The 72,089-nt window shown below is 38.7% G+C and overlaps 2 protein-coding genes and 1 non-coding gene across 3 annotated transcripts; all 3 read left to right on the forward strand.

The window, feature by feature from the left end:
- The first annotated feature begins 32,513 nt into the window (after window positions 1-32,513).
- On the forward strand, window positions 32,514-35,517 carry LOC110934757 (COBRA-like protein 4). Its single transcript, XM_022177575.2, has 5 exons — window positions 32,514-32,599; window positions 32,869-33,325; window positions 34,164-34,311; window positions 34,409-34,665; window positions 35,026-35,517. Exons 2-5 carry the CDS (start codon window positions 32,881-32,883, stop codon window positions 35,313-35,315), a joined length of 1,140 nt encoding a protein of 379 aa, XP_022033267.1. The 5' UTR covers window positions 32,514-32,599; window positions 32,869-32,880; the 3' UTR covers window positions 35,316-35,517.
- An 8,944-nt stretch (window positions 35,518-44,461) lies between these two features.
- Window positions 44,462-45,900, forward strand: LOC110934756 (acylsugar acyltransferase 3). The gene has a single exon (XM_022177574.2). The coding sequence runs from the start codon at window positions 44,462-44,464 to the stop codon at window positions 45,737-45,739; it is 1,278 nt and encodes a 425-aa protein (XP_022033266.1). The 3' UTR covers window positions 45,740-45,900.
- Window positions 45,901-69,729: 23,829 nt separating this feature from the next.
- LOC118491883 lies at window positions 69,730-69,836 on the forward strand. The gene has a single exon (XR_004892328.1). It is a non-coding gene; the product is annotated as a small nucleolar RNA R71 (small nucleolar RNA).
- Window positions 69,837-72,089: the final 2,253 nt, after the last annotated feature.

Below are 72,089 nucleotides of genomic sequence, written 5' to 3' on the forward strand. Positions count from 1 at the left end.
CGTGTGACGAATACGTTGATACTCCTTGAGCTCCATGAGCTTCGACAAGATTGTTATAATTTCCATAGATGTCGAATAATAAAATGAAAGGGTTGTAGCTTAGCTCATGCCATAGTATCCCTTGGAATAAGACAAATATCAAACGACGAAGTTTAATGTAATCATCTCCGATAATAAGATAAGGTAAGGTGTCATAGACACCAAAGAACCAGCCCATGTACAAGAATTTCGAGAATGTTGAGGAAAAATCCTCCATGAGTGGCTAACGAGTTTTGTTCGCTTTCGATGACTAGTCTCAGACGACTCGTGTTATAGATCGAATGTTAAGTGCAAACAATACGTGTAGTCTTCCTGTATCGTAGAGTGTTATAGTAACCATTCCGGTTAGTGTTCTACTAGATAGAAATTTGAACAACTTAAGAACTTCGAATGGATAGTGATCTCTTGGTTTGACCCGCAGAGCCCACCAGGATTCCCATGCACTACAAGTTGTTATTACGTGGGCCCCCGTAATAATAAATTGCCTTGTATGGTCACCCCAGTGTCTCTCGTTCAAAGCAGACGAACAGTCAGAGAGAGGAGTCTATTGTCTACATACCTTCAACATAGAAGGGACCTTCGTGTTGGTCCACGTGCCAATGCCCCTTGTCATTACTCGTGAAAAGGCATAACGTAAGACATAATAGGAATATAGAGAATCCGTAACAATAGCAACTGGAGGGGCAACTTTAAGATGAGTACTTCATCTTCCTTTTCTGGATGAGAGTGGCATTAATCACGATTAGTATGAGCCTCAGGGACCTCGTCCCACTAGTAGAGTTGTTGTCCAAGGCCGCCACCTCCGCCTCGTCGTCACTACCGAAGCCGAACATATACCATCTGAGGGAAAACAACCATCTTCCACGGGATCAATGCTTTAGGGTCTCGCTTAGGGACCACGACCGCCATAAGCTTCGTAATAGACGCGAGGTCATCATTCTCATCACGTGAGTCAAGTGTAGAAAATAGAATTCATAGTCGAAGTTATTTTCATTCTTGGCAAATATTCCGTACAACACATCTATAAATACATTATATATATATATATATAATCACTAACTCTCATGTTATTTTTGTTCTCATGTTTCACATGTAAGCCTTAGTGTTTTCAAGTCTATTCCTTATAGACTAAACATGTATTGAACCATATCAGTTACTTATGATTGAGCCCACGTGATAGATCCTCATGTTATAGTGACACAATGAAAACCTTTTGTCATTTTGTCATACTTTTTGAAATCATCTTTGTAATGTTATCAACATTGTTTTCATTTGAGAGCCCTTGGTGATTGTAGACCAAACTTTATAAAAGTTTGTCCCTGGTTCACTACAATTGGAGCTCTGATACCAATCTGTCACACCCTGCTAGTTGCGGAAGCGTGTTGCGTGTGACGTAAGAAAGGTAATCATTGCATCCAATCATGTATCACCGGCTCAAGACTTGTTTCCTGAAATACATGTAGTTTTAAAAAAGTCAACAAAAGTTGAGCGAGTTCATGCGTTTTGTATGAGTTCCAATAAACTTGTAAACATTTGAGAGATTCCTTTGAAGACAAGTATGTAAAGCGTCTATGAATAGATCAATTAATGTTTTGCAAGGACATTAATATATGTGAAAACATAGGGAGTACCCAATCCAAGTGGGCTATTATTAGTGTCGAATCCCCTCGACTGTGTCGAATCCCCTCGACTGTGTCGAATCCCCTCGACTGTGTCGAATCACCTCGACTGTGTCAAATCACCTTGACTGTGTCAAATCCCCTTGACCGTTGTCGAATCACCTCGACTGGGACACAAAAGCACTCTAAGTAGTCATAAATGGACCATGAGTGGGGCTCGGCCGTACCCGTTAGATCTAACCTTTGTCCATGTTTCTTATGAGAGTTATTGGCATTTCAGTTTAAGCCTATGCTCACATGATCTAATAGTTCATTTCATAGCCAAATCATACCATTGAAACATATGTAACATGTATTTCACCCCCGAGAGTTATAAATTCGAAAACAGTTAAGAGAAAAGGGGGACATGAACTCACAAATTTGTGTTCCGTGTAATATGATATCGAAGTGAGCGTCCGTACGTGTCAATAACCTACATGTGTACTAATCTCGTTAGACACTAGGTCTTTCGGACCTCGTACAAGTTGTTCATCTTGAATTCTTTATTATGTTCTCGTTTATCATCTTTGGAACAACTTTGTATTTTAGAGCGTTGATAGTTTACTCGCTCGATTGTTATGTGTATTCATGTATTCTATACGTATCGAACCTATGTCATTGGGCTTATCCCACGTTTCATTGTTATTGGGCCTAGCCCTAGTTTTCTTGTTACTGGGCCTAGCCCTAGTTTTTAATGTCATTGGGCCTAGCCCTAGTTTTCTTGTCATTGGGCCTAGCCCTAGTTTTTAATGTCATTGGGCCTAGCCCTAGTTTTAGTAATTTGGGTCTAGCCCAAATCTAATCCTAGTGAGTCCATTAAATATACTCTTGCAATTTTTACCAAAAATTCACCAAGCATGTAACTTAATAAGTTCGTTTTTCACATAAAAAATACTTGGTAATTTTTATAGTTTTCGACTTTCCGGATTCTTGTTTTTGACCACATAGTTATGCGTTCGCTTTAGTGTCTAAAAATATGTTATTTTTAGACTCGACATTGTAGTAACTTGTTTATGATGTCGATACACCCAAATTGTCGTCATCAAGTGTTATGTATTTCCATTTCGGCCATTTTATTTAATTGTCCGATTTGATTTTACGAGCATTTCTTGGACCATGTAGGAACATGTACGTGTATTTATTTTGATCACCCTATAGGTATCTAATACATACACATACATAGCACACATTGCAAGCACTTAGCAAGTTTCCGAAAATATATAATTTTTCTTACCAGAAATTATATTTACACATTGTTATATTTTCACCCATTTATTTTTGTAAAAATAAGTTTAAGTTCATAAGAACTTCTTGAATATTTAAACTTTAAATATTCCCATCAAAGTTTCCATAATGACGTTTAAGTCCACTAATCGCGTTTAACATTGTTAATCACCCTTTAATCCCCTCTTTAATCGCGATTAGATTTTTAGAAAAATTCGCCATAGTTTTCCCTAAACTATGACGTTTCACACGTTACAAAAAAAACGCGTTTAAATCAATAATCAATTCACTAAATCACCATTATGCACCAAGTTTCTTTTAAACATGTTTATATGCTAACATAGCCTTCACATTTCATGAACCTTCATAATATACTTTTTATACATAAAAAGTTAGACTTTTTAAGGTAATTTTTCATAATAAACAAGTTGTTTAATTTATTTTGTAAAAACAAGGTTCACTAACTTCTCAAGATTGAGCTTTAAACTCATTTAAACACTTGTTTCTTTATGTAATCCAAAAATTATATGATTAGCTCATGAAATGAGTATGATGATCTTTCTTGATTTGAACATAACCATGTTTAAATCACATATTTATGTTCATCATGATAAAATGAACACAAATATAAAATACTACATGAAACTAACAACATGATCATCATAAATATAGCCTTTAACTCACTAATATTAACAAAAATAACATAATCATCATGAACACATGAACATATTAACATATTAACACTAAACAACATAAATCAACACATAATATAGTTATATTTAGTGTTTATTAGCTTTGGGGTTAGGGTTTTTGGTGTGATTTTTATTAATCTTTTTGATGATCAACTTGTACAACAATAATCAACTAATAATAAGAATCATAAATATGGTGTTTAGCAGACTTACAAAGTGCACAAGCTAGATTAGATAATAAGAAGAAAGATAAGCTCCAAAGATGCTCCTAGTGAAGCTCCATATTTAACCCATGTTGAGATGTCCTTAAAATGGCTAGATTTAGTGAATTTTGGGGTGTTAAATGAAAGGTTGAAAGTGGGATTTGTGTGGGGATATGGCTGCCGAATTTGGATGAGGAGATGGAGAAGGATTGTTGTTGTTTTGCTAGTGTAAAAGATAAGTATGAAGGATGGTGATGATTTAAGGTAAAGTGTAGTAACAATTTTCAACAACAACTACCCTAAGGCCATACTTCTAATCTTCACATTTTCAAAGCAAATCAAAGTGGTGGGCCTCCATATTTTCGTAAGTCATGGGGGAGGGGGAATATATATTTTTTTTTTGTAAAAAAAAAATGATTAAACTTGTTAAAAATAAGATATTTTGGTCATTATTTAAAGTAGGGTGATTAGTGGTTTAATTACACTATTAGAGGGTAATTAGGGATTCCAAACCAAAATTATTATTAACTATTTCACTAGACTAGTTAAAAATAGTGTTTAACTAGTTTAAACGGTTCCCGGTTGAGCGCCGGTTCACCTACGATGCTTTTATGTCGTACCGATAAGGATTTCCCGTAAGTTGTTATTTCACATCCGAGTGATGTATGAAGCAATTCCAAGTTCCAAATTTAGCTTAACTAGTTCACTAGAGTTTTCATTTGGTTGTTTCGATGACAGAAATCCTGCTTACTAGCTCGTCGGTTCGCTAACGGACTAGTTCAATGCATAGCGATATAATATCGGAAGCTTATGATTCTGGTCATCTCATTGATATCCTTAAAATGTTTTAGTGTGTTTTTCATCAAGTGACATAATTCCGAAGTCCCGGAAATGCTTTGTTATAGGTTCGGACAAGCAAAGTGCTATATTTTTAGCCGAAATAGACATTTTTGAGATTAGGGCGTTATACCGGAAAGTCTTGTTTCTTTGCAAGATGTGTTTTCATAATAATGTTTTCTTATATAAATGGACTCAGTTATGTTATCCGAGTGTCGTTTTCAGTGTTTCGGTCCGATTTCACGGTTTGCTGGTATGAATAGTGTAACCGCGAATAATGCACGCAACACTTTTTACCAACACTTTTAGGACATTGTTTGTTCGGTTTCGCATTACGACGAAAACCAACATATGTTTTAGCTTTGTTTTCTTGTCCTAACCCTGTTATCCAGTATACGACACAGTTACGTAATTAAATTACGCTAAATGCATGAGATTTTGAAATATAAATAGTGATTAGATTGTACGGAATTGCCGGTTATTTGCCAGTTGTCACATTCTCCCCCTGTTAAAAAGAATTTCGTCCCGAAATTCAAGTTGAGTTATCCTTTGCAGGATTCTTCACAAACAGGTGGGGATATTTTGCCTTGATCAGATCTTCACGTTCCCAGGTATACTTGAGTCCATGACGTGAGTTCCAGCGGACCTTTAATAGTTTGATATGACTTCTCCTTGTCTTGTGGCCTTTCCTGTCCATAACCTCGACGGGTTCTTCGGTAATCTAGAGTTTGTCGTCTATATGAATTTCATCCGCTGGGATGATAACTGTTTCAACGGTCGGACTTTTCTTGAGATTCGACACATGAAATGTGTCGTGTACGTTACCGAGTTCTTCTGGCAGTTTCAACTTGTACGCGATGGTACCGATCCTTTCTAGAATCTCAAATGGCCCAATGTATCCCGGGTTTAGTTTTCCGCGTTTCCCGAATCTAGCTACGCCTTTCCAACGCGAGACTTTCAGTAAGACTTTATCTCCGACCTCGAAGGATAATGGTTTACGTCTTTTGTCTGCGTAGCTCTTTTGTCTGTCACGAGCTGCTTTGATACGGTCTCGTATCTTTGCTATCTTGTCATTAGTCTCTTGGACTAGTTCAGGGCCAATGAGTTGTTTGTCTCCGACTTCTGCCCAACACAGCGGTGATCGGCACTTCCGTTCGTATAGTGCTTCGAATGGGGCGGCTTTGATGCTTGTGTGATAACTGTTATTATATGAGAACTCTACCAGCAGTAAATGAGTATCCCAGTTTCCGCCCATATCCCTCACACAAGCACGAAGCATATCTTCTAGAGTTTGGATGGTTCGTTCGCTTTGGCCATCGGTTTGCGGATGGAATGCCGTGCTTAGATCCAAACGAGATCCAAACGATGCTTGAAAGGATTGCCAAATCCTTGACATGAAGCGACCATCACGATTCGAGATTATTGAAATAGGCACTCCATGACGTGCAACAATCTCGTTGAGATAGATTTCAACTAACTTCGTGGTACTGTCTTTTCACGAATAGGCAAGAAGTGAGCTGACTTGGTTAATCGATCGACGATAACCCAAATCATGTCATGACCTCGAGAGGTCCGTGGGAGTCCTGTAATGAAATCCATTGATATATGTTCCCATTTCCAAACGGGATCTTGGGTTGTTGTAATAGTCCAGATGGCTCTTAATACTTGGCCTTGAACTTTGCACAAGTTAGGCATTTCCCAACGTAGGTCGCAATATCTCCTTTGAGATTAGGCCACCAGTAATATTCCTTTACATCCTGATACATCTTATCAGATCCGGGATGTATTGAATATTTGACTTATGTGCTTCATCCAACACTAAGTCTCGCAATCCGCCAAGGTAAGGAATCCAGATTCTTCCCATGAAGTACTTCATGCCATCTTTGATCTCTTCCAGTTGTTTCTCTAATCCTCACAAGGATTCTGCTTGAATGTTCTCCGGCTTTAGAGCTTCTAGTTGTGCATCGTGCATACGAGTAGTGAAGTTCATTTGAATGGTTAACTCTAAAGCTCGTACTCGTAAAGTTTTGACTCGTTCTTTCTGACTCAAAGCATCCGCTACAACATTTGCTTTGCCCAGATGGTACTTGATTTCACAGTCATAGTCATTCAACAATTCTAACCATCGCCGCTAGCGCATGTTTAATTCTTTTTGATTGAATATATGTTGAAGACTTTTATGGTCTGTGAATATGGTACCCTTAGTACCATAAAGATAATGACGCCAAATCTTTAAAGCAAATACCACTGCACCTAATTCCAGGTCATGAGTGGTATAGTTCTTTTCATGAACTCTTAACTGTCGTGACGCGTACGCGATGACTTTTTCACGTTGCATTAACAAGCAGCCCAAGCCTTGACGCGTTGCATCACAGTACACCACGAAGTCATCAGTGCCGTCAGGGAGTGATAAGATTGGCGCTTGGCATAGTTTATCCTTGAGTGTTTGAAATGCCACTTCTTGTTTTTCACCCCAATCGAACTTTTTATCCTTTTGAGTGAGTGAGGTTAGCGATTGAGAAATTTTTAAGAAATTTCTCGATGAATCTTCGATAGTATCCCGCTAAACCCAGAAATTGTCTTACTTCCGTTGGGGTCTTTGGAGCGTTCTAGTTCTTTGTGGCTTCTATCTTAGATGGGTCGACATGTATTCCATTCTCATTCACCACGTGACTGAGAAATTGTACTTCGCGAATCCAATATTCTCATTTTGAGAACTTGGCGTACAATTTTTCTTTCTAAAGCAGCTCCAGAGTCATCCTCAAATGTGGTTCATGTTCTGCCTCGGTTCATGAATATATTATTATGTCATCAATGAATACGATCGCGAACTTGTCGAGATATGGCTTACATACCCGGTTCATTAAATCCATGAACACAGCGGGAGCGTTTGTTAAGCCAAATGGCATAACAAGGAACTCGTAATGCCCATAGCGAGTCCTGAACGCAGTCATAGGAATGCTTTCCTCTTGGATCCTCAGCTGATGGTGTCTGGATCTTAGATCAATTTTGGAATAGAAGCTAGAACCTTGTAACTGATCGAACAAGTCGTCGATCCTTGGTAAAGGATACCAGTTCTTTATGGTTAACTTGTTCAGTTCTCGGTAATCTATATCTTTCTTCTTGACAAACAGCACCGGAGCTCCCCAAGGTGAGAAACTCGGTCTATTGGATCCTTTGTCAAACAATTCATGAAGCTGAGTAGATAATTCCTGCATCACCGAGGGTGCGAGTCTATATGAAGCTTTCGCCACCGGTCCAGCTCCTGGCACAAGATCGATACTGAATTCGACTTGTCGCTGCGGAGGTAGTCCCGGCAAGTCTTTTGGAAAGACTTCAGGGTATTCCATTACCACAGGGATGTCCTCCACCTTGCGCTAATCGGCCTTCTTGTCGACCACATGGACAAGAAATGCGATGCATCCTGTTCTCAGACTCTTCCGAGCCTTCATACAGTTGTTGGTCACCAGCCGTGTGTCGTGTTTCTCTCCGTGCACCAAATGATGTTCTCTCGTCAGAAAGGGGGAAAAAGAATAATAGTTTTCGCAGCACAACTACTTCTGCTCGGTTGTCGGCCAACCAGTGTATGGTAGAAGTTAAGTCGTAACAACCTAATTGAATGAGTGAAAAGTCGTTACTGAATTTTTGTGCTCCAAGTTCGAGTGTGCATCCTTTGATGTCTTTCCTGACTTGACTAATTTACCATTGGTCAATCCTATTGAATGGGAGGACGTCTTGTTTACTTGACTCGGCCAAGCATACTTTGAATTTTATGGGGATGAAGCCAATACCGACACCGGTGTTAAACAAAACGGATGCAATGGGTCGGTTGATAGGAACGTATCGCTGACCCTTAATGACTTCTCATGACTTCGCTAATTCCTCATTAGCTAACTTGATAGAGCAAGACACGTTTAACCTACATGACTCTAATTCGTGTATATGCTTAGTATCTAAAGACACTAAGTTAAGCCGGCATTGGTATCCAAAGAATTGATACATGATGGTTGTAGAGTAGAGCATACCCCTAGACTTGCTTACTCACTAGCTTGATTCATCCTTAACCATCCATGCTCATAGTGACCTCCTTGCCATAGTAAAACCACCTCGTTCATTCTTAAATATAGCTAACTCATTAGTTTCTGTTTTGTGCCAAGTCTCACCACACTGCTACTCTTGTCACTTTTGCAAGTGCCCTCATGATGAAAGTTTCACCTATCTCATTCCGAATTTTGACAAGTTATTAGCATACTTCTTAATGCGAGTATCGATTATGGCAGTAATCGCCTTCGCTTTGCGTGTCACGGGATTTCTCTTTCTCTTAACACCCTCCTTGGGTAGTCCCCCATCCTCACCACACCCTTGGCAAGACTAACTGAGAGAGTTACTTGAAAATAAATCTAGGTAGGGTGACATGATGTGATCATGATTCGGATCTCAGGGCTAAACCCCAAATGTAGCGCTCAGTGCGTTTAGATTCGAGTGTTATCCAATATGCAATCAATCCTTGACAGATTGTAGAGGTGTCGGGGTAACTAACAACATTAGCTCTAATCATGATCGAGTTCTAGAGCTCGGTTCCCAAACTTGGAATTTTTCCACTAGCGAGCAATACTCTTCTCGCTTAAGATTCTTGAGTTCTTCCCACAATAACCTCTTGTTGTATTACTCCCTATAGTTTGCACTTGGAGATTCCACCAAGTTAACGCCTCAATCAACAGAAGGCTATTAGTTTACCCAAAATGTTTACTTAGGAGTACATTTATTAGCAAGGTTAACTGACTTCCTTGTCTTTATCTAACGGATAGAACTCACCGCACCTTCCGTATCAATGAGGTCTCGCGGCTTATAATCCGGAAAAGCCTTAGGATTAAAATCTGGTGTGATTGCATCTCCAAGTGTGGCATTGCCACTCATTCTCGTCCCATCGGGATTTGAACCACTTGAACTACCGGTACCATCAGTACCATCACTACTGTCGACTCGACAACCTCATGTTGTTCCATATGACCTCTAGTTCAACTTTAATAGTAGGGCGCTGATTAACTGACCCTCTTCTAGGCGTAGATTTTCTTGTCGATGCCACTTGTTTCCGATACATAGTATTATTGGGTCTAGGCTTTTATTTGGACAGATATAGCCTATCATGCGCCTAAGAATTAAGAATGTGATTGGTCATGGAAACCTCAAGACAGCGTTGCTCTGGTATGTTTGAACAATGATATACATGAATAAATGCATTCCAAAATGCATAGTACCTCTTGAGTGTATTAGCCATGTGCCTAAAAGGGAAAAGAAGTAATTCGTTGAAAAGGAGAAACCAAACGGTCGTCTCTAATTTTTACAACGTGTATCCCATACTTCATGGATCTCGATCGCCCAAAGTAGGAAAAATCCTTCGCCGCACTAGCCCGTGTGACGAATACGTTGATACTCCTTGAGCTCCATGAGCTTCGACAAGATTGTTATAATTTCCATAGATGTCGAATAATAAAATGAAAGGGTTGTAGCTTAGCTCATGCCATAGTATCCCTTGGAATAAGACAAATATCAAACGACGAAGTTTAATGTAATCATCTCCGATAATAAGATAAGGTAAGGTGTCATAGACACCAAAGAACCAGCCCATGTACAAGAATTTCGAGAATGTTGAGGAAAAATCCTCCATGAGTGGCTAACGAGTTTTGTTCGCTTTCGATGACTAGTCTCAGACGACTCGTGTTATAGATCGAATGTTAAGTGCAAACAATACGTGTAGTCTTCCTGTATCGTAGAGTGTTATAGTAACCATTCCGGTTAGTGTTCTACTAGATAGAAATTTGAACAACTTAAGAACTTCGAATGGATAGTGATCTCTTGGTTTGACCCGCAGAGCCCACCAGGATTCCCATGCACTACAAGTTGTTATTACGTGGGCCCCCGTAATAATAAATTGCCTTGTATGGTCACCCCAGTGTCTCTCGTTCAAAGCAGACGAACAGTCAGAGAGAGGAGTCTATTGTCTAGATACCTTCAACATAGAAGGGACCTTCATGTTGGTCCACGTGCCAATGCCCCTTGTCATTACTCGTGAAAAGGCATAACGTAAGACATAATAGGAATATAGAGAATCCGTAACAATAGCAACTGGAGGGGCAACTTTAAGATGAGTACTTCATCTTCCTTTTCTGGATGAGAGTGGCATTAATCACGATTAGTATGAGCCTCAGGGACCTCGTCCCACTAGTAGAGTTGTTGTCCAAGGCCGCCACCTCCGCCTCGTCGTCACTACCGAAGCCGAACATATACCATCTGAGGGAAAACAACCATCTTCCACGGGATCAATGCTTTAGGGTCTCGCTTAGGGACCACGACCGCCATAAGCTTCGTAATAGACGCGAGGTCATCATTCTCATCACGTGAGTCAAGTGTAGAAAATAGAATTCATAGTCGAAGTTATTTTCATTCTTGGCAAATATTCCGTACAACACATCTATAAATACATTATATATATATATATAATCACTAACTCTCATGTTATTTTTGTTCTCATGTTTCACATGTAAGCCTTAGTGTTTTCAAGTCTATTCCTTATAGACTAAACATGTATTGAACCATATCAGTTACTTATGATTGAGCCCACGTGATAGATCCTCATGTTATAGTGACACAATGAAAACCTTTTGTCATTTTGTCATACTTTTTGAAATCATCTTTGTAATGTTATCAACATTGTTTTCATTTGAGAGCCCTTGGTGATTGTAGACCAAACTTTATAAAAGTTTGTCCCTGGTTCACTACAATTGGAGCTCTGATACCAATCTGTCACACCCTGCTAGTTGCGGAAGCGTGTTGCGTGTGACGTAAGAAAGGTAATCATTGCATCCAATCATGTATCACCGGCTCAAGACTTGTTTCCTGAAATACATGTAGTTTTAAAAAGTCAACAAAAGTTGAGCGAGTTCATGCGTTTTGTATGAGTTCCAATAAACTTGTAAACATTTGAGAGATTCCTTTGAAGACAAGTATGTAAAGCGTCTATGAATAGATCAATTAATGTTTTGCAAGGACATTAATATATGTGAAAACATAGGGAGTACCCAATCCAAGTGGGCTATTATTAGTGTCGAATCCCCTCGACTGTGTCGAATCCCCTCGACTGTGTCGAATCCCCTCGACTGTGTCGAATCACCTCGACTGTGTCAAATCACCTTGACTGTGTCAAATCCCCTTGACCGTTGTCGAATCACCTCGACTGGGACACAAAAGCACTCTAAGTAGTCATAAATGGACCATGAGTGGGGCTCGGCCGTACCCGTTAGATCTAACCTTTGTCCATGTTTCTTATGAGAGTTATTGGCATTTCAGTTTAAGCCTATGCTCACATGATCTAATAGTTCATTTCATAGCCAAATCATACCATTGAAACATATGTAACATGTATTTCACCCCCGAGAGTTATAAATTCGAAAACAGTTAAGAGAAAAGGGGGACATGAACTCACAAATTTGCGTTCCGTGTAATATGATATCGAAGTGAGCGTCCGTACGTGTCAATAACCTACATGTGTACTAATCTCGTTAGACACTAGGTCTTTCGGACCTCGTACAAGTTGTTCATCTTGAATTCTTTATTATGTTCTCGTTTATCATCTTTGGAACAACTTTGTATTTTAGAGCGTTGATAGTTTACTCGCTCGATTGTTATGTGTATTCATGTATTCTATACGTATCGAACCTATGTCATTGGGCTTATCCCACGTTTCATTGTTATTGGGCCTAGCCCTAGTTTTCTTGTTACTGGGCCTAGCCCTAGTTTTTAATGTCATTGGGCCTAGCCCTAGTTTTCTTGTCATTGGGCCTAGCCCTAGTTTTTAATGTCATTGGGCCTAGCCCTAGTTTTAGTAATTTGGGTCTAGCCCAAATCTAATCCTAGTGAGTCCATTAAATATACTCTTGCAATTTTTACCAAAAATTCACCAAGCATGTAACTTAATAAGTTCGTTTTTCACATAAAAAATACTTGGTAATTTTTATAGTTTTCGACTTTCCGGATTCTTGTTTTTGACCACATAGTTATGCGTTCGCTTTAGTGTCTAAAAATATGTTATTTTTAGACTCGACATTGTAGTAACTTGTTTATGATGTCGATACACCCAAATTGTCGTCATCAAGTGTTATGTATTTCCATTTCGGCCATTTTATTTAATTGTCCGATTTGATTTTACGAGCATTTCTTGGACCATGTAGGAACATGTACGTGTATTTATTTTGATCACCCTATAGGTATCTAATACATACACATACATAGCACACATTGCAAGCACTTAGCAAGTTTCCGAAAATATATAATTTTTCTTACCAGAAATTATATTTACACATTGTTATATTTTCACCCATTTATTTTTGTAAAAATAAGTTTAAGTTCATAAGAACTTCTTGAATATTTAAACTTTAAATATTCCCATCAAAGTTTCCATAATGACGTTTAAGTCCACTAATCGCGTTTAACATTGTTAATCACCCTTTAATCCCCTCTTTAATCGCGATTAGATTTTTAGAAAAATTCGCCATAGTTTTCCCTAAACTATGACGTTTCACACGTTACAAAAAAAACGCGTTTAAATCAATAATCAATTCACTAAATCACCATTATGCACCAAGTTTCTTTTAAACATGTTTATATGCTAACATAGCCTTCACATTTCATGAACCTTCATAATATACTTTTTATACATAAAAAGTTAGACTTTTTAAGGTAATTTTTCATAATAAACAAGTTGTTTAATTTATTTTGTAAAAACAAGGTTCACTAACTTCTCAAGATTGAGCTTTAAACTCATTTAAACACTTGTTTCTTTATGTAATCCAAAAATTATATGATTAGCTCATGAAATGAGTATGATGATCTTTCTTGATTTGAACATAACCATGTTTAAATCACATATTTATGTTCATCATGATAAAATGAACACAAATATAAAATACTACATGAAACTAACAACATGATCATCATAAATATAGCCTTTAACTCACTAATATTAACAAAAATAACATAATCATCATGAACACATGAACATATTAACATATTAACACTAAACAACATAAATCAACACATAATATAGTTATATTTAGTGTTTATTAGCTTTGGGGTTAGGGTTTTTGGTGTGATTTTTATTAATCTTTTTGATGATCAACTTGTACAACAATAATCAACTAATAATAAGAATCATAAATATGGTGTTTAGCAGACTTACAAAGTGCACAAGCTAGATTAGATAATAAGAAGAAAGATAAGCTCCAAAGATGCTCCTAGTGAAGCTCCATATTTAACCCATGTTGAGATGTCCTTAAAATGGCTAGATTTAGTGAATTTTGGGGTGTTAAATGAAAGGTTGAAAGTGGGATTTGTGTGGGGATATGGCTGCCGAATTTGGATGAGGAGATGGAGAAGGATTGTTGTTGTTTTGCTAGTGTAAAAGATAAGTATGAAGGATGGTGATGATTTAAGGTAAAGTGTAGTAACAATTTTCAACAACAACTACTCTAAGGCCATACTTCTAATCTTCACATTTTCAAAGCAAATCAAAGTGGTGGGCCTCCATATTTTCGTAAGTCATGGGGGAGGGGGAATATATATATATTTTTTTTGTAAAAAAAAATGATTAAACTTGTTAAAAATAAGATATTTTGGTCATTATTTAAAGTAGGGTGATTAGTGGTTTAATTACACTATTAGAGGGTAATTAGGGATTCGAAACCAAAATTATTATTAACTATTTCACTAGACTAGTTAAAAATAGTGTTTAACTAGTTTAAACGGTTCCCGGTTGAGCGCCGGTTCACCTACGATGCTTTTATGTCGTACCGATAAGGATTTCCCGTAAGTTGTTATTTCACATCCGAGTGATGTATGAAGCAATTCCAAGTTCCAAATTTAGCTTAACTAGTTCACTAGAGTTTTCATTTGGTTGTTTCGATGACAGAAATCCTGCTTACTAGCTCGTCGGTTCGCTAACGGACTAGTTCAATGCATAGCGATATAATATCGGAAGCTTATGATTCTGGTCATCTCATTGATATCCTTAAAATGTTTTAGTGTGTTTTTCATCAAGTGACATAATTCCGAAGTCCCGGAAATGCTTTGTTATAGGTTCGGACAAGCAAAGTGCTATATTTTTAGCCGAAATAGACATTTTTGAGATTAGGGCGTTATACCGGAAAGTCTTGTTTCTTTGCAAGATGTGTTTTCATAATAATGTTTTCTTATATAAATGGACTCAGTTATGTTATCCGAGTGTCGTTTTCAGTGTTTCGGTCCGATTTCACGGTTTGCTGGTATGAATAGTGTAACCGCGAATAATGCACGCAACACTTTTTACCAACACTTTTAGGACATTGTTTGTTCGGTTTCGCATTACGACGAAAACCAACATATGTTTTAGCTTTGTTTTCTTGTCCTAACCCTGTTATCCAGTATACGACACAGTTACGTAATTAAATTACGCTAAATGCATGAGATTTTGAAATATAAATAGTGATTAGATTGTACGGAATTGCCGGTTATTTGCCAGTTGTCACAAACATGGTCATGATCGTTGAGCATCTGATCCACGTTTGACGAAACCAACGGTCCCGAGAATTGGATCTTATTTCCCTTGTATCCATCACTATCCTAATAACAAAAAGCTAAGACAACCGTTAAGTCGTCAACCAGACATAAATATTAACACATTCATAGCCAGAAAATCTTTTTTCTCAAATAACATCACAAAAACAGTTACTATTCAGATCAAAAGCCCTAAACAAAGCAACCAAACCAACAAAAAACAGTTACTATTCAGATCAAAAGCCCAAACAAGCAACCAAACCAAGCGCAACTTTTTAACACAAAAATAAAAACCTGCAAATTACATAAACATTTACCCCTTTTAAGAACCATTTTTACAAAAATAAAATCATGTTTCATCTCTAAAATAGCCATTACATAAAAACCTATTAACAACCATTTTAACAAAAACATCAAGTGTGAAATGATTTTTTAAAATAAAATACTCAAGAGATTGTTGTTTCTCTCTCTAAAACAACAACTTTCTCTCTCTAAAACAACAACTTTCTCTCTCTAAAACACTTACCGGATCTAGAACCATGCGATGAACACGATGAAGATCTTCAAACTTGCTTCTCTGTGTGTTTTCTTGGTGTTCTTGATAAACATGATGAAGATTGTTGTTTCTCACTCTAGAAATCAACTTTCAACAAGCATGAGCACAACCGAGATGAAGATAACGACGTGAGATGAAGCATGAACACACCCGAAAATCAGCTTCGAAATAAGCATGAACACACCCGAGATGAACAAGATGAAAATTGTTGTTTCTCTCTCCAAAACATTAGCTTTCTCTCTCTATAACACCAAGAACAAGCTTCATCATGTTTGGGATCAGACGATCTGGTGACATTAACTAATGCGTTGTTGGTGGAGTCTCCATGCACATTAATGGTGGAAGGAATATATGTTCCAGAGATGAAGTTCATGGACTCTACTCAAATGTCTTTATTATAAGGTAAAGATAAAGATGGAGGTTTTGAAAGTACACTGGGAAGTGAGTTGTATAATTATGGTTGTCAAATCAAAGGTAGCAAGTAATCTTCTTGGGTAAAGTAAGTTAGAAGTAAAAATACAATTATGCCCTTCTCTACAAATGTAAGATGTTTTTTCTATGCACACGTGGATAAATGTGGACCACGCATTGGGTTTCCAAGGTTTTCTCAAATAAAGGGTTTTCTATGTAGCATTATCCTATATATATATATATATATATATATATATATATATATATATATATATATATATAATGTAAGTATCTATGGAAAACCCATTTAATCTAGAAAACTTGGGAAACCTGGATTGTGTGGACAGGATTGATCCATATCATCTATTAAAAACACATGATCAAAGGGCAATTTAGTCATTTTGTTCAAACCATCACCTCACCCTTCCCCATCCCATCATTTTCTTTATGTCACATCTCTCTCTCTCTCTCTCTCTCTCATATATCACTTTTCATCCAACAATTTTCAAAATAATTCAGTGGATATTAGAGAGAGAAACATCACCTTTTCATCAAAGCCACCATCAAAGCTACGAGATCTGAATATCGAAGATCAAAGCCACCAGATCTGAAGATCGAAGATCGAAGACACCATGTGTTCATGTACTCATCCCTTTCTTTTGAAGCCACCAGATCTAAAGATCGAAGCAAGTTGAAATCGTTTGGTTGCATAAGTTTCTAGAGGGGGAAAATTATTGGAACACCAAGACCAACGACACACACAAGTGTGCGAGTGAGAAGCAGGTCAGAAATCATTTGGTTCATGGGTTTTAGAGAGAGAAAGTTGTTAGAACACCAAGAACACACACACAATTGTGTGAGAGATAAACAGGTCAGAAATCATTTGGTTCATGGGTTTTGGTTAAGAGAAAAAATTGTTAGAACACAAAGAACATACTCACAAGTATAACATGGACTGGTTCCATGTCTTAATGTTATTTATTTAGTAAAAGTTGAATGATTTTGTGTGTGTATGAGTAAAATAGATTTGATAGTTTGTTGGGTATTTTTTTTTGTTTTAAATGTATTAAAAAAAATTTAGAATTGAGATAATGATTGTTGTTATTGTTGTTGTTGTTATATATTAGTTACCTTTAAAAAGTCCATAATCTAATCGTTGATGATCCCGTTTATTTTATAAAAAAAATTGTGTTTGGTTTGGTTGCTTGTTTGAGACTTTTGATCTGCACAGTAACTGTTTTTGTTAGTTTGGTTGTTTGTTTGGGGCTTTTGATCTGAATACTAACTGTTTTTTTGTGTGTTATACTAGGCGGTAACACATGTATAGGCATGTTACATGTGTTACCACTCTAGTGTAACACAAGTTACAAACATGTGTTACATATGTGCAAGCCCCTATATGTTGCTTGTTTAGGGCTTTTGTTTATCCTATCTGTTATGTGTTATGTGTTACCTTTAGAAACTTCATAATTTATTAAGAATATCTCGTTTATTTTAAAAATAAAAAGTAGTGTCTTTTTGTGGGATAATTAGATACATATATAGTAACAACGTTACACATGTTATTTATAGTTACCCCAACCCTTTTTGGACACAAAGGGGGCTGCACATATGTAACACATGCTTGTAACTTGTGTTATATTAGAGTGGTAACACATGTATAGCCACATTACACATGTTACATATAGTTGTTACACGTGTTAAAACAAAACTTTACACAAGTACACATGTTATAACATATACTGATGTACTTGTTTTGTTCATAGGTAAATAGATGTTTTGTGTTCAAGATGAAGATGGTTATCAAGGAGCAAAGCATATTGTTTTGAAGTAACAATGAAGGAATCTTTTTTCACAACATTATGCAGATACATATTAGAATGCCTATTGTTACTTCAAAACAATGGACAATTCTAACATGTGTAACACATTCTAACATGTTTACGGACCTATTTTTTTAAGGGTGCACCCCCGTAACCAATTCGGTAACCAATGAAACCATCATGTATTACTTGTGTTAAACATTGTTGTTATGCGGTTACTTGGTTTATATTATATGACAATGATTCCCATGTGTTGCATATACTTTTGTAACTTGTGTTACAAATCACATGTACTAGCATGTTTGGATGTATACACATTACATATACCAAGTGTTTTTCATACACATATATACCATGTGTGTTTCATACACACATGTAACATGCGTATGACTTGTGGTGCATATACGCATGTTACATGTGGTGCATATACTCATGTTACATGTATACGTACGTTATTACATTTTTTGCTGGCATAATTAGCTACGTATGTTACATTTCTGTCAGTTGCATTCTAAACTCTTTGTGCTACATCTTGTAACATGTGTTACACTTTGAGGTAATATATGTTGTTACAGGGAGTTACACATATATACTTAACGTAATAGTGATTTTAAATGCAAAAATGTTTCTTTAGATGGACTTCACTTGGATAACACATTTTCATTACCTTTAGAAACTTCATAATTTATTTGGAATATCTCGTTTATTTTACAAATAAAAAAAGTTACTTATATGTAGTAACAACGTTACACATGTTACTTATAGTTACCCCAACCCCTTTTTTGGACACAAAGGGGGATGCACATATGTAACACATGTTTGTAACGTGTGTTATATGTGTTATAGCAAAACTTTACACATGTACACATATTACATAGCAGATTAATAAGTTTAACTACAGGAGATTAACAGTGATGTACTTGTTTTGTTCATAGGTGAATGGATGTTTTGTGCTCAAGATGAAGATGGTTATTAAAAAGCGAAGCATAGTTAGATTTTTGTTAACTTATGATTGTTTTTAGTTGGCTTTTAATTTCTTTTTTTTGGGGGGGGGGATATACTTTTTATGATCTTGTTTATTTTACAAATAAAAAGCCATTTTTTTGCTGGCATAATTAGCTACGTATGTTACATATCTGCCAGTTGCATTCTAAACTGTTTGTGCTATATCTTGTAACATGTGTTACACTTTGAGGTAATATATGTTGTTACAGGGAGTTACACATATATACTTAACGTAATAGTGATTTTAAATGCAAAAATGTTTTTTTAGATGAACTTCACTTGGATAACACATTTTCATTATCTTTAGAAACTTCATAATTTATTCGGAATATCTCATTTATTTTACAAATAAAAAAAGTTACTTATATGTAGTAACAACGTTACACACTATAGAGTGAAACAACATTTCCCATTTTGCCGTAACACATGTTACACACTGTAGAGTGAAACAACAGTATTGAACGCTGTTGTAGGTATCGATGTTGTAGGTTTGTTACATCATGTTACACACTATAGAGTGAAACAACATTTCCCATTTTGCCGTAACACGTGTAACCTTTTTGTGGGTATCGATGTTGTAGGTTTGTTACATCATGTAACATGTATAGAGAAGTTGGATGATATTGCGTTGACATTGGAATTGAGTGAAATTTCTTGTTCAATCACAATCACTTACGTTGACTTTGGAGTTTAAGGGATACAACCTGTAACATGTGTTACAATGAAGTGTTACATAAGTGTTTCCAATTTTCACATGTTACATCTTGTGTAATATGTTATACATGTGTAAACTTTGGTTGTAACACATGTAACAACTATATGTAACATGTGTAGCGTGGCTATACATGTGTTACATATGTGTAGCCCATTTTTGTATTTAAGAAATAGCTGGTGTAACTATAAGTAACATGTGTAACATTGTTACAACATATGTATCTAATTATGCCAGCAAAAAAAACATAACTTTTTATTTATAAGATAAACGAGATCATCCGTCATCCAAAAACATGGCCTTCACAACACATTACGATAAAACTTAAACGTAACAAAAATGTTTATACAGACTTAGATATATACAAATGATCCAAAAATGATCATACATGTGTTACCCTCTAGTGTAACATAAGTTACAAACATGTCTTACATATGTGCAGCCCCGATTTTTGGTAACAAAAGGGTTGAACATATGTAACACATGTTTGTAACATGTGTTACACTTGAGGGTAACTTCTGTGCAACGTCAAAGGTACCCACCACCTGCCCTTCATCGACTTCTTGTTCCCATTCTTCGTTGGTTTCTCCATCTACCTTCTTTCGCTTTATGGCCACCTGTTGTCATATCCGATATTGTGGTTCTCTTTCTTCCTACCAAGATCCCTTCTCGTTTGGCTGCAACTGCTATGGTCAAGTCGTAATAACACAAGTTATAGTCCAGTATTTTTAATCTACTAATTAAAAAAATTGAAGTAACATAACTAACACAAGTTACCCTCTACCCAATTATGCCCTGAAGTTGAAGATTCCCAAATTTTGAGTTTTTATCTGCATCATTTCACATATAAAAAAAACTAAATAAAACCACCCAAAAAAAGATTACATATGTAAACAGTTACCATAAATACCTTTATTTTTCCTACATTTCAAACTACTATCCGGTGGAACCAACTCCCTCGCTGCAAGCACTAAAAAACATGTAACATATGTTAGCAGAACCTTTCGTATTTGTTTGTCGTCGTATCACATTTTTTTTACATCTACAACTTTTGTTTTTGTTTTCTAGACTGAACAGTTGTGCTCCCCACAACAATTGTTTTAGATGTGTTACCCTCCAGTGTAACACATGTTACAAACATGTGTTACATATGGGTAGCCCCTTTTGTGTCCAAGAAAGGGCTGGTTTTAACATAAGTAACACGCGTAACATTGTTACAACATATGTAGCTAATTATGCCAGCAAAAAGAACAACTTCTTATTTATAAAATAAAAGAGATCATCAACTCATCAACTATTAAATTATGGACTTTCTAAAGGTAATGAAAATGTGATATCTGAGTGAAGTTTATACAAGACAACTAACAACCCATCTAAAATAACATTTCAACATTTAAAAAGATATAGTAAGTTAATACCAACTGAATAATATCAAAAAATAAAAATGATTTTAATACAAAAACAAAAACCTGTAAACTTCATAAACATTTACCCATTACTAGACCACTTTGAGCATACAAAAACATATTAACAATAGCCTTAACAAAAAAAATCAAGGTAAATTAAGCTCAAACCTGCTTCTCTCTCACACACTTGTGCGTGTGTTCTCGGTGTTCGAGATGAACACGATGAAGATTGTGGGATCTCTCTCTAAAATCATGGTAAATTAGGTTCAAACATGCTTCTCTCTCACACACATATGCGTGTGTTCTTGGTGTTCGAGATGAACACGATGAAGATAATTGTTTCTCTCTCTAAAACCTTAGTAAATTAGGTTTAAATCTGATTCTCTCTTACACACTTGTGTGTATGTTCTTGGTGTTCCAGATGAACATGATGAAGATTGTTGTTTCTCTCTCTATAAAACTTCATCCCCATTCAGTCACCGATCAGAATTTCTCTTTCTACCAGATGAATACAATGAACACGATGGAGAAATTCTCTAAAAACCCAGATGAACACGATGGAGATTCTTGTTTCTCTTTCTTAACCAGCAACTTTCTCTCTCTAAAACAACAAATGTTTCTATCACACATGAACACGTTGGAGATTCTTGTTCTCTTTCTTGATGAACATGATGGGAATTCTTGATATTTTGAATTCTCAAAAGAAGAAGAAGAGAGAGAATGAGATATAGATGATGATGGTTTGATGGTTTTGATGGTGATAGACAGCTCATATCAAATCAACAATATTTTAAAATATTTTATGTACCTGGGTTCTCTTTGCTTTTACACAAATACCCTCCTGGCCCACTCATCAACATAAGTAATGTATTTAATTTAAATCAATAAACCATCAAATTTCCCTAACCCTTAGATGATGATGATCAATGGTTATAAAGTGAGTTTCCTAGGTTTTCTTAGTACAAATAAGTTTTCTATACATCCTTCCCCTATATATATAGGATTAGGTTCAAACGTGAACAAAATCCCAAGAGTGAACTGCGTGAACTAATCTTGACCCTTGATTTTGTTTAAGATGATAAGGGGTATGATTGTAATTGTATAAAGTAGTTATAAACAACTAAATTTAAATCATTATATTATTTAATTTGATTTCAGTTACATAATATGTTAGTAATTCGAAATCTTCAACATATTTTATATTTTTGTAAGATTATCATCATAATATCTTTAACCAATCACCTATTCTCATGCGATTTACATTGATATCACATTCCTTGTTCATCAGTTTCATAAACCCAGAAAAGCACGTTCATTTTTCGTCGTTCATCACGTCATATTTCGTCTGAAGATTGACGTCAATTGTATCATCGCCGGTAGTTGATTGGTTATTGTAGTTGTATTCCGGCCAACGTTAATCGGAGACGGCATAAACAAACCCACCACCTCCGGCGGAGACGACACCACAACAAACAAACCCATTTCATCTCCGTCGGTTTCTCTGCCGACCAGCCACTCTCCGGCGACATAAAAAACAGAGGATAACGACAACGAAAACGACAACAGCAGCGATGACGGAAACAACTTCGATATGGTAATGGACGAAGACTTTTTCGAAGGATTAGATGAGCTTGCCTGAGTTAACTCCGTCGTTATTCAGCGATATTACCATGGTTATCAGCCAATGTAGCCACCACAAGCACCACCGCAGCCGGTGGAAGTTGAATTTGTCTTTTTATTTAAAAGAGTGACGTAGGCATGACGGAAGGATACATGTTTCTTCCTGCACACATGTGTACTAAGTATATACAGACCAGTACACATGTGTACTTAGTACATACAGAACCATACACATGTGTAGCTTGTCGGTGTTTTGGTTTTTTCAAATTCGAACACATGCTCATGTTCACAGAAAGTATGACCTATGTCGAGTACACATGTGTATTGTCTTGTTGGCATGAATAGAACACAGCAGTACACATGTGTAACTATATGGGTATACACATGTGTACACCGTATGACCAAACCTATTATTCAAATAACACACTCAAACTAAAACGTACACAGGTGTACTCTGAATCTGAATAGAACACAACAGTACACATGTGTAACTATATGGGTACACACATGGTATCCTCTACCGTCGCCGATGAAGAATGGAGAAAAGGGGGGGTTTGTTTTGTTAAAGGTGATATCAAAACAAATGAATAGATTAATCCGGAATTTCATCTATTATTATGGAAATAATATTGTTTCCTGATTTTAAATAAGTAATTAATATAATTACACTTTTACCCTTTTGATTTTAATAAAACAATAAAAGTTAACCTATTAATTACAATCATGCCACCCCATCAACAAATCAAGATCATATTAATCGACGGTCAGGATATGTTCACGCAGTTCACTCTTGGGAGGTTGTGAACGCTGGAACCCTATATAACCATTAAAAACTACATAAACATACATAACAATTATCAAAATAAAAAACAATCATTCTTCGTCGTCTTCGTCCTTCATCGGTTTCGAACCCAGGAATCGTTGAAACATGATCCACCAAATCAGATCGAAGGTTGTGATGTATATCCCTTGACTTGATCAAAAATTCATTTGACGCTTTATCTTCGTCTGTAACTGTTACGTTACCTGGTTGGGGGTCATCGTCATCATAGTAGGTAACGACTGCTCTACCTTCATCCTCCAAAATCATGTTGTGAAGAATGATACATGCGTACATCACGTTTCCAATATGATCCTTGTCCCATAGTCAACAAGGCATTGCCAATATTCACCACCTTTTCTTCAAAACACCGAACACTCGCTCGACGTCTTTACGTGCAGCCATTTGGACCCTGTTAAACTTTAATCTCTTTGGATCTATGGTACCGTGTCTTGTGAACGATTTTACGAAAATCCCCACTTTGGGTAAATCCCATCAACTAGGTAGTACCCATACACGTACTCAACCCCGTTTACAAAGAAAGTTCCTTTGGGTCCTATACCATTTACTCGATCATTGAAAAGGGGCGAGTGGTTTATGATGGTAATATCATTATGTGAACATGGCATACCGAAGAACGCATGCCATATCAAAGATCTTGGGATGCAACCGCTTCAAGCATGATGGCTGGCATCTCGTGAAATCCATTCGTGTGAGCGCCTTGCCATGCGGTAGGACAAAGTTCCCAAGGCCATTTCATACAATCTAAACTACCTAGCATCCCAGGTAGTCCATGATAATCTGTGTGATATTCCAATATTTGTTGCATGTCACTGAACGAGTGCTTTCTCAAATATCTTTTCCTATAAAGTTCTAAAATACACGAACAAAAGTTGTGAAGACTTTCTCTAGCTACACGTGCAGACATTTTTAAATAGTCATCCATAATGTCCGAACTATTGGCGTACGCTAACTGCCTAAGTGCGGCCGTGACCTTTTGCCACGTACTAAATCCTAATTGCCCGATTACATCCGGTTTTTGTTGGAAATAAACATACTTCTCCTCAAGATCTCTAGATATCCTTAAAAATAAGTTTCTACTCATACGAAAACGACGCCTAAATATTTTTTCATCATACTTAGGTTCCGCTGAGAAGTAATCGATTACCAACAAATTGTTAGCGGTGTGCCGTTCACGAGCGATGTACCTCCTCCGTTTAGGTTGCGGAGTCCCTTCCTCATCGTCTTCATCTTCCACGATAGCTTTCACCACCGTCGCAATCGTTTGTAGAAATATTTCCGCACCATCGTCAGATGATGATGACGATTCACTTGAACTTGAAGAACTCATGGCAAGATTGTGTTTTATGTGTTTGATATTGTGTGAGAAAAATGTTATGGTAAGGTATTTATAAAGGAAAAAAATATTTTTTTTAAATACCCCAACGGCTAATTTGGTTTGGCCATTGAGAGCCCGCCATGTCATATTTATAGACCCGCCCCACGTCCGGCTTTAAACTCCCGCCCCTTGGGCCATGCCCCAACCCAAGCCCACCCGGGGTGGTTGCTTGGGCGTTTTCAGCCAACCCACGCCCCAACCTAAGCCCCATACCCCACAGTCTAACGTGACTTGTAAATTGGGCTTTAAGACTTTTGAAAACTAATCTTCAATGAAATAAACTCTAATGTACCATGCGATTTCTATGGTGGTGGTGTGTAGTGAGGACGGTTCAGGATGGTGGTGGTGAAGATGTCGTGGTGAAGTGGTGACGGTGAAATATAGGTGTGTGTGTGTGCGAGTGTTTGTGTGTGTATGCATTAAACACTTGTTCCCTATACTTTGTGCATAAATGAGTTGTACTCTATGTATAAATAACTAAAATACCCTTGTAGTTAACAGACTTGGTGGATTGAGTTAAAAATTTGGATTCAAAGGGTTATAAAAAGAGCGTTTAGGGACTCAGGGCGTTAAACGTTTTGATTTTGTACTCAAGTGATTAAAACTCCTAAAACACAGGGATTGAAAAGTAATTTTATCATATTTCTATTAGTACACAACTTGGTCACTAGAGGGGTGAAGATATGTAAGTTGTTTAACTTTAAACACTTTCCTTTACTATGCTTAAAATGCTTTTACTTATTTTCACGTCGTACTATGGTCACGATGTAGAATCCTGATAGTAAGACCAATGTTTACTTTAGTTGATGATACCGGATTTTCATACAAGAAGAGAACTTTCAGGAAATGTTTTTTTTTTTTTATATTTGAAGCCATTCATGTGACCATACTTACAACGAACATTATCAGTAGACGAAGAACACGGCAACACCTCTAAATCAGTCTGCCACTGCACCCCGGCCTCTCAGCTTCCAAAACCCTCGATTTCCTCCCAAATCACCTCTCTCCGGCGACGATTCCTTCGATAACGAACCTTCCGGTAACATATTCAAATTTTAGCAAAAATGAACAACAGAGCAGCAAAGTCACAGCCCTAATTCAACAATCTCATGAAATTTGAACAAAAACAAAGAACAGAGTATCAAAATCGTCTCCGTATGCATAAATTTATAACAAATCAAACACTAATTTTGTAAACACGTATCAAATCTCTCTCTACGCTTTCTCTCTCATCTGGTCTATCTTTCTACGCTTTCACACTCATCTGATCTCACTCTCTAAATACCATGGTTGTAAAAATCCCGACTAGGTGCCGATTAATCCTCGATTAATCGCGATTATATCTGATTAATCCCCCATTAATCCCGATTAATCGCTAGTCCCCACTCCACCGACCGACTAGCGAATAACGATTTCTACAACCATGCTAAATAAATAAATAAATATGTTGTATCGAAAAAATTAGAAAAGAACAAAATACCCTCACATGCAAAGCATGTGAGGGGAGTTAACCAGAAAAATTGAACGGTGTTTGTGTTAAAGGTTGAACCTGTAGCAAAACATAAACATAAAGGTTGGTTTTTGCCGATTTTATAGTAAAAGGTATAGAGTACAATTTAGAACAAACATAAAGGTTGTTTTTTACAATTTTGTCTTATAATTATGAGGGATTAATAGAAAGGCCTATGACTATATAGTTAAATTTGTGTGGGATATAACGTATGCTCTGGTTTTTACTCATCCAAATAGAAAAGTAGTATTTAGGCATGTATAAACCAGTAATCTCCCATTTCTTAAAGATTACAAAAATCATCAACATGTATGAAAATTGCCAAATTAAAGTTTGACATGTTAAGGTAGTGAGTCAAATAACAAGTAGTTCGTTGTTTGAGAACATATTTGTTACCTCAACTAATTTTTTCAAAGGATAACGAATACTATACAAGCCCGACCATATGTGCAAATTCATTGGCGAAAGGTCACCCACGCCCTGCGTACGCAGACAACGTTGGTGACCAGTCCTACCCACCATTACAGGGGAAAAACACCGCCCGAAGGCCCACTGTGCCTTAAACAAATTGCAAGTAAATTGCATCAAGTGAAACTCCAACCCATGACCTCCATATTAAAAGGTCAGGAGATTACCTCCTCCCAAACCAATTAATCTAGTAATCATTGATATCAACAACTATTTTATTTTGCTAAGCTAGTATTGTGTCTTATTTGACTAGATTTAAATATAGATCTCTCGGTGCCTTTCTAAATAGTGTTTGTTTGTTTCTTCCTTCCTTCCCGGTAACCTTAAATAATCGCTCCTTTTATGTAATTACTCTAATCATGTGTTTGCTCTTATAAAAGAATAATAATTTACATTGAGATAGTTGGTAAACGGGCTACAAGCTGCGCCGCTATCTCTTTTTGAATAGCAAAACTAAGCCTTTTAAAAACTACGTCCATAGATCTCGGGGTCATAACATTACTATGCATGACCCTTTGAACTCGACTAAGTAGGTCCACAGCCTCTGGCGTCAGAAAACCAAAAGTATCAAAAGCAAATGGGATAAACACGTGCTGGTTGTCAAGGCACGCTTTCTCATGCTTGATCACTTTACCCGAAGCAGCCTTTAAAGCAGCCTGGCCCACTGTGAAAGCACTACTCCCTAAGCCCACAAGCGGGGAAACCCATGTTAGATCCACACATGCGTGTTTTCCTCCTACCCATCCAAAGACCAGAATGTCAGCTGGTCGAAGGGTAGATCTCCCTTCCAACGGGTCTGTTAAGAAATTAACGGGTGCCTCTTTCTTAGCAGAAATGCCAGCGCACCTGAATATTTCAAAAAGGACATCCCTAACCAAATCATGTCGGTATTTGAACCCCGGGAGCTCTCTACAATGAACTGCATGCTCACCAAAAGAATCCAAACACGCCTTATGACAAACCGGGCATACACTGGGAATAAAGGAATTATGAGGCGATACTTAAGGATAGTACGGTACTCCACCAGCGACATATGCTGGCCTAACCCATCTATAGGTATAGCAAGAAGAAAATCTTGTGCATGTGGTGCTCGGAGACACTCAAAAACGGCTCTTTGTCTAACGGTCAAGTCAAACTGTACTTCAATTTCGTGGACAATTTTACTAAAAAGAGCACTCGCCAATGCATGTTGGGCTTTAGGGGGAGCGGTGTCCTTATTAGTGAAACCTCTGAAGTCAAAGCTTGGAATCGTATCACGAAGACAAGCCAAAGCACAAACATAATCAGAATCCATACCGCATATGCCACTGTCTCTTAAGATGTGGTCCTGTAGCACCCACGATTGGGCCCTCGAGGCCACAAAAGCATAGGATGAAGCCTCTACAGTCGAATACAACCCCAAACCTCCAAACCTAACAGGTAAAGAAGCAAGTCGCCACTGGAGGTCTCCAAAGAAAGGACCTCCACAAACCACCAATTCTTCAATCGCCTCACGCAAACCTTTGTCAAAGAACAACGCTACATCTTCCATGTGTACAGGTTGGCATGTCCTTAAGCCAAAGAAAAGTTTGGCAATGCCCATACAGGATCGAAGCAAGAGTAGTTCACTCTGCGGGTCACCTAAATGTTAATTAGTTGGTTTGTGTGTCAACTGGGGAGCAACAATTGGTATGGTATTTTTAGGGTCTTAATTTCTAAGGCTATCCGGTAAAGGGGGATCATTCAACTGCCACCTAGTACCATCAAGACTCCCAACATCACTTCCCTATGGCCCTAGGCTCATCAAGATCGTGGGATATTCCACGATTTCTACGGGCCTCCTCTTTTTTCTCCTTCTTTCTTCATTTAATTAATTGTGATGATGGATGAGAGCGATGTGAAGGATCATCACCACACCGATAGGGTGGTGCAGAGGGGATCATGATGTGGAGGATGGTTATGGGGTTTTGCTTCATCACCATACCTAACAACATATCTCTAATTGCAATTAACACATTTATTAGATTGTTCCAACACTTGTATGGCTAAAAAAATATCAACGTGTGTTTTAATTCAATCAAAAAACTATAAAAGAAAAACAGGTTTCAATTATTTCAATACCGGTTCTGATGTTCGATTGGAATCAGTCTGGCACTTGTATATTAATTCAATCAAAAAAATATAAAAGGGAATCCCAATTTTAGTTATTTCAATACCGGTTCTCATATTTGGTTGGAATCATGCTGACACTTGTATAGTTTACAATACAAAAAAATTCTATTTTAAATACAACTCAGGTTTCAGAAAAGTTTATATCTGAATGTTTGTTGAGAAAATAAAAAATAACACAACTACGTGTTTGTGTTTGTATTGATCTACTTAGTTACGGTATGAACACTCCCTACGATAACCGAAAGATAAAACAAAAAAAAATATTAAAGTCATTATAAGCCAAATAATGATATCAATGCGTGTACATCAATGGAAAAAATAGAAACATACACCCATTGTGGTTCGGATAATATCGAAATGGGCACCAATTTTGTTCGTCACGGTAACGACACTCGTATAACCTACGATACCAAATAAATTATATTTTGAATACAACTCTGTTTTAAAAAAAAAGAAAGTATACCAGAATGTCTAGAGAAAAAAAACATGGTCATGCACTTATTTTTCTAAATGCTAATGAACACACGTTATGAAAGAAAAATTAAATAAGCAAATATTTAAATAAGTTAAAAGTGCATATTATAAAGAATATAATATAATATAATGGGTTAAAATAAAATTAATAGAAAAAAATATATAAATCCATTGTTCCTTTTGGTAGATTTTTTTTGTTATATAGTAAATTAGTGTTTTAATGAAAAAAGTTATAATTTATGAACATAGATATAAAATCCTCAAGTATTATTTAGCAAATATTAAAAAAATTCGCCTGTGTGTAAAATTGTCTTCTCTTGGTTCTTTACTTGCATCTCCATTTGTACCAATTTTCTTCAAAGTGAGCTAGAGCATCCGACAGATGCTTGTCACAATTATTAAAAAATAAATTCTCATATTTGCTTTAATTATATTAAACAACTTGTGTTGATATCTCAAGCTTTATTGTTTAATGCTTTTCTTTTAAAGTAAGCAATTTCGTCAAGATCCTATCTCATAACCTAAGGCGTTTGAAAATGTACTCATAGAATTTTTTCAATGTAAGAAGTAAATTATGAACAATTATTTTTGTTTGATTCCATAGATCCAACTCAAAAAATGTTTAATAATATATTAATTATGTACATTTTGCAAAACTATAACAATTTGCTTGCGTATAATAATCAAGCAAGTCGGTTCTTTACTTGCACCTCCATTTGTACCATTTACTTTAAAGGGTGCTAGATCATCGATAGCGGCTTTGTCACAATTGTTAAGAAATACATTCTCGTATTTTCTTCATATATTAAGGTTCATAACTCGAACGATGGTGAAAACTGGACTGTGAAAATCCAGATTGAATTTTATATATTTTAAGGTTTATAAAACTTGATCATATAGCATCCGGATTAGATTCTCCAAACCGGCTTTTTCGATAAAAAAAAACCCAGTAAACTATCTCGAGTTCGGATTAAAAAAACAACTAATATAAAAAAAGAAATTTATAAATAAACTCAGAAAAATCATATTTTATTTATTTAAATGTTTTATAAGTTGTATAGCATAAATTTCTTAAGAACATAAAAAAAATAATAAATAAACAAAACAAACCAACTAAAATTCATATTTGTAGGTTTCTTTTTTTTTGAAAATCAACTTTCATTCAAACAAAGACAAACTATTCCAAGATGGAATAGTACGCCGAAACACCAGTACAATTACATTAAATCAAAATTACACCATCTTTCCCAATCCACCGAACCTGTTTTTGCCCTATGCCGATACCATAAGTAACCCAAGGCCTTAACATCCGCGACAATCTCCACTACGTTTGGAACTTTGTTGGAAAAAATCAACTCGTTTCTCGCTTTCCATAACCTCCAGCACGTTATTATGATCACCCCTTGTAACACTTTTTTTTCGCCTTCTGCTGGACACAATGCTCATAAATATGGATCAAATCAGTAGTGGAAAAAGCATATACCTGTGTTATACGACACCACTTCGAAATGCCGTACCACACACCCGAAGCTATCACACATTCAGTAAGGATATGATCTGCCGAATCCAAGCCTTCACGACACATCTCACATTCTTCATCGTGAACTTCAATATTCCTCCTCCTTAACGCCGTTTTTGTAGGAATACGATCTTGAACCGCCCTCCACATAAAAATGTTACATTTTGCCGGTAACCATTTGCACCACTTGAATTCAAACGACGCTTCATAACCATCTTGAGTCGATAACCATATTTGTAGGTTTCTACAAGTAACATAAACGAATTCTTTAAATCCAGGTCGGATTTGATGCAAGAAGATCCGGAAATAAATCTGGCGGGTTTAAAATTTTGAAATTCAGATTGGATCCAACCGGATTGTATCCAGATTAGAAGATTCTCGTTTCCCAATCAAATCGGTTTCGGATTATATTTCGAATCGGTTTCAGATTCAGATTGTTTTTTTTTTAAAGAGATTCAGATTGTTTTACACAACTGTTTGCTTGTGTACAAAAATCAAGTCAAAACCGGATACTTTTATGTGTTTGCATACAAATGGAAGCCCATTAAAAGAAACCATAGGAACGATCTCCAATTGGCAGATGCTACACTCATAACTAACTATAAATAAAAGGACTACCTCATGGCTGATGCTATATAGAAATGGTGAATATATAATTAGTAAGTCAACACCATTTTAATAATATTAATTAACATCCAACTCAAAACATATAATTAAAAATTCATACCAATCTTTGTCATGTACTTTTGGGTTATCAAAACATATAATTAAAAATTCATACCAATCTTTGTCATGTACTTTTGGGTTATACGTCATTTCCATATTATATTAATGGGATCTGGAATCTTATCATTCTCTAGAAATTATTCTTTGATCTGTCTTGTTATCTGACTTGGGAACCCTTTATATGTTTCATGTTTGTAGCAAATACTAGTCTTTTTATAGGCGAAGATCATGGTTTTGAGCAGACTTAGTATCATTTTTGCGTTATATTCCTGTGCAGGTTAGAAACATAAATCTTTTGCTACGAAATGTATCCTTAAACCATGTACTTTTACATATAGTTGATGCTCATGTGTTTTTCATGCAAAAAAAATACTTGCGCCGGACTTGTTTTTTGGTCGTGTAATGTAAAAATATATGTTTTCATCTAAATTATAGTCTCCCTCCATTTAAGTTTGTATTTTCCTAAAAACCGTTCATATTTTGTTTTGAGATGACGATAGTTTAAGCGTCCAACTCACGTTTTTCTTGAAAAAAAAACCTCAACCTTTTATATAGAAAAATTCTGGTTAATTTCAGTTGTCAGGGTGTGAGTGGACCCTCTAGATCCTCCCTTGGTTCCACCATTATGTTCCCACAATGTTGTTTATAAAATAAACTTCTTTGTTTGGTGCAGTTGTAGCGGCATATGATATCTTTGATCCGACCGCAAACATAACTGTTACTTGGGATGTTATTTCATGGACCCCGGATGGCTATGTAGTAAGTAAACATGTGAAAACTGTGAAGTTAGATAACGGGCCAAAACAAGTAGCTATTAGTATGAAGTTAAATGGGTTGTGTTGACCACGAAACATTTTTTGTTCCAAATGTTTTATGCAGTAAAACTACACTTTAGGCGACTTTTGACCCAAATATTATTTCCTTTATCGGTAGCTTTTATGATTTTACATCTTTGACCCATTATAAACAAAAAATATAGCCCATAAGTTGTGATGAATTGAAGGTTTCTTAATATAAGCTATTTGCAGGCTGTGGTGAAGATGAACAACTACCAAATGTATCGCCAAATCACGAGCCCTGGATGGACCTTAGGATGGACATGGGCTAAAAAAGAAGTAATCTGGTCTATTGTGGGAGCTCAAGCAACTGATCAGGGAGACTGCAAGGAGTTCCCTAGTGATATTCCTCACTCTTGTGATAAGAATCCAAGAATCATTGACATGCAGCCTGGAGTACCATACATCCAACAATTTCAAAATTGTTGCAAGGGTGGTATCTTAAGTTCAATGGGCCAAGATCCTGCGGATTCAATCGCGGCGTTTCAGTTGAGTGTTGGGAACTCGGGGAATACGTATAGTACAGTTAGCCCACCAGGGAATTTCTCCCTGTTGGGCCCGGCTCAAGGCTACACCTGTAGCCCTGTGTCGCTCGTGCCATCTTCGGTTTCTTTAACATCTGGTGGACATAGAAAGACCCGAGCTTTGAGTAAGTTTCATGATTCCATCAGGCATAATTTTGCCTTGAGGTGGCAAGATAGACGGGTTGAGTAAAAGACCAAAATGTGTTTACGTTGAAACAAGTCATTGTTTAAAATGAGTCAAAATGCGGGTTGTCTTTTCATCCAATGTTTATAAGGGAAAATCATCGGAATAGTCATTTTTATCTTTTTACCAATCAAAACTACAAAATGGCATTTGACTTTTTTTAAATATCATTTGACTTTTTAGTTTTCATTAAAAAAAATTCCAACCAACCAGATGTTGCTACCTGGCTTATATAAAAGTTGTTTTTCAATTATGCTATTTATTTATTTTGATATTAGAGGTAACTTAAAAAAAATAATAAAATTAACATTTTTGTTTTTTAGTTTTTTTTTCTAAATATCGTTTAATCCATTTTTTTAAATCATTACTCGAAAATAGATATATGTTATCTTTTTCCCTTTTACCTTTTATATTTGTTTCGCTAGATTGAAATTTGTTCCGCCAAAACACAAATGTCAAGCTCTGGTTAATCGGTTAATTTAAAATGTCAAGACCACTTTGTCAGTTTGAGTGTTTAATGGTAATTCTCGTGATTTTCCCTTTAAATAATACATGTGTTATTTATAATGACAACAACAATATTTATCATTAAAACAATGATCTAACAAATCTTTGAACAAAATAATTTACTAGGTTGTATGCGTTAATAATAGACTGAACATCCTGAACTCGTTCGACTCATTCAACCCATTAGTCATAGCCCAAATCGACACGTTCACACCACCTCTTGTCTTCTCCTCTCTAAGACCGCTTCCTGATTTATAACCATTGATTTGCAGTGACATGGCAATTGGTGTGCACTTACTCGCAGTTGCGGGCCTCAAAAACTCCAACATGCTGCGTCTCCATGTCATCTTTCTACAACAGTGAGATTACGCCATGTCCTTCATGCGCTTGTGGCTGTATGAACAATGAAGCATGTGTTAAGTAAGCCTTTTGCAGCCTGATTTGAAGTTTATGCAAATATGATATATTGTCGAAAATCTTGATCATAATTGTTAAAAAAAAAAATATTGTAATACAGAACACAATCAACTATATCACGAATAGAAGGTGATGTTCCCATGAAGCAATGCACTCAACACATGTGCCCAATTCGGGTTCATTGGCATGTCAAAAAGAACTACAACGCGTATTGGCGTGTGAGGATCGCCATCACTAACTTCGGCTACAATGTAAACTACACCAAATGGACACTTGTTGCTCAACATCCAAATCTAAACAATATTGCTGAAGTTAACAGCTTTATCTACAAGCCTCTTCATGTTTATGGATCCATAAGTAAGTTTGAAAAGAATTGTTTTTATTTCTACATGGTCTAGAAAAATCATTAGCATTTCTAGGAGTCCGCTAGTCAAAGGAGCAGACTCGTCTTTTTTTAGTTTTGTCATATCAGCGTATTTGGGGAGTTCGCTTGTCACGTGAACATCTAGTGTCAGATTTTTTTAGAGTCCACTACCTTGGGTAGCGAACTCCCTAGAAAACATAACGCTTACAAAAACCTCCTAGAATTCTAGAAACACTTATCAATTTACTAAAGACACCTAGAACTTAAAAAAAATCTTTTTAAAAACTAATGTGAAAACACTTAAAATACCAGTTTTCGCATCCCATTTTTAAACCGAGTTGTGTCAAATGCAGATGACACAGGTATGTTTTATGGTGTAGAGAAGCTCAAGAACGACGTTGTACTAGAAGCTGGTTCAAACGGAAGTGTGTATAGCGAGATGATTCTTAAGAAAGATCGAAACATATTCACATTAAATGATGGTTGGGCGTTCCCTCGAAAAGTTTACTTCAATGGTGATGAGTGCATAATGCCATTGCCTGTTTCTTACCCGTCTCTTCCAAATTCCGTTATTCGTGCTTCAAATATAGGGCAACTGGTCATCATTCAAGTTGTAGTTGCAATTCTTTATCAGTCTCTATGAACTAGACCTGATTAGATATATGGTTTAGATATGTATCAGTTTTCTAAATATATTATTGTTAGCAAGAATCAGAAGTGAGCTACATCACTCGTGGTGCTAACATGTTGTGAAAGAATGTAACTCTCTTGCCTTCTTCTCATTCATTCACATCAATATATAAAGATTACAATCAATCTCCTATTTTGGAGAGAATATTACATAATACTATCACAAATACTGTTTCCTATTATACATTGTCTATTACACCCCCGCAGTCGAAGCCAGAGGAGGGCGAATGCTGAGACTGGAGCGGAAATCATCAAATAAGACTTTAGGCAGACCCTTGGTAAATATGTCAGCCACTTGAAAACGCGTAGGAACGTGAAGAATACGAACTGTACCGCGTTGAACTAGCTCCCGAACAAAGTGAATATCCAGTTCAATGTGCTTCGTACGTTGATGTTGAACAGGATTACCGGATAAGTAAATTGCACTGATATTGTCACAGTACACAAGGCTAGCTGTGGTGACAGGTCGATGTAGCTCTAAGAGAAGGTTGCGAAGCCAACAAATCTCAGCAACGACATTGGCAACGCCCCTGTATTCGGCTTCAGCACTAGATCTAGAAATAACGGATTGGCGTTTAGACGACCAGGAAACAATATTTGGCCCTAAATAGACACAGTAGCCGGAAGTGGAGCGTCTCGTATCCGGACAACCGGCCCAATCGGCATCGGTATATGCACGTAAAGAGAAGTCCGCTGAGGTACCAATGGTGAGACCGTGAGAGGAGGTACCTTGTAGATATCGGATAATGCGTTTGAGAGCATTCCAGTGGTCGACTTTTGGTGCGTGCATATACATGCAGACTTGTTGTACAGCGTAACAAATATCGGGTCGCGTGAATGTTAAATATTGTAGGGCGCCCGCGAGACTACGATACAACGTCGGATCCTCAAAATCAGCGCCCGAATTTGAGCCAAGTTTCGGCTTAGTGTCGACTGGGGTTGCAACAGGTTTACATGTAGACATGCCGGCTCGATCAATGATCTCCTTTGCGTAAACCTGTTGAGAAAGGAACATGGTGTTACCTTGCCGTCGAACTTGGATGCCCAAAAAATGACTGAGTTGCCCGAGGTCTTTCATCGCAAATTCAGCAGAGAGACGAGACATAAGGTGCATGCGAAGAGAGTCGGTCGATGCTGTAAGAATGATGTCATCAACGTAAATTAGCAAGTAGGCTGTAGTTCCATTGTGGCGATACGTGAACAGAGAATTGTCACACTTGCTTTGTTGAAATCCCAAGGAAAGAACAAAATCGGTAAAGCGTTGGTACCATGCACGAGGGGCCTGTTTCAAGCCGTAAAGCGACTTCTTTAATAAGCACACATGATCGGGATATTGTTGATGACGAAACCCCATAGGTTGGTACATGTAGACCGTCTCATTAAGGTTACCATGAAGAAACGCGTTGGTAACATCAAGTTGATGAATGGGCCACGATTGTGACAAGGCAAGTGACAAAACAGTGCGTATGGTAGTGGGTTTCACCACAGGACTAAATGTTTCACCACAGTCCACCCCAAGTTGTTGATTACTACCATCGCAAACAAGGCGTGCTTTGTATCGTTCCAATGTACCATCTGACCGAAATTTGTGGCGAAATAGCCACATGCTACGTAACACATGCATATTAGGCTCCCTCGGAACTAGAACCCACGTCTTGTTTTTAATAAGAGCATTAAATTCGGTGTTCATGGCGTTATGCCATTCCGTGTTGGACAAGGCGTCCTTTGGGTTTTTAGGTATAGGAATGATGGGCGAGGAATGAAGGTTAAATATATTTTTCGGTTTAACGATTCCATCCATTGAACGGGTGCGGATGGTTCGGGTGGGAGGGGGGGAGGGGGCGAAGGTGAAGTGTGATTGGGTTGTAAGGTAGGGGAAGGTGTTGGGTTAGAGGCTGGCGTGGATGGGGAGTGGGCAGCCGAGGAATATGGGCCAAGGGAGGTAGGTGTTGGGCTGGAGTGGATCACATGTGGGCTTTGAGTGGAATTAGGTGGGGGGCTGTGAGGAGTGGGGGATGATGGGCCAGTATGTAAGTGGGGCGGTGGGGAGTTGGGCGGAGGGCTGTTAGGTGCGGTAATTGGGCTATCGGAGGTTGTAGTGGGTGGGCCGAATAAATGAGGTGGGGAGTGGGTGGAGGTTGCGAGATGGATAGGGGAAGGGGTGGAAGTAGGGGTGGTAGCAGTAGTGGGTGGGCTAGGGCCGAGAGGAGGGAAAGGTAGAGGGTGAAAGTTATCGGTAAGGAAGTCATAAGGGTGAAGAGAGGGTTTTGGATTATTAGCAAAGGGGAAAGTAGTTTCGTCAAAGATGACGTGACGGTTAATGATAATTTTTCGTGTTTCGAGGTCAAGACATTTGTATCCCCGATGGTTGGTAGGATAACCAAGGAAGACGCAAGGCATGGATCTATATTGGAGTTTGTGAATAGTGGTATGAGGAACGAGAGGGTAGCATAGGCAACCAAAAACACGGAGATGCGAGTACAAGGGAATTCGTTGGTATAGTTTTTGGGTAGGAGAAATGTTATGAAGAAGTTTGCTGGGTAAGATATTTTGGAGGTAGGTGGCAACCTCCAAAGCATGAGGCCAATATGTGTTTGGTAAAGAGGAATGGGCCAAGAGTGTGCGGATGATATTATTGGTGGACCGTATCTTGCGTTCGGCCTTTCCGTTTTGGGAAGAGGTGTATGGGCAGGAGAATCGGAAAATCATGCCATGTTGATTACAAAATTGTTTAAACAAAAAATTATTATATTCGGTGCCGTTATCACATTGAAACTGTTTGATCTTACGTTCAAATTGTGTATGAATCATGTTTGAGAAGGTGGTGAAGATAGAGAAAACTTGGGATTTGTTTGTAAGAGGGTAAGTCCATAGAAAATTGGAATAATCATCAAGAAAAAGAACGTAATAACGGTGACCCCCCGTACTAAGTATCAGGGAGGTCCAAAGGTCGCTATGAATGATATCAAATGGCAATTTTGTAACATTAGTTGAATCAATAAAAGGTAGTTTAATATGTTTACCAAACACACAAGATTGACAAACATTATTTTTCAATTGTCCACAATTAATAAAACTAGAATGTTTAAGGGAATGCAATAAAGACGATCCCGGATGACCGAGACGTTGATGCCATGTGTCTGGAGAAATGGCAGTGAGAGCGGTGGGAGAAGTAAGCTTGATGACTTGAGAAGGATCAAAGGTGTAGAGATCTCCTGAGCTATTGCATCGTAGGATAGGAGTCCGAGTCTTGAGATCCTTCACCAAAAAACCATACGGGTCAAATTCAATAGATAAGTTATTGTCGGTAGTAAAACGACGAACAGAAAGTAGGTTTTTAATTAGAGAGGGTGCGTAAAGGACTTGGTTTAGTTTAAAAGGTGGGAGGGGAGGGGGGAGGGTAAGGTCGCCTTGTCCGTACACGGGAATGGTTTGACCATTTCCCACAATAATGTTTCGAATCATGCTATTATTAAATGAAGACGAGAGTTTAGAGTTAGAAGTCATGTGACCTGTGGCACCCGTATCCATAGCCCAAGATGGATCATTGGGAGACATAGCATACATAGCTTGATTGATATCGGTGGGCATGTGAGTGGCGGCAAAAGACTGAGCCGGGCGAGGGCCTAAGATTCCTGCTGATGGGTTGTTCGGTTTAGTTGGGTATGGGCAGGGAGGTAAAGAGGCCCAACTGTTCCATTGTTGTGATTGTTGTGGCTGATTGCCACTATTATTTGGGCCGGCCCAAGGAGCAAAGAAGGGCCACGGGTAAAAACCACCAACAGGCATTGAGTTCTGTCCGCCATAACCAAACGAGGAGGACCCGCTCCCACGGCCGCCGTTACCCCGACCGTTGTTCCAGCCGCCATTCCGACCACGACCGCGGCCACGTCCGCGGCCCCGACCGCGTCCCCGTTCGGAGACATCCGTACGTTGTTCTTTGTTCTCGGGCTTGTCTCGTGATTCGACAGTGGCGTGGAGAGCCGTTCCAGCCGACTGCGCTGCATGGCGAACCTGATTGAGCTTGCGTGATTCAGCCATGCATAGCCGGGAACGCGTATCGTAAAAATCGGGTAGGGGTTTCATCTGTTGGATAACTGATGCTGTGTTCTCATATTGGTCATTCAAGCCGGTAAGCAGTTGCAAAACAAGCTGTTCGTCAGTGATCGGGGAGCCAAGATTCGTCAGTTGGTCAAAAATTACCTTGAGTGCTTGACAGTAAGCAGACATGTTCGGGAATTGATCAAGATGAGTGTTGGCAAACTTGTTGTTCAGGTCGATGGTACGGGTGGCTTTATTGTCCTGAAATATGTTGGCGATGGTGGTCCAAGCATCGTAGGCGGTGGTGTCGGGTTTGAGGACGGTGTGGAGGAGGTCGGTGGAAATAGTGCTATAAATCCACTGTAGCACAATAGAATCCAGCCGTTCCCATGTTTCAGTCGTGGCCGATTTCTCCGTTTCTTTGCCGGTGGTAGATGAAGAAGAGGTTGCTGTTTCCTGTTTAGGTTGTAAGTGATCGAACACTAGGTGAGCCTTGCACTGAATTTTGAACATCTCAGACCACGTGGTATAGTGGCCTGTTTCGATGTCAAGAGTAATCGGGATGAGGGTTTTAATGGAGGTAACTGTGACCGCCGGATGTGGGGAAGACGAAGACATGATGAACAAGAAGAAGGGTGGCGCAGGGAAAGAGGTGGGAGAGAAAGGACAGGATCGGCTAGGGTTTATGAGAGGTTTGATACCATGAAAGAATGTAACTCTCTTGCCTTCTTCTCATTCATTCACATCAATATATAAAGATTACAATCAATCTCCTATTTTGGAGAGAATATTACATAATACTATCACAAATACTGTTTCTCTATTATGTTGAAATTGAATTTATTGGGTTAAATTTCATTACTTGTTGCATCTATTCACATAAAGTAAGCCAAACTAGTTTGCCATAAAATTAAGAGGCAACAAACACAAAAAATACAATAACGCTTTAATTGGTTTTGAAGATAAGAAACAAGAAACACTACTAGTTTCAGGCTTTAGACTTAATATGTGAATCAGCTACATAAACATGATTTATCTTGATCCTACAATTCACCTAGAGTGCCAATGAGCTAGTGGTGGAGTGGTAAGGGAGGGACCTTGTGTTCCAAGTGACCCAAGTTCAATTCCTGCCCCTAGCATTTAGTTTCTGCGGCACCTGGTGATGATGGGAGACTAGGCGAGTAGGCGGCGATCGCTAGTTCGATCCTTGAACTGAGCGGGTTTTACCTCACCGCACTGTCGTGCCTTCGGGCGAGTGTTCACGGGCTTCGGCCCTAGGTGAGGGTTTTCCCCGGTTTGGAAGGCGAGTGTATCCCGATGTGGTGAATTTCGCCAGTAGCCCATTTGGAGGATTCGTTGACCGTTCAAAAAAAAAAAACAATTCACCTAGAGTACCACCCATGTAAGGCACACCTATTGTAGGATCCTTAACTAAACTAATAATGCGTAGTATAAACCATTTGTCGAATCAATCACATCAAAATGAATAAAATTCACATGCATTTGATTAACATTCTCATTCAAATGTTTAAACACAATTAGAATTAACACATAGTTGGATTGCCACTTGTTAACTCAATGTTCGATATAATTTGGACACACATTATGTAAGTTCCTACGCATTGTTCTTCCCAGTGTTGTAAGAAACACTAGGCGCTAGTCGGTTCTAGAGATTAATCGGGATTAATCAAATTCAGATATTAAATGTGATTTTCAGTTTTATATGTATATATACACACATTTTTATATCCAATTTTTTTAAGTAGACATGTTTTAACACCTCGACCATATTTTGAAGTAGATAAGAAAGAGGTTTGATTTTCAAGCCCTGCTATATCATGATATTCCCTTGGGTTCGTCTTTTCGACCGGTAAATTTCGATACGGCCTTCTCACCTTTTGTTCCAACGATTGCAATTAAAATCATGTTTTAAAATTTCTGACTCTCATCGAGTTTAGCACACAAAAAGAAGTCAACTGCAAGGTTGCCTTGAGATGGTTGATGGCTTCAATTCGCTTTAAAAATCTATTTATTTTTCCTGCCAATCGACATCAATTTGGGCCTCTCACCAGCTGTTTCTTTTCTCCAAATTATCATGTAATTATAATCTTTCATGGCCTAAGCAAAATAGTTTAGACTCAAAACCTTTTTATTAGCCGAATTCTCAATTCACAAACACTCTAATTATCTTTCCATGAGCTCTTGTATGTTGTATATTATATGTCCTCAAGTGACATGATGTGGTGATAAGGTTAATTTATCATTAAAAAAATTGTAATTATCTTCCTTCATTGTGCCTCCGTAATATTAAAGCCAGTTACTTGCTAGTCGAGGCCTTTATATATAAAACTAAACCCCGTGTATTACACGAGTTGAATAAATAAATTTTATATACTAAATAATAAAACAATATATTTATCTATTTACTTCAAATTCAAACTTAGTTATGTAATTTGATATTAAGTATATATTTGAACATTTTGTTTAGTTTGTTATCAAATAAATTTTACGAAACTTAAAATAAGATTAACTAATATTTTTGTATTAATATATTAAATATTTTCATTTTCACTATACAAAATTACATTTACTCGACCCATGTAATACATGAAGTTTTTTAAGAGATAACTTTTTATTATTTGATATATAAAATTAGATTTATTCTATTCGTACAATACATGGGGTTTTTTAAGGATATGTATTTTTTTATTATTTAGTACAGAAAATTACATTTATTCAAACCCGTATAATAAATGAGGTTTTTTAAAGATGTATTATTTATTATTTGGTAAACAATATTACATTTATTCAACCCGTGTAATACATGTGGTTTTAAAGATATATTTTTTTATTTGATATATAAAATTACATTTATTCAACCCGTACAATATGGTTCTTATAGATATAACTTTTTTAAGATTTAATATATATAAAATTATATTTATTCAACCCGTGCAATAAAAGATGTTTTTATAGATATATTGTTTTATTATTTAGTATATAAAATTTATTTATTCAACCCGTGTAATACACGGGTTATAACCTAGTATTCTTCGAAAGAAACCACGAATATGCTACCATTCAATTTCTTAACTTGATTATCAATTATTTATTTATTATGTTATTAACCTAGATGTTAGAACACACATGAGTTAATTGTTTTTTTAATTACTTAATAAGTAATATGTAAATAATTAAATATTATGTGGATGACCGACTACTTTTGATCTGACGAGAGAGACGTTAATATACAATAACAATGTCAACAATCCATATATTTACCATCAATAAATAATATGTACAATGTAAATTAAAAAAAGTATTAAGTAAAATATTTATTAGAAGAGTTATCTATAATTAATTATAAGAGATTAAATTAAAATAATAATTATCTATAAGGGATGACCTAATATGATGACAAGTGTCCACAAAGTGGTTTCTTTTATTATATAGTATAGATATAGATTCTAGTTGTTATAGAAAATGAGCTCTTTCTTTGTATTCCCAAACCAATTAATTTCTCCAATTTGCAATACAAGGTTTAAAAAAAGTTTACATCCCCCACAAGTATATATAAAATGTGTAGTTATTTACATTTATTATATTTAACTGGAATACTGGATATTATTATTTTCTTAATAATATTAGTAATAGTTATGACAATAAGAGATTTATATATTTCATATTTAGTATCTCATTCAAACACAAATTAATAGTTATGATAATATGAGATTTATATATTTCATATTTAGAATATCATTCAAACACAAATACGTGTAACTGGATCACTTTAATATAAATAAAATTGCTTTGTAATTGAAATGATATGATTGTAGGATTTAATAACTTGTGTTAAAACATAATCATTCTATATAATAATACTTTGATGATATTCTAATAATTATAAGGTTAAGTAAACTATAATAAGTATTTAAATTCATATGTTGTATACCTATTTTATTATGTATCGATATAATAATACTTTGATGATATTCTAATTATATTATGCTGGTACCAAAAATATTTTCATTAAGATATACTGACATAATATAATACCATATTACATATTATAATGTATCAAATTGTATCTTATCACATCGTACCATAGCTAACTACATTAAATTTGTAACTTATTTTTAAAAAAATAATTTTTTTTCAAAAAAGAAAAAAAAATTAATTTAATGTGTAGGATAAATTACGAGGTGTGTATGATGACTAACGGGGTGTGTAAGATGAATTACGAGTTCTTTAGGAAAAAATTCAAAATGTGTAAGATAAATTTTGATGTATGTAGGCAAAAATTTTAGTGTGGATGATGATAGTGTTTATGACTAATTAATTAGTCAAAGATAATAATAAATGAGATGAGAGAAAAATTATTTAATGTTTTACAACTGTATCTTTTGTTCTTTTTTTTTTCTTAATTTAATTTTCTTTTCAAATGAAACTCCCCTATATATATATCATATCGTATTGTATCATATCATATGTATCGTGTCATGTTTATCATATCATATCGTTGTGTATCACATTATACCTTATCATATCATATCATATCATATTGTGTCATAGCATATCAGTGTCGTATCGTATCATATGATATCACGTATCATATCGTATCGTATCATACCATATTATATCGTATCATATCACATATATCATATCGTATTGAATTCATATCATTATTATATCATACTATATTATATCATATCGTATCGTATCATATATCTTGTATCGTGTTGCATCGTAGCTTATTGTATCATATCACATCTCATCTCGTATTGTATCTTATCATATCGTATCATATTATGTTACATTAACATTATATTATTATACTATATGATATAATATCATATCATATTATGATAAATTAGTCTACGAATAGTCAAATATTACACTAAGATTGTTTTTTAACCCTTTATGTTGATATATCACATGTATTACATTATCTCATCTATTATACTCTGTTTAGTCTTATATATCATCTATAATTCTATAATATTAGTATATATACTCATGTACGCATACTTGCATCTTACAATGCTTGCAATTTACACAATGAACATGTTCATGGCCAAAAGGTTTGGTAGAATTAGGCAACTTCACACCATCATATCTCAAGAAACCATCAAACCATCATCCCCAACACCTCTTCACCTCAAAACTCATAACCTTTCATTACTCGATCAATTTGCTCCCAGATTTCTCATGCCAAAAGTGTTCTTCTACAAACATTACAACAATGGTAACACCAGCATTTTAAAAAAGTCATTATCTAACTGCTTAACACAATACTACCCGTTCGCGGGTAGGTTCCCACCATCCTCAACTTCCTACGTAGATTGTAACGACGAAGGCATTGCATTCATCGAAGCTGCTAACGACAGTCGAATCGAAGACTTCGTTACCAACAGAAACCAAGATGAAACATTGGACCAACTACTTCCAAATAACAAAGTTGGACCGGATAGTTTGATCAAGGTTCAGGTGAACTATTTTGCAGGTGGTGGAGCTGCAATAGCTGTGGCCATATCTCACAAAATAGCCGATGGTTATGCAGCAGCCAGCTTCATTAACCATTGGGCTATTGTCACACGGGGCCTGTCACCAACAAACCCTAATTTCATTTCCTCCACAAATGTTGAAACACTCAAAATCCCTGAGGTTATGAACAAGGGCACATACAAAGGTAACTTTATAGCTAGAAGATTCATCTTTTCAAACTCAAAACTGAGAGAGCTCAAGGAGAGGGTTCTAACAATGGGTGCAATGCCATCGAACCCTACTCGAGTCGAACTACTGACATGTTTACTATTCAAATGCGTTGCACGTGCCAGCGCAATGAAGTCGGGTGATTTCAAGCCAGCATTGTTAGCGCATTGCGTGAACATGAGGAAGAAGATCATCAAAAACAGTCCTGAGGCTGCAACAGGAAATGTCATGACTTTGCTGGCTACAAAGATTGCAAGTTCAAGTGAAATCATGCTGCATGAGGTTGTTGCTGAGCTGCAGAAAGAAAAACTGAAGCTTGATGGACTGAGAAATGAGCAAGAAGTGGCCCAACATCATTTGAACACATTGACAATGTTAGGGGATGAAGAAAGTGAATCTTTTATTAGTTCTAGCTTGTGTCGGTTTCCGTTTTACGGTGTCGATTTCGGGTGGGGGAATCCGGTGAAAGTGGTGACAAGATATCCGGATGTGGATGACAATGGTGTTATCTTTTTGGATGCTCCCAATGGTGATGGTATTGAAGCACTAGTGCATTTGCAGAAAGAAGAAATGCCCATTTTTGAAAAGGATGAAGAGCTTCTTGCATATATTGAAGACTGGTAATGTTGTTTTGGTTGATTTGATTTGTTATTGTTACCAATAATTTCATATTTAGCCTATTTTAAGGCTTGATACTATAAACCCTGATGAGGACGACTTTAATTATTTAAGCAAAATTAGGAGTTTTTCTTTTCTGTTAATTAATAAGTATTTGAAGCATGGCATTTCATGAATTTTGTTTTAATTTTTGGCTATCGTTCTTCATATTTAGTGAGGTTTGTGGCCGGTTCTGAGAATTCAGATGCTTTGTTCAAGTTTGAAAAAATGTGTCCCTTAGGTCTCAACGAAATAAACAATGTAAACTATTTTTTTTCCAACTCATTGTTATTATTGTTTTTTAAACTAAAATGGATATATAGCTCATAACTAATGGTTATAAATTTTGTGGTTGGTAGTCTTAAATGGGCCTAAGATATAAGTTTATATTTAATATTGGTTTGAGTTAATTACACAAATGGGTCCTGTGGTTTCTAGTTTGTTTCGCCTTAGGGTACTAACTTTTTTTTTAACATGTTAAGGTCCCGTGGTTTACGTTTTGTAACACATTAAGGTCCTAAGCCTGACGGCTGTTAAAAACAAACGTTACACACCCTCACGTGCACATCACGTGAGGGTATTTTCGTCCAATGCCATATATATAAAAACCCTGCACCCTTCTTTATTCTTGTTCATCCTCAACAGCCTGTTCATATATATGGCATTGGACGAAAATACCCTCACGTGATGTGCACGTGAGGGTGTGTAACGTTTGTTTTTAACAGCCGTTAGGCTGAGGACCTTAATGTGTTACAAAACGTAAATCACGGGACCTTAACATGTTAAAAAAAAAGTTAGTACCCTAAGGCGAAACAAACTAGAAACCACAGGACCCATTTGTGTAATTAACTCTATTGGTTTTCTATTTTATATATATATATATATATATATATATATATATATAGGGAACCGCTAAAATAGAAACCACCTCCAGTTGTGAAAACCACGAGAACCACACTCCACCAATCAGACATTGCCATATATACACTATTATTTTATACCCTAAAGGGTATTTTAGTCATTTACTTAAACTGTCCAATCTCTCTGTCTTGTCTGTTGCTTTTAAAGTCTCACAGAGACTTACATCACACACATCCCAAATTTTGAATCCCCTAATCTCTCTCTCTCTCAAAATCGTTCCACCATCTTCCCTCATCTCTCTCTGTCTCATACTCAAATCAAGGAACAAAAAAGGTGTTTGATTGGTGGTGGTAACTCGAATGCGGCGGAAGACAGTGGTGGGAAGTGGTTGGTCAGCGACGGAGATGGGACGACGACGGAGATGATGTTTAGAGATGGGACGGCGACAGAGATGGTAAGTCGAATGCGGTGGAGATGTTTAGATATGGGACGGCGATGGAGATGGGAAGGAGATGGAGGTGGTAAGTCGAATGCGGCGGAGATGTTTAGAGATCGGACGACGACGGAGATGGGACAACGACGGAGGTGGATGGTTTCTGCTTCTGGGTTTTCTCATACTCAAATCAAGGAACAAAGAATATGTTTGATTGGTGGTGGTAAGTCGAATGCGGCGGAAGACGGTGGTGGGAGGTGGTTGGTCGGCGACGGAGATGGGACGACGGCGGAGATGGTTTATGCTTCTTGGTTTTCTAGTTACACTGCATTTTGGTATATTGTTTGTGTAATGATTTGTGTCATGAGCATTCAAGATTTTGGGTGATTTGTTTAGTGGGTGTGGGTGTGTTAAGGTTACAATTTTATTTCATTTATGTTATCTTTTTCTGTTTTGTGAGTGTTATGTAAGCTACACTGCATTCTGCATTCTGGTGTGCTGTTTATGGAAAGATTTATAACATTAGGCTTCAAGATTTTGTGTAATTTGTTTAGGGGATGTGTCAAGATTACATTTATATTTGGTTTCTGTAATCTTTGTTGTTTTATGAGTGTTATGTGTTTTGTTGGGTGAATCTTTAAGTCAAATATTTGTTTTGGGTGTGTGTAAATGCAAAAAAATTGTCGTAAAAATAGTTTAAAAAGTTAAAAAAGTTTTCGTAAAAGAAGTTTCCCGTAAAAAAGTTTTTTTTGTAAAAACTGTTCATTTACACACGTAAAAAGTTTTTATAAAAAATGTTTAAAAATACATGTGTAAAAAAAGCTTTTGTAAAAAAATGTTAAAACCATAAAAAAGTTGTCGTATAAATTCTTGTTCTTTGTAAAAAAGTTTTGTAAAAAAAAGTTTTTGTAAATTTTTTTTTTTTTTGTAAAAAACAGTTTAAAACCGTAAAAAAAGATTTCGTAAAAACCGCAAAAAAAAATTAAAAACGCGTGTGAAAAAAAAAACTTTTGTAACAAAAAGGTTAAAACCGTAAAAAAAATTTCGTATAAATTTTTGTTCTTTGTAAAAAAAAATTATAAAAAAGTTTTTTGAAAAAAAGTTTTTGTAGAAAAAAAAATTAAAACCGTAAAAAAAGTTTTCGTAAAAAAAAAGTTTAAAAACGTGTTTGTAAAAAAACGGTGCGTAAATACGGGGCGTAAAAAACGGGGTGTAGAAAATGGCGCGTTTAAAACGTGGCGTTAAAAAACGGCGCGTAAAAACAAGGCGTAAAAAAACGACCCGTAAAAAAACGGGGTGATAAAACAGCGCGTAAATACGGGGCATAAAAACGGCGCGTAAATACAGGGCATAAAAACGGCACATTAAAATGGGGCGTAAAACCCGATGCGTTAAAAAACGGCGCATTAAAACGGGGCGTAAATGTCACAATTGTCAAAAATTGCATGTATCCGTACAATAATTAGACAATGATTAATGCTTTAATGATTGTGTTGATTTAAAAATTAATGACATGAATGCTTCTGATATTTGTCATATACATCCATGTGCATCATATATTGCATAATGTCATATCATTACTACATGCAACACTTTATTGACTTAAATGATGCACGAAACAGAGATAGCACAGTTATCAGACAAATCAGAAAAATGCTGACGGAATTCAGTACATAGACAAGCATGGTACTGAGACACAGAATGTGCCAGAAACCAAGAGTTACACTAGTATAGTGTGTAGGAAAGTAAGGATCATAAAACTGCCTTCCTAGAGATAGTTTAAGTGCCGGAAAGTGCCTAAAACTCACATAAATTGCTGAATTCAGCAAAAATCAGCATTTAAACAACTTATTATCATGCAGAAATATGGTTAAATGGTCCAGAATACTTTCTTAAGTGTCGGGAATCAAAACTTTCACAAAAGGTAACATAAAGCACACTAAACTGCATTGTTTAGCACCTTAACGAACCGGTGACCAACCAAACAACCGGACACTACCCAAAACACCAAATTTTCACTAGAAGCATTCTTTTATCATTTCTAAGCTAGTTATGGTCCCCGAACATCATAACACCCTATGTAACATCATAACAACTATATACCCTAACTAAATCCTTAGATTTCAACTAATAACCTTAACTTACCATTACTACCTAACTAAACACCCCCCCCCCCCCCATATTACGGTTACAAGGTGGCCCCCAGCTTGGATTTTATTTGTTATTTTATTTGATCTTGTCTACTACTTTACCAAACATATTAACCATTAGAGAAAATGATGTTGGAAGATCTTATAAGTGACCTCAAGTCCATACACCTCTCATTCTCTAACACACCAACATGAGGCCCTTCGCTCCGAACACAGCGGAGGTACCTTAGGGAATAACCCACCTAACGGTAATGTTTAAGTCACCTAAGACACATTACAATACGTTCGGACATTTCCAAGTGTGCTTTGCTAATGCTTTCTGTGAATGATGTTGCTTGTGTACAGGTTGTACCTATAAGAAATTTTTGGACTACAAGCCTTTGAACTTCGACGGCACTGGGGGTGCCGTAGCTTTCGTGAGATGGGTTGAGAAGACGGATTTTGTTTTGCGGATGAGTAAATGTGCTCCAGGGCATCAGGTCACGTACATTTCTGGACTATTTCTAGATGGGGCTCTGTCATGGTGGAACCTTCAGGTTCAGAATTGGATGAGACTGCTGCATATGCATTGTTATGGGATGAATTGAAAGAACTGATGCGAAAGAAGTGGTGCTCCTGAGCCGAGATCCAGAAGTCGGAAACTGAATTCTGGAATCTGAAAATGGAAGGTCCTAAAGTAGCTAAGTATGTGCAGAGATTTAATGATTTGTCTCGCGTGGTTCCTTACTTGGTAGAACCGGGGTTTAAGAGGATAGAACATTTCATCTGGGGCTTGGCACCTCAGATACTGAGCATGGTGACTGCTTCCAAGCCACCAACAATTACTGAGGCAATTGATTTGAGTGTGGCACTCACTGAAGAAGCGATTAGGTTGGGCAAGTTTTCAATTTCTGAAGCGAAGAAGAAAGAGACTCATGTAGAGTCGTCTGGGGAATGCAATGATATTAAGCAAGTCACACATTATCATGCTTTCGCAAAAGTCAGGGTGTGACAGTTTGGTATCAGAGCTTCGATTGTGGCGAACTAGGATTCTTTCTCGAGTCTAGACTACAATCATTAGGGCTCTCACGAAAATATTTTTACAACATATTTTTCATTGCATACACGAAACGCCCAGATCCATGGAACAAACGTTTTACAAAAGGAAAGACAAGAAACACGATTGCAATCACAAACCCCATGCAGACTGGTAGACTAGGAAAGATAGAAAAAGTTTCATGAAGGATAATGTGAATACGTGATTGAGTGATAACTGTCTTGATTGCATGGTAAGTGATAGTGGTTAATATACGTGCACATATTATGATTGTTATGTTTCAGGTATCATGTCGTCTTCCGAGAGTGGGGTATCCGATACCCATGACCCGATGGTTGTCGTATCAGACGACGAGGTTATACCCGAGCCAGAGATATTTATGTCAGACACGGAGAGTGATCCTGATATGTTATCAGAGGACGAGGACAACTTCCAGTCGTTCGCACTACCAGACTTATGCGATAATTTACCTCTTGCTGATGGTTTCCCTGACGAGGATCCTTTTGTCATTCCTGCTCCAGTCCATGATCACCTCATCATTGGTCACCCCGATGGTGAGCACATCGTGGCTCCGATCCTCGATCTTGTTCCTCTTGTGGTCATCCCTCCCGAGGACTGGCCTTTCGATGATTTTTTGATGACGACGTCGATTTGTTTGTAGACGGTCCTCCAGTTGACACCCAGGGTGATGGGGAGATAGATGAGGATGTTGTAGCTGTCCCACCTCCTGAGATTCCTGTCATTGAGATATCTTCTGATTCCAGTTTGCACTCCGTTTCAGACTCCCTTGAGTCTGTGACTTCTTCAGCTTTACGGGCGGCTGGAATTGCAGCTTTTTGCTACTGACTCAGACGATGACAGTGTTATGTCTGTTGCACCATCTCCTGCTCGTGACCCTACACCTCCACAAGACCCCGAGCATGTCCCCGATCCGGACCCTATTCATTTTGGTCAGCCTGATGTTGCACCTGTTGACCCTGAGCCGATTCCTGCTCATGACCATGTCCCTTTTGGGTTACCTGATATTGCACCTCTTATTCCTGACCCTGTTCCTGCACCTGTTGATCTTCCGGTTGTCGAGCCATTTATTCCTCCACCCGTACCCGCTGATGTTGCTCCTCTCCCTCCTGTAGAGTCGGATGTCCACCGCACTGATTTACAGATTGTTTTCCTTCAGGACATCCCGGCACCCCGTCCAGGTAAAGGTACTTCGGGCTAGCACCCGAGTTACGATCCTTTTGCTTCGGTAGCTTTTCCCCAGATTCCTCAGACTGCACCATTTGCTCTCTTCACATCTTCACTGCTTGACGAGCCACTCTGATGGTTCCCACCATACACTATGCCGATCTCAGATCCCTACCATCCCTCCCATTTTGTTGGATACACACGGGATGAGTTGCTCCTGTCGCTTCAGCTACCATTTGAGATATTGAGTCGCAGAGTTTTGGAGCTTGAGCTGACTCCACGTCCCCCACCGTGTCCCTGTCAGTCTACTTTTGTTCCCCCACATTCATCACCATCTCCTTTTGCACATCCACCTACTACTCTTACACTTTTCTAAGCTTTGACGCTCGTTTCCTTACTGTCGAGCAGCAGATCAGTTATTTGCTTCATCGTGTATACGAGCTAGAGGAGGAGCTTGCGCATGTTCGCAGCTTGCTTTTCTTCCTTCTGAAGACACCGAGTCAATATTAAAGAAAGAAGAGTTTGATGATAATGAAGTTAGAGAATGAGGATTCGTGGAATGACAGATATTTCAGAGGCAGATTGTCGACTGATGGAGACTGTAGATAGACATGTGCGAAAGCAGATTGGAGACATTTATGAAGACTCCGTCAACATCCGAGGGGGAGTTTGTTAGTGCACCTACGTCTGCTGACTACGTCTTCCATCAAGTCATAAAGATTGAGCAGATCAGAAATGACACGGAATCCTAGAATAGGTTATTTGTATATGAATCGCTTATGTGTACATAGTTCTAGGATCGCCTTTGTGTCTATATCAGTCATGGATCGCTCATAGGGTAATATAAGTGGACCGCTTATATGGCTCTATGTAGGACCGCTCATACGGACATGTCGTATGAGCGGCCTAGCTAGTCTATATATAGTAGGGGCGATCCAAGCACATAGTTAGGGGAGTAATCTTCCGGTTGAGCCACGAAGTGCTGCCGAAGTGCTGTTAGATCATGTAATTGTGCAAGATATCAATAAAACAGCAATATTAAAGTGAATACAGCTTCAATAGCACCGAATTATTAGTTTCCGCCTCTTAATTCGGATACGAACTGCTCTGATACCACTTGTAGGATCGTTTGTTGACCTAATGAGTCGTTCAGAGAAGTTCGTATCCGAATTAAGAGGCGGAAACTAATAATTCGGTGCTATTGAAGCTGTATTCACTTTAATATTGCTGTTTTATTGATATCTTGCACAATTACACGATCTAATAGCACTTCGGCAGCACTTCGTGGCTCAACCGGAAGATTACACCCCTAACTATGTGCTTGGATCGCCCCTACTATATATAGACTAGCTAGGCCGCTCATACGACATGTCCGTATGAGCGGTCCTACATAGAGCCATATAAGCGGTCCACTTATATTACCCTATGAGCGATCCATGACTGATATAGACACAAAGGCGATCCTAGAACTATGTACACATAAGCGATTCATATACAAATAACCTATTCTAGGATTCCGTGTCATTTCTGATCTGCTCAATCTTTATGACTTGATGGAAGACGTAGTCAGCAGACGTAGGTGCACTAACACCTTCCTCCACCTCCACCATCAGCATAGTTGGTTTTTGGTTTTATGCAGATTGCATTACTTTTGGTGAGAGCACTACTATTGAGCCGAGATTGTGAAGACTTTTGAAGACCACTTTTTGACTATGTGATTTTTGTATATTGACAGACTTATTGGACAAGGGTAGTGTGACCTTATGCCCCTTTTGATACGATACAATGTGTAAACAATGTAACTGTGGTCAGTAATTAATGAAAGCTCAATCGTCATGTTCTCACTAAACACATTGTTGGTTTACAAATTTATGCTATGATTGTATTGTTGCATGATTGTTTAATAAGATGATTGTTTATATATATATTTACATACGACTTCTAGACAATTACTAATTTACTTAACGAATAAGACCTGACCTATCAAATCTTCTTATTAGAAGGAGAATGCCTCCTCGAAGGAACAATCAACTGCCCATGACCGAGGCAGAATTACAAGAGCGCATCTCACAGGCCTTCGCACAACATGAGGCCCTTTGCTCTAAACACAACGGAGGTACCCCAAGGAATAACCCACCTAACGGTAATGTTTAAGTCACCTAAGACACATTACAATACGTTCGGACATTTCCAAGTGTGCTTTGCTAATGCTTTCTGTGAATGATGTTGCTTGTGTACAGGATGTACCTATAAGCAGTTTTTGGACTGCAAGCCTCTGAACTTCGACGGCACTGGGGGTGCCGTAGCTTTTGTGAGCTGGGCTGAGAAGACGGATTCTGTTTTGCGGATGAGTAAATGTGCTCCAGAGCATCAGGTCACGTACATTTCTGGACTGTTTCTAGACGGGGCTCTGTTATGGTGGAACCTTCAGGTTCAGACTTGGATGAGGCTGCTGCATATGCATTGTCATAGGATGAATTGAAAGAACTGATGCGAAAGAAGTATTACTCCCGAGCCGAAATCCAGAAGTTGAAAACTGAATTCTGGAATCTGAAAATGGAAGGTCCTAACATAGCTGAGTATGTGCAGAGATTTCATGATTTGTCTCGCGCGGTTCCTTACTTGGTAGAACCGGAGTTTAAAAGGATAGAACGTTTCATCTGGGGCTTGGCACCTCAGATTGTGAGCATGGTGACTACTTCCAAGCCACCAACAATTACTGAGGAAATTGATTTGAGTGTGGCACTCACAGAAGAAGCGATCAGGTTGGGCAAGTTTTCAATTTCTGAAGCGAAGAAGAAAGAGACTCATGTAGAGTCGTCTGGGGAAAACAAAAGGAAATTTAAAAATTTCAAGAAGGTACTCGGGCGAACAACAACAACGCCAACAAGCGCAGAGATGCTTATCCGCCAGCTGAGGCATAGACTGGCGCTGCAGGTGCTGAAAACAAAGGAAAAGGTTACATGGGTACTCTACCAAAATGTGATGTGTGTAAGTTTCATGATGCCGGTCAGTGCAGATTTAGGAAGTGTGGTAACTGTGGAAGGAATGGTCATTCTAAGGAAACGTGTTGGTTTGGAGTTGGTCGTGGAAATGGTGGGCAAGGAGGAAATGATAATGGTAACTGTGGTGGTAATGGGAATCGGAATGGTAATCAAAACCGCGGTGGAAACGGAAACCAGGCCGGAAACGGAAACCCGGCCGGAAATGGAAACCGAGGAGGACACAACCATAACAATAATCAGGGTGGTGCTGGAAATGGACGCGGTCAAGGTTGCTTTGGTTGTGGTGAAATAGGGCATTTTAAGCGGGATTGCCCAAAGAATAACCAAGCTCGTGGAAGAGTGTTTAACATTGGAGCTAGGGAAGCCCGCCAGGATCCGAACGTGGTTACTGGTATGTTCCCTATTAATCAACATTTTGCATTTGTGCTATTTGATACTGATGCTGATTATAGCTTCGTATCCCAAGAGTTTAAGAATATACTTGGTTTAGTAGCAAGTAAGTTTGACATCCCGTACTCGATAGAACTAGCTAATGGAAAGCTAGTAGAAGCCAGTGAAGTAATTAGAGGTTGTGTTATAGAGATTGGAGAGCGTGAGTTTGTGATAGATCTTCTACCAGTTGAATTGGGAAGCTTCGACGTCGTAGTTGGGATGGATTGGTTGTCGAGTAATGGTGCAGAGATTGTATGCCATGAGAAGATTATCTGCATCCCGATGGCGAATGGAGAGACGATCGTGTTCCATGGGGAGAAGCATGATACGCCTCTGCGGATTATTAGTTGCTTGAAAGCACGGAAGTTTTTACGTAAAGGATGTGTTGCCTTCTTGGCTCACGTTGTGGATAAGGAAGCCGAAGAGCCAAAGCTAGAAGATATCCCTGTGGTAAGGGACTATCCTGAAGTCTTCCCCGAAGACTTGCCAGGATTACCTCCTCAACGACAAGTCGAGTTCCACATTGACTTGGTTCCAGGCGCCGCGCCTGTAGCCAATGCACCTTATCGACTTGCGCCTTCAGAGATGCAAGAGTTATCAACGCAGCTTCAGGAGTTGTTGGATAAGGGATTCATATGGCCGAGCTTCTCGCCTTGGGGAGCTCCAGTGCTATTCGTCAAGAAGAAAGACGGTAGTTTTCGAATGTGTATCGACTACCGGGAGCTGAACAAGTTACCATCAAGAATCGGTATCCCTTGCCGAGGATTGATGATTTATTCGTGATGATTTATTCGACCAACTTCAGGGATCAAGTTACTACTCCAAGATTGAACTTCAACCAGGTTATCACCAGCTACGGATTCAAGAAGAAAGAATACCAAAGACTGCCTTCAGAACTCATTATGGACATTACGAGTTTCTAGTGATGCCGTTTGGGTTGACAAATACACCGGCAGTATTTATGGATTTAATGAACCGGGTTTGCAAGCCATATCTCGATAAATTCGTGATCATATTTATTGATGATATTTTGATCTTCGCGGACGAAGGAAGACCATGAGCAACACCTCAGAGCCATCCTAGAGCTGCTAAGAAGGAAAAGCTCTATGCTAAGTTTTCAAAGTGTGAGTTTTGGATACGCGAAGTACAGTTCCTCGGTCACGTGGTTAACAAAAATGGTATTCATGTGGATCCCACCAAGATCGAGGCAATCAAGAACTGGGAAACTCCGAAGATGCCAACCGAGATCTGCCAGTTTTTGGGCTTAGCATGGTATTATCGCAGATTCATAGAGGATTTCTCCAAGATAGCTCAACCGTTAACCTCCCTCACTCAGAAGGACAGGAAGTATGAATGGGGAGATAAACAAGAAGAAGCTTTTCAGCTGCTCAAGAATAAGCTATGCGATGCACCTATATTATCCCTACCTGAAGGCACCGACGACTTCGTGGGATTGGGTTGTGTGCTAATGCAACGCCAGAAGGTTATCGCTTATGCTTCGCGCCAACTGAAGGTCCATGAAAAGAACTATACCACGCACGATTTGGAGTTAGGCGCAGTGGTATTTGCAATGAAGATCTGGCGACATTATCTGTATGGTACTCGGTGTACTATTTTTACAGATCACAAGAGCCTTCAGCACATATTTGATCAAAAGGAGCTTAATATGAGATAGCGACGATGGGTCGAGTTGTTAAATGATTATGACTGTGAGATCAAGTATCATCCAGGAAAGGCGAATGTGGTAGCAGACGCCTTAAGTCGAAAGGAAAGAATCAAGCCCATAAGGGTTAGGGCTTTAGAGATGATTATTGAGACGGACCTCTCGTTGCGTATTTGTGCTGCACAAAGAGAAGCTCTTAAGAAAGAGAACATTAAGGCCTAATATATCCAAGGAATGGAGAAAAAGTTGGTACCCAACGAGGAAGGAACCTTGTATTTCATGGGACGCATTTGGGTTCCGCTTTTTGGTGGTATTAGAGAGGTTATTTTCGATGAAGCTCATAAATCGAGGTACTCGATCCATCCAGAATCGGACAAGATGTACCAGTATCTAAAGGATTACTATTGGTGGCCAAGACTTAAGAGTGATGTTGCCATGTATGTTGGGAAGTGCTTAACTTGTGCCAAGGTGAAGGCCGAGTATCAGAAGCCTTCAGGTCTTCTGCAACAGCCAGAAATACCCACGTGGAAGTGGGAGCAGATTTCGATGGATTTCATAACAAAGTTACCCAGGACTCCCAGAGGTCATGATACGATTTGGGTAATCGTAGACCAGTTGACAAAGTCTGCGCACTTCTTACCGACCAAAGAAAAGGATAACACTGGTAAGCTAGCTGAGCTTTACCTAAGGGAGATAGTAGCACACCATGGAGTGCCTATCTCGATTATATCAGACAGAGATGGACGGTTTGTGTCAAGGATTTGGCAATCCTTTTAAGAAGCTTTTGGTTCTCAGTTAAATCTGAGTACAGCTTTCCACCCGTAGACGGACGGACAGAGCGAGAGAACTATTCAGACGCTGGAAGATATGCTACGTACTTGTGTAATGGATATGGGTGGCAGTTGGGATACTCATGTGCCTCTGGTTGAGTTTTCCTATAACAACAGCTACCATACAAGCATCCAAGCTGCACCGTTCGAGGCTCTCTATGGACGTAAGTACCGATCGCCGTTATGCTGGGCAGATGCAGGTGACAGACAGATGGTTGGTCCCGAACTGGTCCAAGAAACAACTGATAAGATCATGCAAATCCGAGAGCACATCAAGGCGGCTCGTGATCGACAGAAGAGTTATGCGGATCAAGGACGAAAACCCTTGGAATTTGAAGTGGGTGATATGGTTTTATTAAAAGTTTCACCTTGGAAAAGTGTAGCACGCTTTGGGAAGCGTGGCAAGTTAAACCCACGTTATATCGGGCCATTCAGGATTCTGGAAAGGGTTGGTACAGTAGCGTATAAGTTGGAGCTACAGCGGAACTAAATGGTGTTCACGATACATTTCATGTATCTAATCTGAAGAAAAGTCCAACTCAAGAAAGAGACTTCATCCCTGCGGATGAAATGTATATAGACAATACACTCCACTTCACCGAAGAACCCGTTGAGGTTACTGAATGGAAAGTTAACAAGACTCGGAGGAGTAGTGTTAAGCTTGTTGAGGTTCGATGGAATGCACGTCACGGCCCAAAGTTTACTTGGGAGCGTGAAGATCGTATGAAAACAAAATATCCACATTTGTTCCCCAACTCCCCTGCAGCTGATAGCGCAGCTTAAAATTTCGGGACAAAATTTTCTTAACAGGGGAAGAATATGACAATTGTAAAAAAATTGCATGTATTCGTACGATAATTAGACAATGATTAACGCTTTAGTGACTGTGCTGATTTAAAAATTAATGACATGAATGCTTCTGATATTTGTCATATACATCCATGTGCATCATATATTTCATAATGTCATATCATTACTGCATGCAACACTTTATTGACTTAAATGATGCACGAAACAGAGATAGCACAGTTATCAGACAAATCAGAAAAATGCTGACGGAATTCAGTACATAGACAAGCATGGTACTGAGACACAGAATGTGCCAGAAACCAAGAGTTACACTAGTATAATGTGTAGGAAAGTAAGGATCATAAAAGTGCCTTCCTAGAGATAGTTTAAGTGTCGGAAAGTGCCTAAAACTCACATAAATTGCTGAATTCGGCAAAAATCAGCATTTAAACAACTTATGATCATGCAGAAATATGGTTAAATGGTCCAGAATACTTTCCTAAGTATCGGGAGTCAAAACTGTCACAAAAGGTAACATAAAGCACACTAAACTGCATTGTTTAGCACCTTAACGAACCAGTAACCAACTGAACAACCGGACACTACCCGAAACACCAAATTTTCACTAGAAGCATTGTTTTATCATTTCTAAGCTAGTTATGGTCCCCGAACATCATAACACCCTATGTAACTGTAACAACCCGCACGTTCGTGCATTGTTGCTACTCGTTACGCCTAGCACCAGAGGTTCGGATCATAATGTAGCTATATCGCATACATCACTGTTTCGCAGTATTTTCGCATATTACGCATACATTATCGCTATAACACATCGCATCACACACACCAACGCTCACGATGACGTTGAGTGAGGACCTATTCTACCCTCATCGATGGCCGTGAAGCGTCGCAGAGTAACGCATATTCGAAACGAAACGCCAAAACTCAACTCGCCGGAGGCGTTTGATCGAATGGCACTTCGATCGGACAATCGTCCGATCGGACAGCCGTCATAACACCGTCTCGATCAAAACTGTAAAACCTTCAAAAATAATCAGGTGCCAAGGACGATCAGATCATTGGGACGGATTGCCGTCCTATGGGACAGCCATCCTATCCTATCGGACAGCCATCCTATCCTATTGAACAGCCGTCCTGTCGGACAGTCGGACAGCTGTCCTATCAGATTACCATTCGACACTTGTTTCCCCGCCACCGTTTAACGCATTGTTCGGAGGTTACGCTATCAATCTGTAATCAGGCTAATCTCAGACGCGCTCCCTTCAATCCAACCAAGTTGTGCTTTTGCCGAACACCGACTGTGAGTATACATGAACCCTTTTTGCTTTTGTACTTTGGGTGTAACATACGTTGCTATCAAATCAAATTACATCGAATGCTTAAACTACTTATCACTTGCGAATGACTTACGGGCATAGTTATACGTGATGCTAGTTACATATGTGCTAGGACTATACTCGCGACGTCCCACCATGACTAGTATAGTACTATTGCGCCCGACGGGGCCTAGTTTAGCAATCGCAATCACAGCTCGAGGACTTAGCTGGTAGTATCAGTTTTGTGAGTATATATGTCGTGTATTACGTTTATGTATGTGGAAATTCGTAGTTTTTATCTATTACACTATTACATATCAAACTTGTATGCTCGCCAATACTTTTGTATTGACATTATTTTAACGTATGTTGCAGGTTAGATCACAGGCTACATCAAATCAAGCTAGGAAGTCTAGAAACTCACCTAAAATCTAGGTTGTCGGATTTGTATTGTTCGAGTGGACAAGAAATCTGTGATAACTTATGTGATTGTACTGATTGTTAGTATGGGATAACAAATGTAATAAATATTGTCGTAATATAGTTGTTATGGATTCTCTTGAGCAATCTGATTCGCCTAGTGCTGTGCCCCGATGATTCCGCCATCGGTTGGGGTGTGACAGATTGGTATCAGAGCCATAACTATAAGGAATTAGGCCAAACATGACCTAGTCCGGGTCGATGTCTTAGAAATGACCTAGTCTATAGTCTAAGTTCCAACGAGCCGACTCGTGCGAACTTAGTAGGATTTGCACGGGCCTACTTGATACTCTCGTTCGAATCCGTTAAAACTACAACTTCGCGTGAACACCGCATACTACAATTTCACGCGAAGAGCCTTTCCTAAGGCTGGAATATTACTTAGCCTTTCCTAAGGCCAACACAATACACACGTTTTCGAAAATACTTGCATAACACAACCGAGTGATCCAGTCGAGATCAGGCGTGAAAACCAAGAACTCTCGATGAGATCGCTCACCCAGCGCATTTTTCTAGCACAAGAACCTTTCATCGAGCTAGGAATGACATCCACATCTCGACGAAAGTCTCCATTTCAAAATCTAGTGGAACTCACGAATTTATTCGAAGAGCATAACCACAATTAGGAACGAAGTTGTTAAGTCAGGGGTGAAACCCGTATCTTAATAAACTGTTCCACTCTCTAAAATGGTTTCGAAAAGCTCTCACCAAGGACTTGACTATAACGACGACTCGAGCCACGCGATGACTAGGAGGACGAATGCCATGAGCTGCATCCCAGTGGAAGCATAAGTCTTCTAGGTCAACGCGTGTGCACGAACTTGTTGGGTATAGTTGGGTTACCTAGGGTAGTTGACGCCTAAACACCCGAGACACTCCGATTATTTTACTAAGCCTACGACTCGCCGGTTTTACGCTTTAATGAACTTAATTATGCTTTATGTGTTTATTATACGCCTTATCGATTTCTCGATTTATCAATTTTCGCTCCTTGTTTTACAAAACGCACAACTCGCACAGCCATCGCAACCTAAAACAAAAACCGAATGTTCGCAACAAAACTAATACCTAATTACTCGCTTTCGCTCTTGCTCTCACTCTTCATCGCATCCTCGCGCATTCCACACCGATACGTATGTGTGTAAGTATAGACTACAACTACTTATATGTACAAAACTAATCATTGTGTGAGAACTTAGGAATCTCGTGTCTCCTATGTGGCTCCTATGTGAAATCTATTATATTACTCGCTACAAGTTTTGAACGCGCTCAATCGCATCGCAAAACTCAAAAATCATTATGATCGAATCTCACTCCAAAACTCTCTCTGTCTAGATGCCTTCCAACGACTCTACCTCGAGATAAACATCTAGGAGAAGAGCCAAACTAAGCGCCGAGAAGAGGATTACCTCGCTTGTGGCCAGGGAAGTGGTCAAGGTCATTCCTCAGATTGTCGCTCAAGTGCATTCTCTCAGTAACTCTCGAACCTCGGAAGACTCTAAGACGGAAGCGCCACAATTTTCTTTCCTCTACAAACACTTCAAAGCCTGTGACCCGATGGAGTTCACGAGTGAAGGAGGTGTGTCCCAACTACTCCAGTGGTTCGATTCTATCGAAGTTACCCTTCGTCAGAGTGGGTGTCCCGATGGTTTCCGTACCACTTGTGCTACCGAAGTATTTCAATCGCGAGCACTCGACTGGTGGAAAGCCGAACGTAACAAACGCGGGATCTCCGCAGCTTACGCTCTCTCTTGGGATGAGCTGAAAGAGCTCATGAAGAAAGAGTACTGCCCTCCCCACGAAGTCCAGAAACTCAAAGACGGATTTTGGAAAATCAAGCAAGTCGAAGGTGACAATAATGGCTACACCGCAAGGTCCAAACAGCTTAGCATAATCTGCCCAAGTCAAGTCAACACTCCAGAAACAGCCATCACGAAGTACATTCGCGGCTTGCCTGAATGTGTGGGCGATTTTGTCGAAGCTGCCAGACCTGCTACCATCGAAGAAACCTACCGCTTGGCCGCAGAAATCAACAGCAGACGAGCCTTAGACAGATTTTTCTCCAAGAATCCGGTCAAAAAAGCTCATCAAGCAATCATCATCAATTCTTCTGACGATTCTTCCAACGAATCTACCAACGATTCTTCTGAAGATTCCTCCGGCGATATCTCCAGCGAATCATCAGACAAATCCGCCGACGACACCGCATCATCTCAGGAAGCTCAGCCCAGCCGTAAATGAAAGACCATGAGCCCAGACTCTTCCACATTGGTACTGTCGCAACCAAAACCTCTCCAAGCAGCTCAAGTTCACGTGAAACGCGCCTACAATGGAGCTCATCCCCTGTGTTTCACGTGTACGTATCATCACCCACCAGAAGCTAACTGTCGCTACTGCGCAAATTGCAACTGGTATGGTCATTATACGCAGCACTGTCGCACAGGACCACAACCTTGAGGAAATTCAGCAACAACCGTAGTCTCCGCAGAAGTACTCCACAGCAACGTTATTTTGCTTCTAGTGTTGTTGTAATAATACAACTTATCGCCGTCAATTTCCTTATGTGTGGAACTTGTTCTATCTCTCGACGCATGTGGATTCTATTTCTCTCTTATACTCGCGCACAATCTAATGCTAGCACTATGTACTATATAATGTATTTTACCCCTACTATGCATTCTTGAGATAAGGTACGATAAACGTGCAAGAATCAAATTAATCACGGGTGCACACGGGATTATTTTGGTTAGTGCATGGATATCGTAGTGGGTTTCAATGATGCCTCAATGTTCAGGGCGTGGTTAAGCGTGGTGGATACGCCGCTGGTACTTCTGATATATAAGCGTCATGACCATGTCTGACGAACTGTGACACCTATTCACGGAGTGGAGGCGCATGGTTGAAACATGACGGTGTTTCGCCATGCCAACCGAAGTTTTGTGAAGAAAGTGCCATGTGGAGTTGGAACGTAGACCTATTATGCTATTGTAGTTATTTTCGACACACTAAACTATACATCGCAAGGCGTAACAATCTAATCGCAACTCAAGCGTGTACTCACAAAGACTCTTCATAAGTCAACACGCTCGCAATCGCATTGTCGCTGAAATCTATCTCACAATCTAAATCGCTTATTATGTGGCTCGAAATCGCAATCGGATATTGTGCGTATCTCGCAATCTCTGCCGCTGGTTATCGCTTATTATGTGAATCGCTATTGCTTTTGGTGTGTTCTCGCTTAATCTCTTATGTGTGTGTACCACTTGTTATGCATCGCTTATTACGTGTGTATCGCTCTATCGCTTATCACTTACTGGGTATCGCTTGGTGTGGATCGCTTATCGTGGATCACTAGACGAGTATCGCTAATCACTCGCCGCTTTTTGCTTTAACGCACTTCGCGCCTACCTCATCGATTCGATACTCTTATCGCCTATCGCTATCGCTTATCGTTGTTCGTGTTATCTGTGTTATGTTAGCACACACGACCTCGCTTCACGAGACAAAGCTAATAGGGCTGAAACATGGTGGTGTTTTAACCGTATTAGCAGACTTTCGTGGAAAAAGGCCATGTGGGGTTAATGTTTGTGGTGTGTCCAACTCAATCGAATCGCATATCTCTATCGCTTGCAACGTATCGACTGTCGCCTATCGCTCGACGGTTGTCGCTAACGCTCATCGCTAGCGCTTATCGCTTTTCGCTTGTCACCGTCGTCTTCGCTTATTGATGTGTTGTGTTATCGCATACCGCTCATCGCTTATCGCCCTCGCTTGTATCGCTGAACTGAGTTCAAGATCTACTTCATCGCTCAGTTTACCCAAATCGCTTTTCAAGACTTGGTCCAACCCCTTTCCATTTGGACCAAGTCATCGCAAAACTGTCTGTACAATGTTAACACGTATGACACCGCCTCACGAGACGGAAGCCATGTGGTTAAAACGTGGTGGATACGCCGTTGGTACTTCCTATATATAAGCGTTTTAGCCATATTGTCGAACTTTGGTGGAAAATTGCCATGCGGGGCCGACCTTAAAATTTAAATTTTTGTACTAAAAAGCCTTGTTTACCCAAAATTTAAACCGACCTTTTTTTACGTAACTTTTCTAAAATTTGATCAAAACCTTTGTACAAAACGAGATTACCTTGTAACGTTGGTGTGACAATTGACTCAAGTTACTACCGCTTGACGAGGAAATTTCGAAAAACGAGTTTTAAACACCCTAAAATCTTTTAGTGACCTAATAAAACCCCACTCATAGTGCTGGTGTGAACATCGAAACAGTTTAACACCGCACTATGGGAAGATTTTTCATAAACAAGTTTCTTCAAACCTTTTCGAATTAATCAACTTTTCGAGAATTCAAAACACTTTTGGATCGCTTTTTGTGTGTTGCCATCTTTTGTATGCAAATCGCCTTACTCGCTACCATCGCCAGTTATCGCAACACTCTCCCTCGTCGAATTTCAATCAATCACTCGCTTATGTTGACGTTTTTAATTGCTACTCCCACTCGCATCGACTCCCGCGACCCTTCTTATGGATTAATTTCGGGACGAAATTTCCTAAAGCAGGGGAGAGTGTAACAACCCGCACGTTCGTGCGTTGTTGCTACTCGTTATACTCGTTACGCCTAGCACCAGAGATTCGTATCATAATGTAGCTATATCGCATATGATGCGTGTGTAGTGTAATATATTTTAGATGTATATTTAAGCCCTTTTTACACTTTTAGCCAAGTTTTAAATTTATAAAACACGATATTCACTAACACGAAACACACATATGGGCAAGTGCACCCATCGTGGACGTAGTATAGTGTTGGTAAGATACCGAGGTCGTCCGAGGACACAAGAGCTTTTAGTACCGGTTTATCCTCAACGTCTAATCAAATCAAAAAGTTAGAAAAGATTTTTTTAAACTAAGAAAATAAAAATTAACTAAATGCTGAAAAATAAAAATAAAAACAGATAGACAAGATGAATCACTTGGATCCGACTCGTGTATTAGTATAACCTTTGATTATTTTCGCACTTTTGCACTTGTTTAAGAGATTATCTTAGTTATTGTAGTAGGCCCCTCTTTTGAAGGCGACGTTACCCTCAACCCAGTAGTTTGAGTCAGCAAGGATACAATCCTAAAGGGTCGGATTATTGAAAGATAATGAATTAAGTTATTAATGCAAATTATGGTAGGCCCCTCTTTTGGAGGTGACGTTACCCTCGACTAAGTAGTCTGAGTCAGCAGGGATACAGTCCTAAATAGTCGGGTTATAGTATTAATAGTAGTTAACTTATGAGGGGGTCAAAGAGTTTGGATCCCCGCCATCCAATACCTATGGGTATTGAAGGAGATCCTACTAAATTTGACTCAGGTCCCTTGCAGGACCTCTAAACGCTGAACAAAGGCAAGACCCTTACCAAACCGTTCCCTTAACCCCCGACCAGGTAGCCAACATACCTCCATATAGACCGTGGAGATATGAATGGTGAAAATCTTTTGTTTTATATAGATAGTAAAATAATGCCAAGACACCACAGACAAACGATAAGGAAAGATCACCTTCAACATAAGCAACTAGTTATTAAAGTCATTAATACAAAACCAAATAAAAAGTGCAAAAGATTAAAAATAAAAATTATTATACTAAACACTTGTCTTCACCAAGTGATGTAAGAGACTTAGGCAAACATGGCCTTGATTGTCAAGAACTCTTACGATCAATCTTGGATCCCGAGACGACTCACACACTCTATGATGGACAATGGATGATGGTGGTGGATGATGGTGTTGTGATGATGGTGGGTGGTGGATGAAGTGTGAGAGAGGTGGTGTGCCAAGGGATGAGTTGCAATGAAACCAAGCACTCCTATTTATAGGCTGAACAGAAGGTTGGGCACGGCCCCGTGTCCGCTGGACACGGCCCCGTGCCTGTCTGACACTCTCTCTTCATTAATTGTAATTCGCAATTACAATTAATGCGCTTGCTGTACTTTCGCCACGCCCCCGTGTTCACTGGGCACGGCCCCATGGTGGGCAATAGAAGCTTCTATAGGTTTGTCTTTTCTGCTGCTTCTTGGGCACGGCCCCGTGCTGGCTGAGCACGGGGCGTGTTCAGTCTTCTGCCTTCTCTATTTTGCTTGGGAGGATGCTGTTGAGGGGTCGGGCAATCCACTTATGTTCCTTTTCTTGTATTTATGTTAGATTTAGCAATCTTTTTGCTTCTTTTGTGAATTTGAGCTCATTTAATCCTGAAAATACAAAAGGAAGACAAAAACACTCTTTTTCCAACATTAGTACTTAAAAAGGGTTAGTTTTATGCCTCATTTGATGTAATTTATATGTTGCATTTTACACAAATCAAATACCCCCACACTTCAATTTTTGCTTGTCCTCAAGCAAAACTCTTTAATACGTGGCTTACACTCCCAAATGGAATGGGTAGAAGAGAAGGTTTTGGCTTGTCATAGAGTGTCGGGAATCCAAGATCTTTTTGGTTTTATTTTTATTTATTTACAAACCTATTCGTTATGATTTATTTAGAACGTTTCATAGGATAAATTACTTATTTGGGCATAGCATGCCTTTTTAAAATTCCATTTATATACAAGTTCACATACCTCACGGGAGAAATCACTCACACTCGGCCGAAGGTGTATTTTTAGTGAATCACTCGAGAGCGGCATGGAACTTATTCCTACCATAGGCTTGCCAAGCAATCAATCCTCCTCCTTTTTAACTTGTTACCTTTGTAAATATCAAGAGGACTTTTTGGGTAAAGGCTTGGGCTAAAGGTGGGTAGTTGGGTTAGTGGTTAGTAGAAAAGGGCGAAATGCGTAAAAAGCGTCGGTTTTCATAAAACATTTTGTTTTGGTGACTTTTTATTCTTAATGAAGTATTTCTTCAAACAAGCTTTTGTTTTAAGAGCTTTGTTTGTTTATTTCTAACTTCATCATTTTTTTTCAGTCACACGAAAACCAAGCTTGTTACTAAAATAAAGGGTAAAAATAAAAAGGGTTTTGGTGGGTAAAAGGGTTTTAGGGTAAAGAAATGAAAGGTTTAGGCTCAAAAGGGGTTAACTAGGGGGAGTTTTTGGGTAGGTGAAAAAATAAAAATAATGGTTTTGAAAAAAAAAAGGGTTAGTCCTAATGCCTCCATCATTTACTTACTTGGGTTTAAGTTGGTAAGGACCGGGAATGAATTGTCGTGGCAAGTTCTAGAGTTGTAAGAACCAAGCGGCTATTCACACAAGAAACGAAAAATGAGCATTTAGTCTAAAGATGTGTATTTGTTATGCTCAATAAAGGCTCAAAACTCACTTTTTGTGGGAATGGGTTTTTCTATGTGATCAAGTATATATAATCGAAATTTAACTAAGCTTGTCATGCCGTTTCATAATTTCTTATGTTAGTTCTTTTTATCACGACGCTTTCGGTTGTAAACTTGCAAAAATATAACCTTATTAATCTTAGAATTCCCAACTTAAACTTTAGACAAGTAAAAAAATGAAAAAAAAAATTTGAAAAAATTTGGGGTGATTAGCGGTTCCAATAGAGTTTTGTGTAAGGCTTGTTATTAGGACTTGCAAAATTTCAAGGTTTTAGCATCCCCTCCACACTTAAATTACGCATTGTCCTCAATGTGTCCCAAAAATAAATTTTTAGGTTGATTGAATGTGTAACATGGTGTTTAAAAGCAAAAATTTATGTTACTGGCAGTCTGGACACGGCCCCGTGTGGACCGGACACGGCCCCGTGTTCAGGTGCCAGTAACGATAATTAAGAAAAAGAAACAGAAGCCTGGACACGGGGGCGTGCCTGGTGAACACGGCCTGTGTCCTGTTACCTGAACTGGGCATTTTTCTGCAGGGGTTTCAGCACGGGGCCGTGTTGGCTGGGCACGGCCCGTGTTGAACCTACTGTAACGGAGAAATTGTCGACGTGTGGCCTTGTTCTTGTGTATGGGGCCATGTCTCTCATTTCCCTTATCATCCTTTACCACCATGAGTGTGTTTTATTTCTGCAAATTAAAACTAAAAGATTAAACTAAGCTAAGGATAGTTCCGCGGAGTGCCTCCGTGGTGCGCCACGTTTATAAGGGTCCTTGGCTAGACCCAAAGTGAGGTTATATATTTTCTGAGTGGGATGTTTTGCATCCCATGTTGCACCGTCGGAGAGCAGCATCCAAACTCGAATCAATAACCTTCAGGTAGTTGACCAGGTCATCGTCCTCTATTCTCCTCCGAACCCCGAACTTTACTTCATCATCTCCGTACCTTAAGGTGAGCGTTCCGTAATTCATGTCTACCACGGCTTGTACGGTGGCTAGAAATGGTCTCCCTAGTATGAGGGGGACTTCGGTGTCTTCTTCCATATCAAGTACAACAAAGTCGGCCGGGTAGACAAATTTGTTTACCTTTACTAGGACATTTTCGATGACACCTTGTGGGAATTTGACGGATCGATCAGCAAGTTGTATGCTCATTTTTGTAGGACTCGTTGTTCCTAAGCCGAGTCTTTTGAACATTGATGAGGGCATGAGGTTAATGCTAGCCCCAAGGTCGGCTAGTGCATTACGAACGGGGGAGTCCCCGATCGAGCAAGGAATTGTGAAGCTTCTAGGATCGATTTTCTTTTGGGGGAGTTTGTTGAGTACGAGGGCAGAGCATTCTTCGCCTAAATTAACTAATTGCAACATTTCAATTTTCCTTTTATGAGTGAGGAAGTCCCTCGTGAACTTAGAATATTTAGGCATTTGGGTTAGGACATCAATAAAAGGAATGTTGACATGCAATTGTTTTTGTAGACTTCCGAATTTTGCGAATTTCTCATTGGTCTTTTGACGAATTAACCTACCGGGGTACGGAACTCGAGGAGCTTTGATAGGCTCTGATGATGGAGGGGAGTCCTTTTCTTGCAGAGGTGGTGGTGTAGTCTCCTCTGTCGGCGGTGGCGCTTCCGCAGGCCCCACGGTGCGGTTTCGTAACGTGATGAGATGAACTTGCGCTTTTGGGTTTGTTTCGGTATTGCTTGGTAATGCGCCTGGTGGTCTCTCGGAAAAAGTTTGGGCTAGTTGACTTAATTGTTTTTCTATGTTTTGAATACTAGCTTGTTGATTTCTAAAATTTGATTCTAATTGTAGAAACCTTTCCGAGTTTTTCTTTTCAGTGTCGGAGATGAGGCGAGATACAGTATCTTCAAGCCTTTCTCGTCCACCTTGTTGTTGAGTGAAATTTTGTGACTCATTTCTTGGTTGTTGAAAGTTTGTTCGTTGGTTTTGTTGGTTACTACTATTGTCGGGTTCTCTCCAACCAAGGTTAGGATGATTCCGCCATCCTTGGTTGTAAGTGCCCGTTGGAGTACCCGACGGCCTAGGTCTATTGTCAATGTAGCTTACCGACTCTTGTTGATCGTCCGTTTCTTTCATACAACTCCAATTTTCATGTGGCCCACCACACCCTTCACAAGCCATAACCGAGACCGTTTTTGTCATTTCCAATTTTTTTATTTTTGAAGAAAGGGCCTCGATTTGGGCTTGTAAAGAAGTGTTTTCATCAACCTTATGGGCGCCTGGGGCAATAGATTTATTGCCTCGGGGAGTGTGCCACTGGAAATTAGTTTGAGCAATTTCCTCAATTTGGTTATATATTTCATGTGGGCGGCGATTACCTAAAAGTCCCTCGGAGCTAGAGTCAAGTGTCTGCCTTGTGTGTGGCAACAACCCATTATAGAAAGTGGATACTTGTTGCCATATCGCAAGGCCGTGATGTGGACACTTTCGCAATAGCTCCTTGAACCTTTCCCAAGTTTCATATAAGGATTCCCCGTCCTCTTGTGAATATGTATTAATTTCAGTCATTAATTTAGCCGTTTTAGCGGGAGGGAAATACTTATATAGAAATTTTTGGGCTAGTTCATCCCAGGTGTTTACCGATCCAGCTGGGAGGACGTTAAGCCAAGCTTTTGCTCGGTCTTTTAGTGAGAAAGGAAACATTCGAAGGCGGATGGCGTCATTTGATGCTCCATTGATCCGAAAGGTATCACATATTTCTAAGAAATTAGTAATATGTAGATGGGGGTCCTCGTCCGCAAGCCCATGGAAGGTTGCGGAGTTTTGGAGCATTTGTATCAAATGCGGCCGAAGTTCGAAGTTATTGGCTTCAACATTCGGTGCATTGATAGCGGCGCCGAGGTTACCTACGGTGGGTCGTAGATAATCCATGAGAGTACGTTGATCCGCCATTGGAGGTGGATTTCCTGAAACTTTCTCTTGGTTTTTGGCTTTTAGTCTTTTTCTGAGAAAGCGTTCGGGTTCTTCTAGGGGTTCTTTTATGTCCTTATTAGAACTGGAGCTCATACATTACGTAGGGGTGGCGTCTGGTTCCAAGTCCTGCAATAAAAACAAAAAAAAGAATGCTGGTCAGAAGGTTCACCACGGCCCCATGCTCAGTGAACACGGCCCGTGGTCGGAGTTACAGTGATTGTTTTCCAGATCCCAGTTACTGGAGAGTTGGACACGGCCCCATGTTGCACCGACACGGCCCCGTGGTCAGCCTTCTGTAACTTGGAAAACTAAAAACTGCCAGTAACAACGCTGCGCACGGCCCGTGTCCGACCAGGCACGGCCCGTGCTGAGCTCTGCAGAAGCTGAAAACTAAGAAAAATCCTAAATAATAAAAAAGAAAAATAAAAATATGATTAGGCCATTGATTCCTAACTTTCTTAAAATCCTTGTGTCCCCAGCAACGGCGCCAAAAACTTGATGCGTGTGTAGTGTAATATATTTTAGATGTATATTTAAGCCCTTTTTACACTTTTAGCCAAGTTTTAAATTTATAAAACACGATATTCACTAACACTAAACACACATATGGGCAAGTGCACCCATCGTGGACGTAGTATAGTGTTGGTAAGATACCGAGGTCGTCCAAGGACACAAGAGCTTTTAGTACCGGTTTATCCTCAACGTCTAATCAAATCAAAAAGTTAGAAAAGATTTTTTTTAAACTAAGAAAATAAAAATTAACTAAATGCTGAAAAATAAAAATAAAAACAGATAGAAAAGATGAATCACTTGGATCCGACTCGTGTATTAGTATAACATTTGATTATTTTCGCACTTTTGCACTTGTTTAAGAGATTTTCTTAGTTATTGTAGTAGGCCCCTCTTTTGAAGGCGACGTTACCCTCAACCCAGTAGTTTGAGTCAGCAAGGATACAATCCTAAAGGGTCGGATTATTCAAAGATAATGAATTAAGTTATTAATGCAAATTATGGTAGGCCCCCTCTTTTGGAGGTGACGTTACCCTCGACTAAGTAGTCTGAGTCAGCAGGGATACAGTCCTAAATAGTCGGGTTATAGTATTAATAGTAGTTAACTTATGAGGGGGTCAAAGAGTTTGGATCCCCGCCATCCAATACCTATGGGTATTGAAGGAGATCCTACTAAATTTGACCCAGGTCCCTTGCAAGACCTCTAAACGCTGAACAAGGGCAAGACCCTTACTAAACCGTTCCCTTAACCCCCGGCCAGGTAGCCAACATACCTCCATATAGACCGTGGAGATATGAATGGTGAAAATCTTTTATTTTATATAGACAGTAAAATAATGCCAAGACACCACGGACAAACGATAAGGAAAGATCACCTACAACATAAGCAACTAGTTATTAAAGTCATTAATACAAAACCAAATAAAAAGTGCAAAAGATTAAAAATAAAAAGTATTATACTAAACACTTGTCTTCACCAAGTGATGTAAGAGACTTAGGCAAACATGGCCTTGATTGTCAAGAACTCTTACGATCAATCTTGGATCCCGAGACGACTCACACACTCTATGATGGACAATGGATGATGGTGGTGGATGATGGTGTTGTGATGGTGGTGGGTGGTGGATGAAGTGTGAGAGAGGTGGTGTGCCAAGGAATGAGTTGCAATGAAACCAAGCACTCCTATTTATAGGCTGAACAGAAGGCTGGGCACGGCCCCGTGTCCGCTGGACACGGCCCCGTGCCTGTCTGACACTCTCTCTCTTCATTAATTGTAATTCGCAATTACAATTAATGCGCCTGCTGTACTTTCGCCACGCCCCCGTGTTCACTGGGCACGGCCCC

Source organism: Helianthus annuus, chromosome 4 (genome assembly GCF_002127325.2).
Source record: "Helianthus annuus cultivar XRQ/B chromosome 4, HanXRQr2.0-SUNRISE, whole genome shotgun sequence".
Taxonomy (NCBI): domain Eukaryota; kingdom Viridiplantae; phylum Streptophyta; class Magnoliopsida; order Asterales; family Asteraceae; genus Helianthus; species Helianthus annuus.

Coding starts and splice junctions, on each gene's coding strand:
- LOC110934757 (XM_022177575.2), top strand. CDS start 32,881: ATGAACAACTACCAAATGTATCGCCAAATCACGAGCCCTGGATGGACC. Junction 34,312..34,408: donor AACAATGAAGCATGTGTTAA/GTAAGCCTTTTG, acceptor ATTGTAATACAG/AACACAATCAACTATATCAC. Junction 34,666..35,025: donor TCATGTTTATGGATCCATAA/GTAAGTTTGAAA, acceptor TGTCAAATGCAG/ATGACACAGGTATGTTTTAT.
- LOC110934756 (XM_022177574.2), top strand. CDS start 44,462: ATGAACATGTTCATGGCCAAAAGGTTTGGTAGAATTAGGCAACTTCAC.